This window comes from Phyllobates terribilis, unplaced genomic scaffold (assembly GCF_046119375.1).
Source record: "Phyllobates terribilis strain yellow unplaced genomic scaffold, ASM4611937v1 Scaffold_5__5_contigs__length_657084704, whole genome shotgun sequence".
In the NCBI taxonomy this organism is placed as follows: Eukaryota; Metazoa; Chordata; class Amphibia; order Anura; family Dendrobatidae; genus Phyllobates; species Phyllobates terribilis.
Genome location: NW_027362765.1, coordinates 167,811,935 through 167,884,023, shown reverse-complemented (window position 1 = coordinate 167,884,023; position 72,089 = coordinate 167,811,935). Strand labels below are relative to the sequence as shown.

General features: G+C 45.7%; 1 protein-coding gene across 1 annotated transcript; it reads left to right on the top strand.

Annotated features, from left to right (window-relative positions):
• Positions 1-12,951: 12,951 nt before the first annotated feature.
• On the top strand, positions 12,952-49,268 carry CASC3 (CASC3 exon junction complex subunit). Its single transcript, XM_073683380.1, has 13 exons — positions 12,952-13,285; positions 24,367-24,394; positions 25,007-25,044; positions 34,630-34,779; positions 35,478-35,629; positions 35,734-35,913; positions 36,060-36,718; positions 42,001-42,062; positions 42,949-43,057; positions 43,141-43,239; positions 44,560-44,774; positions 44,890-45,012; positions 46,892-49,268. Exons 1-13 carry the CDS (start codon positions 13,079-13,081, stop codon positions 46,931-46,933), a joined length of 2,064 nt encoding a protein of 687 aa, XP_073539481.1. The 5' UTR covers positions 12,952-13,078; the 3' UTR covers positions 46,934-49,268.
• The last annotated feature ends 22,821 nt before the right edge of the window (positions 49,269-72,089 follow it).

Genomic DNA, 72,089 nt, shown 5'->3' with positions numbered 1-72,089 from the left:
AACAGTGCATACTGGGAATTAATTTAACTGTCTGGGATAGTGCAATCCAGAGAACTGACACAGCACAAGAGAAGTCTTGGAGGTGGTAGTGGTAGGTTCAGATTATTGAGGATCTTAGTCTTTGGTCATTAGAGGAACGGAGAGCACGGGTAGAGGATGATAGTGATGAGGGAGGAGATGTAGGGTGGTGCAGAACTGTGGAGAGCTTTGTGAGTAAGAGAGATAAGGTAATATTGTATTCGGTAGTGGATGGACAGCCAGTGCAATGACTAGCACAGGGTGGAGGCATCAGTGTAGTGATTGGAGAGGAATATGATCCTGTCTGCTGCATTCATGATGAATTTGAGGGAAGAGTTTAGAAAGAGGGAGACCGATTAGTAGACAGTTGCTCTTATCCATTCTCACCTGGACTACTGCAGTGGTAAGAGTTTTTGCAGAGTCAAAAGGTAAAAAAAAGGTCAAATTCTAAAGATGTTTTTGAGGTGTAGGTGGCATGATCGGATATAAGGAGTGAAGTATAGATCTGAGTCAAATACAACCCCAATATAATGGGTGTGCTGCTTGGGAGCTATGGTAAAACCAAACACAGAAATCGTAATTTCAAATTTAGATAGGTTAGTGGAAGGAGGAAATACAAGGAGTTTGGTTTTTACCAGATTCAGTTTTAGACACAAGGAGGACACAATGTTAGAGACAGCGGACAGACAATCACTGGTATTTTGTAGTAATGCAGGGGTAATGTCAGTAGAAGTCTAAATGGTTGTCATCAACCTAAAGATGGTACTGAAAACCAAATCAGCTGATGGTTTGTCCAATAGGGGCGGTGTACATAGAAAAGAGGAGGTGCCCTAGGACTGAACCCTGAGGAACCCCAACAGTAAGGGGAAGAGGAGCCAGTGAAAGATAGAATGAAGGAATGATCTGAGAGGTAGGAGAAAAACCAAGAGATGACAGTATTCTTGAGACCAATAGAGTGGGCTTAGTGAGGAGCAGCTGGTGATCCACAGTGTCGAATGCTGAAGTGAGATGCAGGAGAATCGGGAGAGAGTAGTGACCATTAGATTTAGCTGTTAGTAGATCGTTTGAGACTTTAGTTAAGACAGTTTCTGTAGAGTGTAAGGAGTGGAAACTGGATTGTAAAGGGTCAAGAAGAGAGTTATCTGAAAGAGAGAATTAGACGGTTAGACCAAGGGTTCCAGTTTAGCGATAAAGGAGATATCAGAGACAGGTCTGTAGGTAGCAGTGCAATTTTGGTCAAGGGATTTTTTTAAAAGAATAGGTGCATGATGGCGTGTTTGAAAGAGGAGAGAAGGATACCAAAAGAAAGTGAAAGGTTTAATATTTTAGGTGAGTGGTGGCAGCCGGGAAGAAGCCTGAAGGTGACAGTGAATAGGGCCACTGGTGCAGAATGTACAGCAAGAAAAAGTGAGGAGCCTGGTAACCTCTGTGACCAGTTCAAAGACAGAAAGTGAACTTGATGAAGTGTGGGAGGGAAGAGGATCCATGATATTAGGGCATTGGGAGAAAATTTCCTGTCGGATATGGGCAATTTTTCCTTAATTGTCCCGATTGTCAGCGCTGAGGTTGGTGATCAGGGCCTGCGCTTTTGGACGGAGGAGGGAGTGAAAAGTGTCCAAGAGTAGTTTAGGATTGTTGGATAATGAGGAGATAAGGGTGGTGAAGTAGGTTTTTTGGAGAGGTAAAGGGCAGAGTTATATGCTTTAAGCATACATTTAAAATGAATGAAAACTTAAGCCAAAAGGGATTTTCTCCACTCAGCACACCTTTAGCAACGTTGCAGAAAACGTGTTTGCAGCGTGTGCCAGGGTTGCCGACATCTGTGCCTAGTTGTTCTTTGTGTAGTTAGTGTACCTTCATTAAGGGACACTTTCCAGTATTTTATTATAATGTTTCAGAACAGAGTCAGGATATGCGAGAGAGGCGATTGGAGCCAATGATGGCTGCAAATTCTTCAAAAGTTGCTGGGTATTAATGACACGTATATTTCTATGAGTGTGGTAAGTGGGGGTGTCAGGAGTGGGGTGACAGTTCTTGACAGAGAATGAAAGAAGGTTGTGGTCAGAGAGCGAAAGAAGGTTGTGGTCAGAGAGCGGAAGATGGGAGTTAGTAAAGTCATACACCGAGCAGAGCTGGGAGAAGACCAGGTCCAGTGTATTCCCATCTTCATGTGTAGGAGAGTTGGCAAACTGAAAGGATGAGAGAAGTTGAGAGATAAAAGATGAGTGGCAGATGGGGAGAGGGGATTATCAATAAGGATGCTTAAGTCCCCCATGATGAGAGTGGGAAGGGTACTGAGGGAATAGCCTGAAAAGCACATTGTGATGAAAGAAGCAGACCAACAACTCGACCTTGTTTGTTCTCATGTCTGGGTGTATGTGAAAAATGTAGGCCACCATACGAGAGAGCAGCAGTTGAGAAGTTGTCCGACTGCTGGATCCAGGTTTCAGTAAAAGCCAGAAGGTTAAGAGAATTTGAAAGGAAAAGGTCATGGAAGTAGGAGAGTTTGTTACACTCTGTCCATGAACTTCAAGGGCACAATTCAAGGATACAGGAGAAGGCATGCAAAGAATATAAATGAGATTAGCAGAGTTTATGTGTGTAGCAGAGGAGTTAAATTTACTAAATTACAAGTGGAGCCCAGTTTAGGGGAGTTATCTCCTGTGACTAGGAGAAGGAAAATAGAGAGAGTGAGCAGTTGGTTCAGTGATTTGAGAGAGTGCCTTTGCATTGTATGGTGGGAGTGAATGAATCTGTGTGGTTCAACAATGTGAAAAGAGCATGTGAGCTGTATGTGAACACATTTGTTTGAATGTCTTGCATGACTTACCCGTCACATGCCCTGTCCAACTGCCATGCTTAACTGCCTGGCACTTTGATAAAATCTGCACAGGTGCCTTCCCCTTGGCTAGGTCTATAGTTATAGCGAGTTTCTGTTTAGAATAAGGGCCAATTTAGCTCGTTTAACAACTAATCAACTTGTTAAGACACGAGGAGGCAATAAGATGCAAAAAGGAACAAGTATGCAGGCCAACATGGGCCATAGTCGTTGAGGTGAGATGACCTTACAGCATTTGGGAGCGGACACAGTAAAATGAAATGATCATGTACAATGAATTAATGCTCGCAAAGATGGAAGTGAAGTCAGGCTTAATAAGGATTAAAAGCAGATGAAATTAACATCTACAAAGATTGGTGTATGCAGAAACTAAAATGGTGTTCAATCCCTTTAAGGGTTGCACAGAAGCAGTAAAAATGGCAATAGACAAAATATGTTATCTCTGTTACTTCCTCAGCACAATGCAGATATATTTTTGGCTAGATGCCCATCTCTCCTGCGGATAATTATTGACTAGTAACATATCAGCTCTTACATATTCTTTGTAGTAGATACTACCCAGCCAAAAATTACTGCTCTGGTTGTGTGCTTCATGCAGTTTGTACATGTCTCCATTTTATATGTGTTAAGAAAAAAAAGGCTAAAATAAGAACAACCCCCACCACTATGAAACCATTAGGATGAGCTCAGCTTCAGGAAGGGATAATTAAAAGGAAATGCTGCAGGTTTATCCTGTTCGCTCTGGGATGCGCTGAACCTTCACAGCAGATAGTCCATCACATAAAATGACTGTTACGCTGCCGTTTTCTAAAATAGCACAATGTCTGGGTATGTGTGACTCCTCAGGGAGGGGCTCCATGACCTGCATTTAAGGACACAGTAGCACAAAGCATGCTGGGAGTTGGAGTCCATGTTCTCGATCCAATAAATCTAGATCACTGCAGATGCACACTGCAAGAATAAGTATCTGGGCATAATACTATACTATAAACCTCACACATAGCATACATCTAGGTCTACAGTTTTCTCCCTGCTAAGATAAATACCCGAACATGGGAAATAGTAGTAGGGAAGTAAGGGGCCATAGGCCTCATAAAAGTTAGTATCAACATATGAAAAAACTCCAAACCACAGCATGATTACTACAAAAAAAGATATGGAGTCACATATCCTTATTTACCCCTTTTCACATGTAAAGCACCATGGAAGAAATGGCGCTATAATAATAAATAATACTTATAATTCTTGGATAAAAAACATGTCACTTTATTAAACTGCAAAAATTCCATATAACAATGCAATTAAAAATTGGCAAAGGGGGGTAAAGGCTCAAACAGAAATGGCCACAAATATAGCGGGGCAAGTACAATTGCTCAAAAATTGCAGTCAGATGAAAGTAAAAAATGGTAGCATGACAGTACAGAAACATATGCTAGAGCAGCATTATAATAATATAGACCAGGACTAAGTAAGAGTACTAATACTGACTGTGCAATACAGTGACTATACAATACACTGACTGCACAAGGCATATTCATATGCACAATTGCTTACCCTAGCTCAATCTGTCCCAATGTGACTCACAAAACCCAACATGTGTTTCGCAAGGATTTCCTTGGGAAGGGGGGGACGACATATGTATGTATGTGTACATCTATCTAATATAGGGCAACCCACAGGTGAGTATCGTCAGATCCCTGAATACGGTGAATGCGCGACAGTGCCCATCACTTCCAGCCATCCTGGTGACGCGGCGGGTGAAAGGAAATGTTTCCTGTGGCGTCAGCACCCCGCTCGTGTCCCAGATGGATGCCATCATCGATGCAGAAGGTGAAGGGGCGGTAGCCGGCATGTGCACCAGCGGTAACCATATTAGAAGAGGGCAGAGATATCAGGAATATAAATGTGCTCATTTATTCCTGGGGCTGTGGGAGAGGGAAACGGTCCTGAACACACCTGGCAATGATGCTAATATTTCATGGTGTCGTTACATCGACGATGTACTATTTATTTGACAGGGCTCCACGTTGTAGCTAGACGAATTTCTGGGATATCTTAATGTCAATGATTTGAATACTAAGCTTACTTGGAAATATAGGCAGTTACAGATTAATTTCCTCCATTTTATGATTTCAAAATCATCTGATGGGACTATTAGTACCGACATTTTTCGTAAGGAGGCATCTACAAATGCCCTACTACATTTTACTTCATCACACCGTCCAAAACTCAAAAGCTTGACTCTAATAGGCCAATTTTTAAGAGCTTTCCGCATTTGCTCCAATGACCAAAAGTTCTATAACCAAGCTGAAGATCTTACCCATAGATTCCGCAACAGAGGTTACAATAGTGATGTGATGTGAGAAAAGGTTTCCTTTTCTCACATCACATACAGGCAGACAAACCCTCTTAATGAACTCCAAAAAATACAAAAACACGAAATCTGATTCAACACATAGGTTTATTACCACCTTTAATGCAAACTGGTTAGCAATCAAAAATATCCTTTCAACACATTGGCCTATCCTCCTTACCGATAAGGATCTTCAGAAACAGCTTACTAAGCACCCACTCGTCACCTGGCGGAGATCACGCGCCCTTGGTAATATGCTATCTAACAGCCATTACATCCCTTCCAGGGGTCGCTACCTCTTTGGGAGCAAAAGTTCCCCCTTGGGTCTGTTTCTCCTGCGGTGGATGTTCCGCCTGCAAATATATTCTCGAAACGGCTGAATTTTCTAACTCTAAGAGATAAAACGTTTAGGATTGTTCACCACATTACCTTTGATACGGAGGCAGTAATTTAATACGCTAGCTGCCCATGCGGCTTTATTCATATAGGTATGACCACAAGACCCTTTAAATTACGTGTCCAAGAACACATCAGAGACATCAAGAATGCGGCTACCTGCCAAGATCCCCATCAATTGAAAACTATTCCTAAACATTTTTTTTAAGTCCATAATTGCAACCATAAGGGCTTTTTAGCATGTGCCATTGACCACGTTTTCATGGGTATTAGAGGTGGTGCTATTAAACAAAAACTCCTTTGAAAGGAAACATGTTGGATAATTACGCAGAATACGGTAGCACCCAAAGGTCTCAACGAAACAGTCAGTTTCAAGTCTTTTCTTTAAATATATTACGCTATGTTTTATACTGGTGGGTATATATGTATTTTTTAACTTTCTGTATTGCTGATAGTTATTATGTCTATTGTTTGATATTCTCTCAGGTGTGACATATCTCACATTGATGCCATTTACTTTAATTCAATCTGGACTCTGCAGCATTGTATAGTTATTATGTCTATTGTTTGATATTCTCTCAGGTGTGACATATCTCACATTGATGCCATTTACTTTAATTCAATCTGGACTCTGCAGCATTGTATAGTTATTATGTCTATTGTTTGATATTCTCTCAGGTGTGACATATCTCACATTGATGCCATTTACTTTAATTCAATCTGGACTCTGCAGCATTGTATTCATTGTATATAATATTGGAGTTTTCGTCTTCATATCTATTTCATACTTATGCACTTACCTTTTTTTATTAAATTATATATTTTTATGCATTTCATACACTGTTCTCATTATATGATGTTACACTGATCTTATTATTCACGGTCATATTATTAGTGTAATTCCGAAATAATCTTTACATTTTTATCTTTATGTATGATGTTCACACTCACTTCCATTCATCCTAGCTGCAGACCCCTTACTGCTCTATTCTTGTGGTGGTGTGGCTGTTGCAGCGTTATCGTGATGACGACGTCGTCCTCCCTCCTGTCATACACGGTGCGCGCTGACCTGCATCATCACGGGAGCAGGGCATCATGACGAGATGTGCGCTGATTTGTTCAGATCCCTCACTGCCTGTATTCAGCACAGACGTGCCCCAACACATGCGCTGTCCTGCCCTGGTGGTGGCACGCGTCGTGTTGGGTGGCCGTGGTGATGGGAGTGAAGACGTTGTCCTCTTTCCCATCATACGCCGGCCTGCGTCATCACAGGAGTGAAGCATCATGATGGGCAACACACCGATTTGCTGCATGACACACCATAATTATTTAAATAGTACCCACCTATTAACTTTAACCACTCCTCTTGATGAAGCCCAGTGTAGTGAAACGCGCATCAAGGTACCTGCCCACCTGTGCTCCTTCTAATCTTGGCCATACACCATGTCTCAAGATACTGTTTCTAACTGACAGTTGTCCTGATATTTACACTGAGACTATCCCTACACAGTGACTGCTGCATGGGACATTCTGTTATCTCATGCACATGCTAGACATGTGCTCTGGTGTATGCATTATTATACTGTTATAGCAGTTCTAACCCTATACCATTCTATTATACCATGGATTAGTTTGCATGTACTCATCTATGTATCCTATTTAAATATTGTACACATTTTGATGTTGTTCTTATAGGCCTTGTTGTATATATTTGTAGATATTACTCATTATCACTCTTCTACATATTGCAGAGTATTTTGTACATATATTAAAATATTTTTTTAGGTCTATATGTGATGTTTATCACTTATTAGGAGCACAGTGTTGGGGGATTTTTTTCTTATATCTTGTAGGGATCACATCGTTTCCCTATATTTTTAGTCGTACTTCTCTCCGTTTTCCATTGTTTGTATTATATTGTTGTTATTATATTTATGTAATAAATTTATTATATTTAATTGCCCCATAGTTTCTTTTTTTTCTTATTTGCCCCCCATATGAGATTAGTGCATTAATCCTTACTATTATTCTCTGGGAAGGCTTTGAAGAGGCCCTGTTTGGTTCTCTATCAGGGATATAAAGTGGTTGCCATTGACCTTATGGGCATTGATATATGTTGCAATATAATTAGGCCAAAAAATACAGTGAAATGTGAAAAATATATGAAGAAAAGAAAGTGAAAGAAAAAAACATAAAAAAGAAAAGGAATGACAAAAGAAAAGAGAAACAATACCAATAAAAATAATAAATGCATATGAGCCTACATAATAAAAGAAAGACAATTAGGTAAGTATAAATTATTGGTATAGCGCCATTAATTCCATGGCGCTTTACATGTGAAAAAGGGGTATACATAGCAAACAACAAGTACTATAGTTTGAACAAAAACAAGTCACCTACTGGTACAGGAGGGCTCACAATCTAGAAGGGGGGGTGAGGATTTTACTTAGAAAAACAGAGTAATTACACATGCAGCAATTTTTGTGAAAAAGTATAAATCCATTTATTTTACATATATGCTGACAAACAATTAAAAACAACAGTTATTTAACAGACAGTGAACCGTAGTAAATGATGAACCGATCAATTGGGGTGGTTTGCAGGTTTACAAGTGTATATCCTGAGTGGCATTAACATCAATCAAATCACATTGCAATAAACAGTTTAACACCAGTCTTTTTTAGTAATCAGAAGGGCTTTATCTTCCCCTCTCCACGGGAAGTAGCAAACAGCAGGCAGAGAAAACACAAGTCACAGTTTAACAGCACGCCATTATATACATATCTCAGTCTATGCCTCAAGTGCAATCATGAATGCAGGCTGCAAACTATCAGTGCTCATGTACCCAGTACACAGTTACCCTGTGCTGAAATCTCAAACCCAAGTTAGTGTCACCTCACTGAATCAAGCAAGAATATCTAATTTTGCGGTGTTGAATCATGTATTACATGCTATTACCAGTCAGGAAAGCTGTTAGGACCCACTTACCACGTGACCCCTGGCCCCAATGCGCATTTCGCACTAGCTTCCTCAAGGGGGGGGTGAGGATACAGTAGGTGAGGGTAGAGCTGGTCATGCAGCAATGGTTACTGCAGGTTGTAGGCTTGTCGGAAAAGGTGGGTCTTCAGGTTTCTTTTGAAGGTTTCCACGGTAGGGGAGAGTCTGATGTGTTGGGGTAAAGAGTTCCAGAGTAGGGGGGATGCACGGGAGAAATCTTGTATGCGATTGTGGGAAGAGGAGATAAGAGGGGAGTAGAGAAGGAGATCTTGTGAGGATCGGAGGTTGCGTGCAGATAAGTACTGGGAGACAAGGTCACAGATGTATGGAGGAGACAGGTTGTGGACGGCTTTGTATGCCATGGTTAGGGTCTTGAACTTGAGTCTCTGGGCAATGGGGAGCCAGTGCAGGGATTGGCAGAGGGGAGAGGCCGGGGAATAGCGGGGGGACATGTAGATTAGTCGGGCAGCAGAGTTTAGGATAGATTGCAGGGGTGCGAGAGTGGTAGAAGGGGGGCCGCAGAGCAGGGGGTTGCAGTAGTCGAGGAGGGAGATGATGAGGGTGTGCAATAGGGTTTTTGCAGATTCGTGGTTAAGGAATGTGCGGATCTGGGAAATATTTTTGAGTCGGAGTCGGCATGAAGTGGAAAGGGCTTGGATATGAGGTTTGAAGGAGAGATCAGAGTCAAGGGTTACTCCAAGGCAGCGAGCTTGCGGGACTGAGGAGAGTGAACAGCCATTGACATTGATAGATAGGTCGGGTGGGGGGGGGGTGAATGAGATGGTGGAAAGATGATGAATTTAGTTTTATCCATATGAAGTTTTAGTAATCTAGCAGAGAATATGAAATAACGGACAGACATTGTGGGATTCTGGTTAGTGAGGAGGTGATATCGGGTCCAGAGAGGAAGATCTGTGTCATCAGCATAGAGGTGATATTGAAAGCCTGTCCCAGGCCGAAGGTGTAGATGGAGAAGAGCAGAGGTCCTAGAACTGAACCTATGGGGACACCGACAGATAGGGGGCGAGATGAGGAGGTGGTGTGTGAGTGGGAGACGCTGAATGACGCCAGTTGTTAGTGACAGGTTGAAGAGGTGGGTTAGGGTTGGGATGAAGACTGCAGTGAGGTTTGCGATGAGGTGGGACAGGATTGGGTCAAGTTCACAGGTGGTGAGATGTGACTTGGAGAGTAAAGAGGAAAGTTGATTTGTAATGGCGAAGAAGCTTGTTTTGGAGGAGAGTTGAGTAATTCTGAGAAGGGGCTGTGGGGACTTTGCCTTATGCTGTCAATCTTCTTCTTGAAGAGTGAGGCAAAGTCTTCAGCTAAGATGAGTGGGGAGGGCGGGGCAGCTGGGGGACGGGGGAGAGAATTGAAAGTACTGACTGAATAGCTGTTTAGGGTGGTGAGATGGAGGATATGAGAGATGAGAAGTAGGTTTGTTTTGCTGCAGTGAGTGTGGACTTGAAAGTAATTTGGGACGGGACTGTTTGAATTCGATGAAGTGGACCCCAAATATGTCCATGTTATTTGATGATTAGTGATGTTCATTATTTTTTACAAAACACATAAAAAATTACTATTTTTTTCATTATCAAATGTTTTTCTTTATTATTGTTTAGCAAAAAAAAGAACCGGGGAGAACAGCTGAGCAGTGACGGGCGTGGGACTGAGCAGTGACGGGGCGTGGGACTGAGCAGTGACGGGGCGTGGGACTGAGCAGTGACGGGGCGTGGGACTGAGCAGTGACGGGGCGTGGGACTGAGCAGTGACGGGGCGTGGGACTGAGCAGTGACGGGGCGTGGGACTGAGCAGTGAAGGGGCGTGGGACTGAGCAGTGAAGGGGCGTGGGACTGAGCAGTGACGGGCGTGGGACTGAACAGTGACGGGGCGTGGGACTGAGCAGTGACGGGGCGTGGGACTGAGCAGTGACGGGGCGTGGGACTGAGCAGTGACGGGGCGTGGGACTGAGCAGTGACGGGGCGTGGGACTGAGCAGTGACGGGGCGTGGGACTGAGCAGTGACGGGGCGTGGGACTGAGCAGTGACGGGGCGTGGGACTGAGCAGTGACGGGGCGTGGGACTGAGCAGTGACGGGGCGTGGGACTGAGCAGTGACGGGCGTGGGACTGAGCAGTGACGGGCGTGGGACTGAGCAGTGACGGGGCGTGGGACTGAGCAGTGACGGGGCGTGGGACTGAGCAGTGACGGGGCGTGGGACTGAGCAGTGACGGGGCGTGGGACTGAGCAGTGACGGGGCGTGGGACTGAGCAGTGACGGGGCGTGGGACTGAGCAGTGACGGGGCGTGGGACTGAGCAGTGACGGGGCGTGGGACTGAGCAGTGACGGGGCGTGGGACTGAGCAGTGACGGGCGTGGGACTGAGCAGTGACGGGGCGTGGGACTGAGCAGTGACGGGGCGTGGGACTGAGCAGTGACGGGGCGTGGGACTGAGCAGTGACGGGGCGTGGGACTGAGCAGTGACGGGGCGTGGGACTGAGCAGTGACGGGGCGTGGGACTGAGCAGTGACGGGGCGTGGGACTGAGCAGTGACGGGGCGTGGGACTGAGCAGTGACGGGGCGTGGGACTGAGCAGTGACGGGGCGTGGGACTGAGCAGTGACGGGGCTTGGGACTGAGCAGTGACGGGGCGTGGGACTGAGCAGTGACGGGGCGTGGGACTGAGCAGTGACGGGGCGTGGGACTGAGCAGTGACGGGGCGTGGGACTGAGCAGTGACGGGGCGTGGGACTGAGCAGTGACGGGGCGTGGGACTGAGCAGTGACGGGGCGTGGGACTGAGCAGTGACGGGCGTGGGACTGAGCAGTGACGGGCGTGGGACTGAGCAGTGACGGTCATGGGACTGAGCAGTGACGGGGCGTGGGACTGAGCAGTGACGGGGCGTGGGACTGAGCAGTGACGGGGCGTGGGACTGAGCAGTGACGGGGCGTGGGACTGAGCAGTGACGGGGCGTGGGACTGAGCAGTGACGGGCGTGGGACTGAGCAGTGACGGGCGTGGGACTGAGCAGTGACGGGCGTGGGACTGAGCAGTGACGGGGCGTGGGACTGAGCAGTGACGGGGCGTGGGACTGAGCAGTGACGGGGCGTGGGACTGAGCAGTGACGGGGCGTGGGACTGAGCAGTGACGGGGCGTGGGACTGAGCAGTGACGGGGCGTGGGACTGAGCAGTGACGGGGCGTGGGACTGAGCAGTGACGGGGCGTGGGACTGAGCAGTGACGGGGCGTGGGACTGAGCAGTGCTGGGGCGTGGGACTGAGCAGTGACGGGGCGTGGGACTGAGCAGTGACGGGGCGTGGGACTGAGCAGTGACGGGGCGTGGGACTGAGCAGTGACGGGGCGTGGGACTGAGCAGTGACGGGGCGTGGGACTGAGCAGTGACGGGCGTGGGACTGAGCAGTGACGGGGCGTGGGACTGAGCAGTGACGGGGCGTGGGACTGAGCAGTGACGGGCGTGGGACTGAGCAGTGACGGGGCGTGGGACTGAGCAGTGACGGGGCGTGGGACTGAGCAGTGACGGGGCGTGGGACTGAGCAGTGACGGGGCGTGGGACTGAGCAGTGACGGGGCGTGGGACTGAGCAGTGATGGGGCGTGGGACTGAGCAGTGACGGTCGTGGGACTGAGCCCTGCAGGGACCATCCCTTCCGCGTATAATTCAGAATTTTCAGTCACTGCTTCTCCCTGAAAAGTGCAATACACAGTGATCAGAATGTCGTATCTGCCCCAGATTGGTATCAATACAAGCGTCAGCTCGCCACACACCGCTGGGCCACCGGAAAAAGAAAAACGCCAGGACACCAGGGAAACATTGTGGCACACTCCAGAATTGTTTTTTACCAATTACATAAAAACCATAGACGTTTGGTATCGCCGTCATCACACCGACCTGGAGAATCGGCTTCACTCATCTTTACCATAGGGTGAATAAAAACAAAACACAAAAAACAATGGCGGCATTTCATTCTTTCACCATTTCATCCCACTTTTGCAGCACATTGTGAGATAAATAAGCTCCGTCCTCTCTCCGCCCTGCAGGTTCAGGCGTTACATGGCGTCTAGTCACGTTCCTACATTCCGCCTGCAGCGCTATAGACTATGCGGGGATGCTGGGAGTTGTAGTTTATAAAACAAGCCGCAAAATGGCGTCCCTCACGTGCTTAAGCCCAGCAACCTTAGCCGTTACCATAGCAACACTAACAAAACCCATAATAAGATGGAAGCGCCTCGCCACCCGCACCTCAGCTAATCCGCCACTGCTGACGTCACCACTACATTCCTGCAAAGCATCATGGGGGGCGCGCTGCTGAGATATCGCGAGATTTCCCGCCATCGTTTAGCACATTGGACGCCGGGAAGTGTAGTATTTTTTCTTCTCCTTGCGGATGGAACGTTCCGTGGAGCGCGGTGCACACCGGGAAATGTAGTTTTCCTTCTGCAACCCCGCGGATTCTCTCTTTACCGACATGGCGGACAGGAGGCGTCGGAGGAGACGTGCGTCCCAGGACAGCGAAGAGGAGGAAGAAGAGGAGTCCGGGAGTGACAGTGTGGTCTCCGCAGAGCGGCCAGGGCAGCCCTGCAGGACCGAGGGCCGGGAAGTGGGCAGCAGGAGAGGGGAGGTGACGGCGACGGCGCCTGCTGCTGCGGCTAGAGATGGGAAGGAGTCTGAGTGTGTGAGTATGGCCGGGCAGGAGCAGGCGGGCTGAGCTTTGCCTCTGTGTATATACAGGGTGGCCAGAAAACAATAACATTTATTTAGATTTATATATAACATTATATTTACTAACACAAGCATAACATTCACAATTACATTTTATTCTGAACAATAATACAAAAGCCCTTAAATTTTATCACCGCAGGTGCTCAAACTGTTTTCCATTACAATTTGCACAGCTTTGAAGTCGCCTCTTACACTTCCACAAACTTTTTTGCACAAGTCTCTTTGGGTATTAATTTCTTGAAATGCATCTCTTATGTAATTTTTCAAATCACTAACACTTTTTCGTTTTCGACTATAAGGCTATGTGCCCACGATGCAGAAATGCTCCGGATTTTTCCTGAGCGTTTCTGCATCTCCCTGGCAGAAAAAACGCATGTGGATTGTACATGTGGATTGTACATGCGTTTTTCCTGCCAGGGACTTGCGGATGTGAAGCGTTCTTCACTCACATTTCCGCATGCGGGTTGACAAGCGCTCTCCAAGCAATTTTAGCATCACTTGGAAAGTGCTTGACAACTTGGTCACACTATATAAATCCATGCGGGTTGCATGGATTTATATAGTGTGACCCCAAAGAATGTAAAAAAATAAATCTATACTTACCTTCTGATGGCCCCCGCAGTCTTGCTTCGCTCGGTCCTGGCTGCCGGCAGATCGCGGTACACTGAAGGACCTGCCGACATCAGCATCGCTTGACCCGTCACATGACTATGACGTCAGTGCTGGTCCTCCAGTCCATCATGAGCTGCCGGCAAGCACTGACATGCGCAGCTGGGGCCGTCAGAAGGTAAATATAATATTTTTAGTTTTTATTTTATTCTTTTTTTTTTTTTTTTTTTTTACAGTTTCTATGGTACCTGGGTCCAGAGGAGAGTCTCCTCTCCTCTAGACCTGGGTACCATCCGCACATTGAACGCATGTATTCCGCATGTGCTTATCTAGTGAAGTGGAATGCATGCGTTCTAATGCAAGTCAGTGGTGGCGAAAACGCAGCCCTTGCGCAAAATAATTGGTAGTGCTGCGTTTTTTTCCGCAATGATAATCCGCAGCGGAAATTTTCCGCAGCATATGCACAGCACATGCGGATTATCATTGGGGAACATGGCAGGCCTTCTACCATGCTTTTTTTAAGCGTTTCTGCAGCGTTTTTGCCACTGCGGAAATGCTTAAAAAATGCATCGTGGGCACACCGCCTAAACTTTGTCCTTGAGTACTCCCCTAAAGAAAAAATCCATTGGGGTCAAGTCTGGTGAATGTGCCGTCCAATCAAGTGGTCCTCTTCGGCCAATCCATTTATTAGGAAATGTTTCATCAAGATACTCGCGGACTACTCTTGAATAATGTGGAGGGGCCCCATCTTGTTGGAAATAAAGGTCATTTGAATTAGGCTGTTGCTGTAACTGCGGAACAACTTGATTCATTAGAATTTCGAGATACTTATCTCCTGTGACTGTTCCATCAAAAAATATTGGTCCTAAAACACCAAAACTTGAAATACCACCCCAAACATTGACACCGAGCTCATTTAGTTGTTGCTCTAATGTTAAATGCATGTTCTCATTATACCAGTAAATACAATTATGTCTGTTAATATGGCCGGATAATTTGAAAGAAGCTTCATCACTCCACATAATCATTTTACATCAGGGGTCTCAAACTCGGCTGGGTATATGGGCCGCACAAGGGAAAAAAATTTGAATTTGGGGGGCCGCATTCTTTGTTCAATGTGACATTTTTAGTGATACCATTTTTTTTTGTATACACCTTTTGAACATTTTTGCCGTGTTTATTTTTTTTATGGCTTGGGTCGTTATGGATGTGGCGATAATAAACGTGCACTTTTTTGTGTTTACTTTAGTTTACATATAAAACAGCATTTTTAGTGCCCAATGTTTTTTAATGCTTTACTTTTATTTTTTTGATTTTTTTACAATTTTGTTTCCCCCAGTTGGCCACATACAGTAATATTGTTTTACAATTAGCATCATATAGTAATAATGCCAAACATCTTGTGGCTATGTGCCCCGTCCCGGTCCCCATCTTGTGGCTATGTGCCCCATCCAGGTCCCCTCTTGTGGCTATGTGCCCCATGTGCTGTTCTTCACACACATAAAATAGAAAAAAAAAGATGATTCTCACCTGTCCTCCGTTCCCTCGGCGTCCTTCCTGCAGATGTGGCCCGCAGGCACCACCGAATCAAACCCCTTGACGATCCCGACCTGGTCCAGGAGGAGGCGCCGACAGCAGCGCTGCATTGCACACACAAACGGTCTCCCAGCACAGCATTTCCAATGCCAGCCGCCGGCCAATCAGAGGCCAGCAGCTGACATCTGCGCATGGCAATGACGTCATACTTGCTGCGCCGACACGCAGATATCAGCTGCTGGCCTCTGATTGGCCGGCGGCTGGCATTGGAAATGCAGTGCTGGAAGACGGTCTCTGCGCGGCAATTCAGCGCTGCTGTCGGCGGCTCCTCCTGGACCTGGTCAGGATCATCAAGGGGTCTGTGCCTGCGGGCCGCATAAAGAAGCCTCAGGGGCCGCATGTGGCCCCCGGGCCACGTGTTTGAGACCCCTGCTTTACACCATGTTTGATAAATCTCCCCCTTCATAACCTTATTACACTTTCTGTCCACCTACTTTTGGACCACCCTATGTATGTATATCTATCTGTGTGTGTTCTGCAGCTGCACTCAGTACTCCCCTACATCACTACTGTCTGCAGATAATATTGCAGCTTCTGCACGGTTCCTCCAGATTTCTATAGAAATGTTATACCTGCCGTGGTAAAGCTGGCCACCATTAGTGCCATCCCCTCTGGCTGCCCAGGTGAGGCCTACACAGCCCGGGCATGGCTCTGAGCTCCAACAGCACAAGCACACTGGTATCTAAAAACAAGTGGCCCCCAGACCATATTCTGGTGTTCAGCACTTTTCTTTTGTCCCACATTCCTGAAACGCGTAAGCGCCAGGGCTGTGGAGTCGGTATGAAAATGGACCGACTCCTAAAATATATAATAAACTGGGTACAGTAGTTCAATGCAGTTTGTGGGGAATATTTTTCCATAAGAATTTGGGAAAGTTCTAAAATGTCCTTTAAATGTCTGTCCTATTCCTGAGCTAAGGGTCTAGACTTTTAGCTAAGATGAATCTGTGCTACAGTAAATGTATCACTTAAACATGAGCCATGTATGAGGGAGTCGGAGTCGGAGGTTTGGCTTACCAACTCCACAGCCCTGGTAAGCGCCCCCCACATGATTGCCGACTTGGGGGAAGAGTTCAATGTTTCCTTGTTAGAAATCAAAAGAAAGAAAAGCTTTTGATACCATGTTAGCCAGTTGAAAAAAGATTGTTCTCAGTGGGAGAATCAAAATAATCTTTTAAAGAAGTGCTCCCATTAAAGTTATATCCTCTTAAAGGGGTTGTCCACCACTTATTACCCCCTCCCAATGTATCCCCCCGGGGCCCATAAGTGTTTTTGTAATTACCTTCTGTTGCAGTTAGCGCCGCTCACAGGCAGTATCGCTGGTTGCTCACAGGCATCACGTGATCCCCGGCTGTAGCCGGCTCTTGACATCCGCTGACGTCACAAGTCCAGGCTGCAGCCGGGGGTCTCTCTCTTCTGCGTTCCACCGATGGATGCTGGGTTGTGGGCGGAGTTACCCCGCACATCACACCCAGCATCCACCGCGCGCTCTCCCTCTCCTCATTCATCGGGAAAGCGCGCGGTGGATGCTGGGTGTGATGCACGGGGAAATCCCGCCCACAACCCAGCAGCCACCGCGGGGACCGCGTCACTGATGTCACGCCTCACTTGACGTGACATCAGTGGCGGGGTCACGTGATACCTGTGAGCGGCCACCGATAGTTCTGCTCACAGGCAGAACCTGCAACAGAAGGTAATTACAAAGACACTTATGGGTCCCGGGGGGATACATTGGGGTCATAATAAAAAGTTGTGGCCAACTTCTTTAACCACTTCGCACCAGAGCCTGTTTTTGCCTTCGTGACCGGGCCAATTTTTTCAATTCTGACCACTGTCACTTTATGAGGTAATTACTCTGGAACACTTCAATGGATTCCCCTGATTCTGAGATTGTTTTTTCGTGACATATTGTACTTCATGATAGTGGTAAAATTTCTTTGATATCACTTTACATCAGCACAATTTTGGAACCAAAATTTTTTTTTTTTTTAGGGAGCTATAAGGGTTAAAAGTTGACCAGCGACTTCTCATTTTTCCAACAAAATTTACAAAACATTTTTTTAGGGACCATATCTTATTTGAAGTCACTTTGAGGGGTCTTTATGACAGAAAATACCCAAAAGTGACACCATTCTAAAAACTGCACCCCTCAAGGTGCTCAAAACCACATTCAAGAACTTTATTAACCCTTCAGGTGCTTCACAGGAATTTTTGGAATGTGGAAGAAAAAAATTAACATTTAACTTTTTTCACAAAAATGTTACGTTAGACCCAATTTTTTTTTATTTTCGCAGGGGTAACAGGAAAAAATGGACCCCAAAATTTTTTGTGCAATTTCTCTTGAGCGCGGTGATACCCCATATGTGAGGGAAAACCACTGTTTGGGCGCACAGCAGGGCTCGGAAGGGAAGGAGCGCCATTTGACTTTTTGAATGTAAAATTTGTTTGAATAATTAGCGGACGCCATGTTGCATTTGGGGAGCCCCTGATGTGCCTAAACAGTGGAAACCCCCCACAAGTGACACCATTTTGGAAACTAGACCCCTTAGGGAACTTATCTAGATGTGTGGTGAGCACCTTGCACCCCCAGCTGCTTCACAGAAGTTTATAATATTGAGCCATAAAAATAAAATTTTCACAGTTTTCCCACAAAAAATGTTTTTCATTCCCTAATTTTGCATTATCATAAGGGTAACAGGATAAATTGCACCATGAAATTTGTTGTGCAATTTCTCCTGAGTACGCCGATACCCCATATGTGGGGGAAAAGCACTGCTTTGGTGTACGGCAGGGTTCGGAAGAGAAAGGAGCGCTATGTTGGCTGGGATAGGCAGCAGACACCATGTCACATTTGAAGAGTCGCTGACATGCCGAAACAGCAGAAACCCCCACAAGTGACCCCATTTTGTAAACTACACCTCTCAAGGAATTCATCTAGGGAAGTAGTGAGTATTTTTTTATTTTTAAATTTATACCATTGGGCAGTGAAAAAAAGCATAATTATATTTTTACCACAAAAAATGTTTTACCCTCAGATTTTACATTTTCACACAGGGCAATGGGTAAAAATGGTGCCGAAATGTGTCACACAATTTCTTCTAAAAGTGGCAATACCCCATATGTGGCTGTATCGTACCGCTCAGCCATACGGCGAGATCTGGGGGGACGGAGCGCTATTTGACAATTGAAGAACAAATTATTGTAGAATAGGCATTTGGATTTGGGAGCACAAAATTTTCTGAATTTCTTTTGGGGGGCAAGGGCCATTTTGCTTTTCCAGAGCCTTTCTGCTACCAGTAACTTGGAAGTCCCTTATATTTTTAACAGATGACGGACCTGAGTGGGGACTAGCTTTTTTTGAGGACTGAGTTGAAGCTTTTATTGGGAACATTTTACGTAACATTTATCCGGCGCTCTAGGCTGAGCACTTACATCGGAGTTTCCATCTAAATTTCCAAGTGTTGTAATTCAGATGAAACCCCTGCAGGATCCATTCACTGTAATGAGGCAGCAGAGTTGCTCTGGACTCCATCTGGCCTCTGTTTAGTGGTGTCCTTTTTTTCAGAAGTGCACAAAACTGTGGCCAACCGCACTTTTATGCACGCCTAAAACAAATGACACTGTGAGATCACAGGCCAAACTTCATCCACAGTGGCCTATATCTGCCTCATTACAGGGAATCTTCCGTCATGGGTTCCGGCTGAATCACATATTTCAGAGATTTACACGGAAACTCTGGCGTAAGTGCTCAGCGCAGAGCGCAGGATAAATGTGTGCCGAGCCATATTGCGATCTTTGGGAGACATAATAAACAAATCAGTAGCAGGTGAAGAATTGGTTTTATTTATTTTTTTACGCCGTTCCTAGTGTGATATAACTGATTAGATTACTTTATTGTTCGGGTCGGTGCGATTACAGAGATACCAGATTTATATCGGGTTTTCATGACTGACAGCTGTCACACACTAAAAGACGCTTTTTTTTTTGCAAAGTCTAGTTTTTGCATCGCCATATTTTGAGAGCTATAATTTTTCCATATTTCGGCCGACAGTCATGTGCCTTCTTGTTTTTTGCGGGACGAGTTGACATTTTTATTGGTACCATTTTTGGGTACGGGACATTTTTTGATCGCTTTCTATTCCGTTTTTTGGGAGGTAAAATTAACAAAAACCAACAATTCAGGAATTGTTTTTTGAAATTTTTTTTAATGCCGTTCTGCGTGTGGTAAAAGTAATCAGGCAGCGTTATTCTTCGGGTCAATACGTTTACAGCGATACTACACTTACTGTATATTTTTTTATGTTTTGGCGCTTTTACACAAAACAATTTTATAGAAAAAATATTTTTTTGCATTGCTTTATTCTGAGCGCTATAACTTCTTTATTTTTCGGCTGATGGAGCTGTATGGCGGCTTTTTTTTTGCGGAACAATTTGACGTTTTCAGCGGTACCATTTTTATTTCCATTTTGCTTTTTGATCGCATTTTTTTCCACTTTTTGTTTTGGCGATATGAGGAAAAAGCATAGTTTTTTGCTCCGTTTTTTATTTATTTTTATTACGGTGTGCACAGAAGGAGTTAATTAGTGTGACAGTTTTATAGCTCGGGTTGTTTCGGACGCGGCAATGCCAAATATGTGTACTTTTTTTTATTTTTGCATAAATATACGGATTTATCGGTTTAATATTTTATTTATTTATTTTAATTTATTTTGTATTTTTTTTTTACATTTTTACTTAGTCCCTGTATGGGACATTAATTTTTATTTTTCTGATCCCTGATCTCATGTAGTGTAATAGACATATATTACATTACATGAGATCTTCACTGACTTTCACAGTCAGAGTCTCCTGCCAGGCTTCAGCTGCAGGCTGAGCCAGGCAGGACACCATATAGCAGATCTGGAGGCGGTCATGTGACCTCCAGCTGCCATAGCAACGTCTGGTCCTGGAAGGTATAAGGGGGCCGTCGGAGAGGTAAGTGGACGACCCCCTCTCCTCCTGCTGTCTTCTATATGCCACGATCACTATAGATCGCGGCATATAGAAGACAGCAAAGGGTTAACATCACTGGGACCAGATCCAATCAGGTCCCGATGATTTTCCCTGTCAGAGCTATCGCTCTGCACCGCTCCTGCAGCACTTGCAGGACCCTGGGGGCCCTGAGCGCTGCGGGACCACCCACCGTTTTTAAACGTCCGCGCTGCACAGAGCCCAGGCAGCGCGGACGTTTATCTACAGTGGGCGGTCGGGAAGCGGTTAATGTATTGCAGTCATCATATTATATAGCATTGTGTACTTAAAATTGCTCATTTTTGCCTTTCTACCCAGTAAACTCTTCTCTTTTCCATTAGGTCTATGACAGGTATGTCAAACTTAAACACACAGAGGGCCAAAATGAAAAACTTGGACTTGGTGGCCCGAGACTTAGTACACAGAATAATAACCCCCCCCCCCCCATAGCCCTCCATACAGAAGAAGGGTCCTTACATAGTCCTCCAAACAGAATAATAGATCCCACACAGTCCTCAACGCAGTATGATGGGCCCCACACTGTCCTCCACGCAGTATAATGGGCCCCACAGAGGGTTGGTGGTTCTGGTGTCGGGTGCCAAATATAACCATCCTGTGGGCCAGTTTTGGCCCACGGGCCAGAATTTGACACGTGTGATCTATGACATCATGTAATTAAAAACTGACTAGCTGAATCCTTCTAAGCTCTAGGTAGAAACAGGAGGTCAATTTTTCCAGTGTGAGTCACTTCAAAAGTCCCTGGCAGGGGGAAGGAGTGGAGCAGCTGGGTCAGACTTTGAAGGGCGAATGATTCATTCAGGGACAATAGACTTCCTGATTCTACATAAAGCAGAAAAAAAATGAAAGAATTAACTGGGTAGAAAGGTAGAATACGCAATTGTAAGTACACAGTGCTATATAATGTGATGATTGCAATATAAGAGGATAAAAACTTTGATGGGAGGAGTGCTTCTTTAATGGCTAACAAAAAGATTGTTCTCAGTGGGAGAAACAAAATAATTAATTTATGTAGAAATCAGACACCCTTCTTGGGATTGGAAAGGTCCTCCAGACATATTTGCCAGCCACAGTGGTCATTTATTATTAGGGACAGCCCTGTACTAAAGGCCCCGTCACACTTAGCGACGCTGCAGCGATCCCGACAACGATACGACCTGTCAGGGATCGTTGCTGCGTCACTATGTGGTCGCTGGTGAGCTGTCAAACAGGCAGGCTCACCAGCGATCAGGGGAGCAGCGACATCGTGGAAAGAATCTTTCCACGATGTCCTGCTCCTGGTTACCAGCCTGCTGAAGCAGGAGCAGGCTGGTAACCATGGTAAACATCGGGTTACTAGGAGCACACGCGCACCTAGTAACCCGCTGTTTATCATGGTTACCAGCCTGCTACGGTGAGCGGGAGGTTACCGCTCACTTTAGCAGGCTCGTAACCATGATAAACAGCGGGTTACTAGGTGCGCGTGTGCCCCTAGTAACCCGATGTTTATCATGGTTACCAGCCTGATCGCTGGTCACACACAGCGATGTGTGCTGACCAGCGGGAGGGCAACGACCAAAAAAAGGTCCAGGACATTCTGCAGCGATTAGCGACCTCACAGCAGGGGCCTGATCGCTGCAAAGTGTCACACATAGCGACATCGCTGGTGAGGTCGCTGTTGCGTCACCAAAACCGTGACTCAGCAGCGATCTCGCTATGTGAGACGGGGGCTTTAGGCGAGGTCTGTGTGGGGACGAAGATCAGAAGTAGTGATTGAATGGGGTCGGCTGTCTCTTTTCTCTCATTAAATGATTCATTTGTGTTGCAAATCCTAAATCGCACACAGTTTGCAGTCAAATTGCAAAGTGTAAGTTGTGTGATAACTGGCTACACTCAGTTTTGTTTCTTTTTATCCTGTGACTGTGTAGGCTACTGTGAACAGATGTGATATCCAGGGACACGGATATTGTAAATAAAAATAAATGAATTGTACACGCTACCGCATTTTGAAGATAATGTTCCAAAATTGTATTTAGAAGTTTTGATACTGTCATGGTGGTGGAAGCAATAAAACCTGCCATCGTGCTCTATTGCTGGGGACAGATGTCGTCTTCCCAGTTGGAGGGATATGTTCATAGTAAAAAGCTAATTGACTTTCTAATATGCAATGTTCCTTCATCAGTCTTACGATCTTAGGCCGGTTTCACACGTACAGATTGTGATGTCCTGACTAGCCACAGATCTCATGGGCATATGAGCTGTTGAATTTGGGTCAGGAGAACTGCGGCTGCTCTAGACCCCACGGTCCATACATACTATGACTGTGAGATGTGTAAAAACCAGATCTAAACTGAAAAGCGTAAAGGCCCCATATGGAATAAATTTTTTTTTTGGCCAGACCATCTTTCTCCCTATTAATAATGGATGAATGCTCAGCTAAGAGTCCATCTATATGGGATGGGGGGAGGGGATCGGGAGAGAGCTGTTGGCTCCTTAAGTGGAAAAATGATTGAAGATACCAACAAATGAGTGCACTCAGCACAACAGTGATACCCTGATCGCAGAGCTCGGGGCATCAGGTCAGGGTGCTATCAGGGTATTGGGTGCTATTCAGCCACTGTCCACACCAGACGGCCGAGGCTGTCTAATGTAAATTCTTCTTGTTTTGCCAAGAGCAGACTGGGATTTGGTACATGACTTAGTGCTGTCAGAGCTTTGCCCGTAGTGTGTACTTGTCTTCTGCACTCCCACAATGCACTGCTCCCTGTACCAGGAGTCCATGTTGTATCATATTTTAATTACCTCTGTAATGCACAGTCTTACAAAGTTACTTACTAGTGATGAGCGAACGTGCTCTTATAACGTTATCCGAGTATCTTCGGCATGCTCGGCTGATATGTTTGAGTCCCTGTGGCTGCATATTTTGCTGCTGTTAGACAGTCGCAACACATGAGGGGATTGCCTAATAAACAGGCAATCTCCAGCTCCTGATCCATATGCAAATAAAGGTTCAAGTGTCCTGTGGGACCGTCTCCTGTCCTGGCCAGCGCTTGCTGAGCCTGACCCTTGATTATCGGATGGGTATTGTGCATTTGTTCTATTCATCAGACTGAGACCGGTGTACAATTCCTGCCAGGACGAGAGCGCAATTAGCGGGTTCCTAACATGGTCGTTAGCCTGCGATGCAGGATTAACCCTTTAATGATTCCAGTGATGTATGACTTGGTTTACTGGCTGCAGCAGTTGTGATGAAATCTGAGGTTTTAGATGTAGCAGAGCTCAGAAAGCTAACTGTACCCCCACCAAGCTCTGTGTACATTGAGCTGCTTGTCAGAGGAGGGGGGTGTAGTTGGACCACTTGGCTGGAGGCATCTAGTCAAGCAATGATAATCTCCAGGTGATAAAACCTTCATTGTATGGAAATGGCGCACACAGCCTGATACCTGACACATCCTGAAATCTGTGTCTCGGCCTCTACCTCATGCTGTCCTCAGATTACTTGGCAAAAACCTCCTGTCAGATTCCGTTTAAGCCTATCTGTGTGCATAGGTTAAAATAAATAATAAAAAAAAAGGATCTGTTACTCTCCCTCTACTGGTCCTGGGCTGTATTTGTACTACTACTGCAGGTAATCGCTGAGCTCAAAAAACCCCTTTAAGAAAAATCTCTTCAGGTTACAAACTGTAGCAGGAGCTGTTTATAGGGGTAAATCCTGCTAACAGGTTCTAGGTTACTATGACTTGGCAAGGGTGGATAATAATTATTTGCAAAATATATGTAAATTGTCGAAACATTTCTATTAATTTTTTCTTTGACCTTGCAGGAAAGTGAAGACGGGATAGAAGGAGATGGTGAGTATACAGTGTCCTGTATGGTGTAATACGGCATGTTCTATAATGTCTCTAATATAAACCTAATGCAGTGAAATATAAGCGAGCACTTCACTGGGTACAACCAGTCCATAGAAAGAAGCCCCCTGCACATTTGGTGGGGTCCACCGTTTTACATCTCTAACATTCGATAATTACTGTATGGCATCTTCAAATCCCTTGTGCCACAATATACCCATTTCTGCAATCCAAAAATGTAGAAAAGTGGGGGTCATCCTTGGTGACCTACACCATTGCTGATGAGATGCCTTAAATGTCTGTTATTGACCAGAGTACAGGACAAGCTATAGGGACATTTGCTTTAGCTGTGACTGCCTTTGCTTCTTTTTGCTTCACTTTTCGCTGTGCCTCATGATGGTATCAGGCAGTGATTGCATGGCTGAACAAGAGTTCATTTATCTTCTGTGATTGCCTCTTTGTGTAGCAGAGCTTGGCATTTCTGCCAGCAAGTCCTGCAGCTGCATTTCTATAGCGACTCAGCCCAGCGTAATCATTGATGATTGGGACGAGCATAGCCCTTAGTGATTGTAAATGTCCCTGCATTGCTTTTAAATATATTTTTGTGTCTTGCAGCTGTGCTAACAGACTACGAGAGTGCTGAGGAATCCGAAGTAAGTATCACCGAAGTATTGTATGTGAAATTGGAAGTTTGCATGTTGTGGGAAGAGGTCATATTCCTGTTTACGTCAGGTACTGCAGGATAGGGCAAGAAACACATTTTTGGCTCCGTTGCACCGAATTTCATGTTTTATCTCTAGGCCTTTGCAATTCGGCTCACAAGTGGAGTGGTGGGCATATCGGTGTACTTGTGGTTCTGGACTCCGCTACTTTTTTCCCGAGTGGCGCCGCACCCACTTTTTGATTGACAGTAGAGACAGACGTTCTACTGCACGTCATCACCTCTTTCTCCACTGTCTGTCAAGAAACTGGGGGCAATGCCAGACGAGAGAAATCTTGAGGCTCTGAGAACCGCAAGTACACTGATATGCCCACCATTGCACTTGCGATTCCTGTCTTCTCCTTGCTTCTCCTGGCTGTCGCTGGCCCCGCTTTTTCACTGACAGAGGTTCTGCTGCATGATGTTACCTTTGTCTCCACTGTCAGTCAAGAAGCGGGGGCAGCTCTCGCTGCGAGGAGCGACAAGCAGTTGAGAACCGCAAGTGCACTGATATGCCCACCATTTTACTTGTGAGCATAATTTGCATAGGGTTAGAACATTAATTCATAAGTTTGTAAAAATAATTTTTTTTTTTGGATTGTGCCATCCTTTTTAGAAACTCGTACGTTTTTATTTTTCCTTCGATTGAGCTGTGTGATGGCTTGTTTTATTGATTTACAGAATATACGTTTTCATGTTTTTATTGCATGACAAAAAAGACACCTCTGAAGAATTTTATGGGGGATATTGAGGATAGTTGAATTTTTATTTTTTCAATTTTGACTGTTTAAACTCCTTGAGGGATTTGCATCTGTGATTGTTCTGTCACTTCTACTATATACTGCAGAACCAGAGTATTTTAGTATATTGTGTAAATCTTTGGCTCCTATGGAGTCTTCTGTGGCTGTGCTTCATAGGAGTACCATGATGGCAACTACCTAGCTGCCATGACAGCCCATCGGTGCCTCTCAATTGTTGGGCTTGGGCACCAACACATTAACTTAAAACGCTGATGTACATGTAAAAAATTATGGGAAAAACTGTATTACTCTGTCGCCTCATTGGGGGACACAGGACCATGGGTGTTATGCTGCTGTCCACTAGGAGGTGACACTATGCATAATCTGAAAAAGATTAACCGTGGCTCCTCCTCTGCAGTATACACCCCTGGACGGCATCAGCCTTCTCCAGTTTTTGCTTAGTGTCGCATAGGAGGCACACCTAAAACTTTTACTCAGTTTTTCACCGACGGGATTACAGATGAAGAAAAGTGGGTCTACTGCGAGATTCCCGGCATGGCTCCTTCCTCGGCCCCTTATTATGGGGTGCACGGTTGAAGTTGAGATGGCTATTCCCCATGTCGCTCCTTCCCCAGCCCCTCGGGTGCTGGTTCGAAGTCGAGACCCCCCTTCTTCCCCAATTCCTTTTGGTTTCTGGGTTGAGGTCGAGGCGAGGATATAGCCCCCTGACTGTGACAACAGCACCTCCCTAATCCCCCCCCTGGGGGTATTAGGTTGAAACGCCCCAGGTAGGGCCTGTACAGGCAGCAGCTCCCAGCAGCCAGCACACTACGGCTGAATCCAGGGACCCCAGCCCCGCTGCGGGCTCCTGTCGGGAACAGGGGGAGCGCAGGCAGAACACAACAGAGGCACAGGCCTCCCTGTGCCCTGTTTCTGCGGCAGCACCAGCTCTACGGTGCCTCAGGGGTACTCTTCACAGGGCCCCCCCTTCCGCTTATACCCCACCGCTATCCTGCCTTTAAATCCGGGGGTGTCCGGTTCCGATCCGGCCCCCTCCGGGACTTCCGCGCCGGCCTGCAGTCCCTTTGGGCATCAGGCATCTAATTTAGGCCGCGGCTGCGGCCTAGCCGAAGCCACCACCTCCTCTCCCAGGCGCCGCCCCTCGGATGACAAATATGACACTACAGTGTCATAGAGGGGGCGGATCGAGACTGAAAGGGCGTGATTTCACACAGTTCTGCTGCCCCTTTTAATCTCTCTGCCCCCCTTCTTTCTTAACTTTTACTCCAGCGGCCATTATCTGCTGCAGGATAAGGGAAGACCAGCCAGTCTCCGGGGGGGCACAGGACCGCTGGACCTAGGGGCACACCGGTGGGATAAGATCACAGCTGGAGTTCTTCCTCGGCTGTGAGTCCAGGCTCCTCTGCATAGCCACCCCAGTGCACTATGCCGGGCTCAAGGTCCAAGAGAACCAGGCAGGACTGCTATTATGCACTCTGTACAGCCTGCAGCAATACTCTCCCAAGTGGCAGCACGTACCCGCACTGCCAGGACTGCATCCAGACTACTGTGTCAGAGCCCCAAGAAGCCCCTGCCAATACCTCGGTGTCTAATGCCACGCCGGAATGGGTCACTCAGATGTCGCAATCTATGACGCAGTCTATAGATAACCTAACCTCCACATTGCTTCAGGCCCTGCAGCGTCATGCCTCGGCTATGAACGCTACCCAGCAAAGGGAAGGCTCGACTCGGGGACATGACGACCCTGGCACATCTACTTCTAGGTCAGGACGCAAGCAGACCCACAGGTCACGTTCATCTGCGTCATCCCATAGCACACAGTCATCCCCGTCTAGGGAGAGACACCGTAGTTCCAGATCATCTAGACCGTCCCCTACCAGGGACAGACAATGCAGTTCTCCACAGCGATCCCCGACCAGAGAAGGTCTCCACCCTGTTTCACCCAGCAGGAGGCGCCTTAGCGATACTCAGGATTCGGAAGGCATCTGTGATTCCGACTCAGACAAGGAAACTGAAGGGTCTCTGATCCCAATCCCCCCTCGCAATACAGCGCTAGTTGAGGACGTAATATCGTCCATCCATCGGGTGCTGGAGGCACCACAACACAAGATTTCCTTTGAATGACTTCTGAAGCCGACTAAGGTCTTCTTTGACCACCCAGAGTTTATCGATCCTTAAAAAGCAGTTCTCACAGCCTGAGAAGAAGTTTACCAATCGCAAATATCTGGAGGCGCGGTACCCCTTCCCACAGGAGACCACCAAGGAATGGACAGATCCACCCGAAGTGGATCCCCCAGTCTCTAGGCTAGCAGCACAGTCACTCTTTTCACTGCCAGATAGCTCAACCCTCAGGGACACAGCAGACCGGCAGGTAGAACTCATGGCTCGTTCAATTTTCGAGGCCGCAGGGGCCTCCCTGGCTCCCGCGTTCGCTTCAGTTTGGGCTGCCAAGGCCATTCTGGCTTGGGCCCAAAATTTACAAGCTGGCCTCCAAGTATCTGCTCCTGAGCTGTCGGACCAAGCGGTTCAAATAGCAGTTGTAGCAGATTACATGCTTCATGCAGCTCTGGATTCTGCAAGGGGTGCAGCGGGGATAGCATCAAACGCCATCACGATTCGGCGTATCCTCTGGCTGCGGGAATGGAAAGCAGACGCAGCCTCAAAGTCGTCCCTCACGCACCTCCCTTACCTCAGTGGTCGACTTTTTGGTGAACAGTTGGACACGATATCCAACGCCACCGGGGGTAAGAGTACCTCTCTCCCCCAACTGAAACCCAAACGCATTTACAAGAAGCGTAACCAAACTCTATTCCGATCCTTTCTGAGCTCTTCGGGCTGGTCCGTCTCGCTGCCAGCACAAAATAGCAACAGCTCCCTACGCAGGGACAACTCGTGGTCGACGCAAAAGTCGGACAAGACCTGGCAGTCAAAAGCAGGCCAGTCAAAGTTCAAAGGATGAAAATCTCAGACTTCCTCCTCATAATAACTCACGGACTCCGGAAGACACCCGACCTGTAGGCGGCCGGCTTTTGCTCTTTCATCAAGTCTGGCTGCCTATTACAGAATACTGGTGGGTCAGGGAACTAGTGTCTTTGGGATACAAGATAGAGTTCACTTCCAACTCACCAAACAGACTTTCTTTCTGTTCCCCCAAAACCGCCAGCCAAGGTTTGTGCCTTCCGCCAAGCGGTCTTCTCGCTTCTTCAAGCAGGAGTCATAGTACCGGTCCCCACGGCCGAGGGTTCTACTCCAATTTATTCGTAGTCCCCAAGAAAGGAGGCGGCGTACGGCCCATACTGGACCTAAAACAGCTCAACAGATATGTACGGGTACGTCACTTCTGCATGGAGTCCCTTCGGTCCATCATTGCGTCCATGGAAAAGGGAGAATTTCTCGCCTCCATAGACATACAAGACGCATACCTGCATATACCAATTGCACCCGCCCATCAGAGATTTCTCAGGTTCGCAATCGACCAGGACCACTACCAGTTCGTGGCTCTCCCGTTCGGATTCGCCACGGCTCCCAGATTGTTTACCAAAGTCATGGCAGCCACCATGGACGTCCTGCACTCCAGAGGCATAGTAGTCGTTCCATACCTGGACGATCTCCTTATCAAGGCTCCCACCTTCAAGGACTGCGAACTCAGCGTCTCAATCACAATCCACATTCTGAGTCACCTGGGCTGGTTAGTCAACCTACAAAAGTCATCACCAACCCCGAGTCAGTCTCTGACCTTCCTGGGAATGCTATTCAACACCTTCAGGGGTCTAGTGCTCCTTCCCAAGGACAAGGCACTGCCTCTCCGTCTAGGAGTTCGCACTCTCCTCAGCAAACCCCCTCGATCTCTCCGGTTTGCCATGAGAGTCCTCGGCAGGATGGTGGCGACGGCAATAGAAGCGGTCCCATTTGCCCAGCTTCACCTCAGGCCTCTCCAACTAGCCATCCTCAAGTCATGGGACGGGAACCCTTTTTCTCTCGACAGGGAGTTCCAGCTGTCGTCGTCAACCAGGAGGTCCCTGCACTGGTGGCTCAAGCCAACTTCACTAACAAAGGGGAAATCCTTTCTCACGGGTCAATGGAAGGTTCTGACCACCGACGCGAGCCTGACTGGTTGGGGTGCGGTGCACCTACACCACAGAGCACAGGGCAAGTGGTCCCCAGCGGAAGCGACCATGCCCATCAACATCTTGGAAATTCGTGCCATCCTCCTGGCATTGAGAGCCTTCCATCACTTACTAGCAGCCTCTCACATCAGAGTACAGTCGGACAATGCCACGGCTGTGGCATATGTGAATCGCCAAGGGGGGACCCGCGGTGCCCAGGCGATGCGAGAAGTAACACACATTCTCCACTGGGCGGAAGACACAGGTTCGGTTCTCTCTGCGGTCCACATTCTGGGTGTGGACAACTGGGAAGCAGACTTCCTCAGCCGGCAAGGAATGGACTCGGGAGAGTGGTCTCTCCCTCCCGAAGTTTTTCGACAGATCTGCCATCGCTGGGGGACTCCGGATGTGGGACTAATGGCATCCCACTTCCATGCCAAGGTCTCCAACTTCATGGCCAGAACTCACGACCCGTGGGTGCTAGGAGCGGATTCCCTGGTTCAGGACTGGACCCAGTTCCAGCTCCTGTACATTTTTTCCACCTCTACCCCTGATATTCAGAGTGGTGAGGGAGTTCCAACCATCCTAAACGCAGCGGACTGGCCCAGACGTACATGGTACGCCGACATCGTACAGCTCACAGCAGACGTCCCCTGGCGTCTCCCCGACCGCCTGGATCTTCTGTCACAAGGCCCGTTCTACCACCAGAACACAGGGGCCCTCAATTTGATGGCGTGGCCATTGAGACCTGGGTTCTAACCCAGTCAGGGTTCTCGCCGGACGTCATTGGAACCATGATCAGGGCACGGAAGCCTACCTCTGCTAAGATTTATTGCCGTACCTGGAAAGCCTTCTTTACCTGGTGCGAATCTTGTGGCCAGACCCCATTCCCTTATTCCCTCCCCAGGGTACTTGGGTTTCTCCAATCGGGTCTGGAGGCCAGACTGTCCCTGGCCTCCCTTAAGAGCCAGGTGTCAGCTCTCTCAGTGCTTTTTCAGAGGTGCATTGCTAACAAGCCGCAAGTATGGACATTTCTTCAGGGGGTTTCCCGATTTGTTCCACCCTACAGACGACCACTAGAAACGTGGGACCTCAACCTGGTGCTGACAGCATTGCAGGAAACACCCTTTGAACCCCTTAGGGAAGTCCCACTCCGCCTTCTATCCCAGAAAGTGGTTTTCCTAGTGGCAATCACCTCGCTACGCAGGGTGTCTGAACTGACAGCACTCTCCTGCAGACTGCCCTTCCTGGCTTTTTACCAGGACAAGGTAGTTCTCCGTACGGTCCCATCCTTCCTTCCGAATGTTGTGTCGAACTTCCACCTCAATGAGAAAATTTCACTGCCATCCCTCAGTCTGGTCCCGGTTCATAGAGTGGAGAAGGCTCTGCATACGCTTGACCTTGTCAGGGCATTGCGTATCTATGTGTCTAGGACTGCGCCCTTCCGGAAGTCTGATTCTCTTTTCCTTCTTCTGAAAGGCGGCCGCAAGGGTCTGCCAGCTTCTAAAGCTACCCTTGCCAGGTGGATCAAATCCACCATACAAGAGGCCTACCGCCTCAAAAATTCTCCTCTTCCAGCAGGTATTACGGCACACTCTACACGTGTGGTAGGGGCCTCCTGGGCCATTAGGCACCAGGCTTCGGCACAACAAGTGTGTAAGGCAGCCACCTGGACTAGCCTACACACGTTTACCAAACACTACAGGGTTCATACCCAGTCCTCAGCAGACGCGAGCCTGGGTAGATGTGTTCTGCAGGCAGCGGTACCCCAATTGTAGGGGCCCGTCTTCACAATATTCGTCCATTGCTTCCCACCCAGGGACTGCTTTGGGACGTCCCATGGTCCTGTGTCCCCCAATGAGGCGACAGAGTAAAGGAGATTTTTGTGTACTCACCGTAAAATCTTTCTCTTAGCCTCTAATTGGGGGACACAGCTCCCACCCTGTCGCCTGTTCCGGGCCGTTATTATGTTGGGTTCTCATATTGTTTTGCTTTTTTTGAGCTCGTACATAGTTGCCTTCTTATAGGCATGGTTATGTTATCCATGTTACGTTCCTCCTAATGCTTTTGCACAAAACTGGAGAAGGCTGATGCCGTCCAGGGGTGTATACTGCTGAGGAGAAGCCACGGTTAATCTTTTTCAGATTATGCATAGTGTCGCCTCCTAGTGGACAGCAGCATAACACCCATGGTCCTGTGTCCCCCAATTAGAGGCTAAGAGAGAGATTTTACGGTGAGTACACAAAAATCTCCTTTTTGTGTGTGTTGACCAACACTCCCCCACCCCCTCTTCACAAAAACCCTTTGTCATGAAAGAATTAACACATCTGATGGGACCGCAGGTAACATTGCTAAGGGCTCTTTCACACGTCAGTGTCTCTGGTATGTGTGGTGACCATTTCCACACATACTGGAGACAGTGACACACACAGTATCTGTGCACAGCTCAGTGTGCTCCACACGGAGACATGTCTGTTTTTGGATGACAGCACCGGTCACACGGACCCATTCAAGTCAATGGGTCCATGTAAACATGTGCCGCACACGGATGCAATCAATGTGACACGTACCGGCGCCTGGGAGTCGGTGTACAGTTAGTGCCGTTCCCAAGCGCCGGGTGCTGAGCACTCCCCTCATCATTGTTCCCTACCAGCGCTGCGATCAGCACCAGCAGGGACAGTGATGAGGGTAGTAGTGTCTGCTCCCTCAGTGTCCACCTGTGTAAAAATAAGAAAATAAAAAATCCTTATACTCCCCTGTCCTAAGGGTCCCCCGCTGTAATCCATGCGACCGATCAGCAGAGGAGCCGGAGAGAATGAGCCGCTGCAGCGAGCGGGCCCTGGAGCTGCGCTCAACCAGCAGTGTCCTGTCGCTCATTGAGCGCAGCTCCAGGGCCACTTGCTGCAGCGCTTTCTTCTCAGTGAATGACAGGACACTGCTGGGTGAGCTCAGCTCCGGTGCTCGCTGCAGCGGCTCATTCTCTCTGACTCCTCTGCTGATTGGTCGCATGTGTAGCACCCTGAGGATTCGGCTGCTACAGGGGTATTGCACCTCAACCCAGAGGTGTGATATTCCACTCCCGGGTAAGGATGGAGTGTGGAACTGAGCTCAGTTAGCTGCATGCACTACACACATCCCATTTCCGAGGAACAGACCGATGGTACTCCCACTAGAGAAATGTGCAGGTACGACAGTGTCTGTTCCTGGCTGGAGTGGGAGGGGGGTGGAACATCCCAGTGGTGTAGGGGCAGATAGGGGGAGCAGCCTGGGTAAAGCTAGGAGCTCATTGGGTGCTGGTCACCTGAGCTCACACATAGAGGGAGTATATAAGGTGGGCACCATCTTAGATCAGGGTCAGTCTGTGAGAAGTCAGTCAGTCTGTCTTTGTGCAGAGTCAGAGGAAGAGAGCAGAGGAGAAGAGCAGCTCCAAGGCCAAGAGAGAGAGAGAGGAGAAAGAAAGACCCAGAGGGGGAGAAAGAAGGAACTCCAAGAGCCCAAATTAGACCAGAGGGTGAAGAGTTGGCAACAGGGTACCGGATCCCAAGCTGGCAGAGGCTACAGCACACCTTAGCCAGGAACCGGAGGTCGTGGGCAGGATCTGCCACGACCACCCACTAAATCCACCCGGAAGGCAGACCAGGAATAGGGTCAGGGAACCCAGAGACAAGGGTTTACCACCAAGAGGCCCGAGGGAGCCGGACATAGGTGGATCCCTGGTGGGGAAGGCCAGAGAAGAGGACAGGACAGAAAGGGAGCTCAGGACCACGCTCCAGAATCACCTGGGGGTTGGCCGAGTCCAGGACCTGGTGGACGCAGCACGGCTCGGGTGGTCACTTAAGGCCGGAGTGACCAGAACAACTGCAGTAAGTAAACAAACCCTGAACTGCACAGCCCGACTCTGAGTCTCATTTCCATCCCCGCTGCACCACCACAACCCCCATCCTCTGCAACTGACCCCCTGAGGCTATACCCCTCCCGTTGGGGGTTATACTACCTGAGCTGCACATACATCACCAGCCTCAGCGGACCCTGCTGCAGCGGCGGCCGTATTGACCGCAAATCAACGGGTGGCGTAGTCGACACAAAAGAACATCTAGTAACATCATAAGGACTGCCACACTGAGCTTGACACCCTGGGCACGGACCGGGTCACAGCCACTCGGAGACTACAACCCCCATCTGATCTGGCTCCGGGTATCCCCCAAACAACACTGGCCCAGGGGGCGCGTCACATGGATTACAGCGGGGGACCCTTAGGACAGGTGAGTATAAGGATTTTTTATTTTATTCTTATTTTTACACAGGTGGACACTGCGGGAGCAGACACTACTACCCTCATCACTGTCCCAGCTGGTGCTGATCGCAGCGCCAGTAGGGAACAATGATGAGGGGAGTGTTCAGCACCCGGCGCTTGGGAACAGCACTAACTAGCACTGATTCCCAGGCGCCGGTCCGTGTGATCCTCATGCGGCACACAGTTGCCACACGTGTGACACACTCGGACACACGGAACACATATCTCCGGTATCTGAGATATACGGATGCGTGAAACCGGCCTAAGAGATCGTCTGAGCGTTATTGCAGGAGGAACATCAGAGTAATTGAGTTTCTGTTTGAGAAATGGATGCGATGGGGAAGCTTGACGTGTATGAAAATTGTATCTCTATCCAGGAGGAAGAGGAGGCTCGTTTTAGTGAGGATGATGCCCTTAAAACAACATTGAAATTGGAAAATAATGCCACTGATACCCCTGCTCCAAAAGAGGAAAAGCCCAAGTCAAAGGGAGCAGTGACTGGGGAGCGTCAGAGTGGAGATGGACAGGTAAAAAAAAAAATAATTTTTTAATTGTCACTTTTCTCCTTTTCCAAACATATACTGATCAGCCAAAATATTAAATCCACCTGCCTTATATTGTGTAAGTCCCCTTGTGCCACTAAAACAGCTATGGTTTAGACGAGCTCTGAAGGTGTCCTGCGCAATCTGGCACCAAGATGTTAGCATCAAAACCTTTGAGTCCAGTAAGTTGGGATTTTGGGCCTTCATGGATTGGACTTTTATTTCCTGCACATCCCATAGATCCTCATTTGGTTTGAGATCTGGAAAATATGGGGGCTAAGTCACTACCTTGAACTTTATATGCTCCTTGCCCATTTCTTGAACAGTTTTTGCAGTGTAACGGGGTCATTATCCTTCTGACAGAAGGCACAGCCATTAGGTAATACTGCTGCCATGAAGGCTAGCACTTGGTCTTCAGCAAGTAGGTGGTGGTATGTGTGAAAGTATCATCCACATGAATGCCAGGTCCCAAATTTACCCTAAGAACTTTGAGCAGGGCATTGTCTTTTTCAAGTAATGCATCTTAATGACCCACGTTTACTCGGTTGTCCACCTGATATAAATGAATGTTCTTCTGAATATATCCTACACCTTGACAGGAGCCACAGTCCTGAGATGATCCATGGTATTCACTTCACCTGCTGTTATGTATTATTATTTATCATTACATCGCCTATTCCTAGGAGAGCACAGAGCCAGACGAGAACAAGACAACCAAGAAGTCTCACAAACGGCTAGATGACGATGAAGACAGGAAGAATCCAGCCTATATTCCTCGCAAGGGACTCTTCTTCGAGCATGACCTGCGTGGACACACAAATGATGAGGAAGTCAGGTGAGAGCATCTGGAAATAAGAAATTTGACTGCTTTTTTTATATTTAATGTGCTTCCTCTAGCTGGAAAATCAATGTCATCACTGAATAGAATTTCTCTTTCAGGCCTAAGGGACGCCACCCTCGCAAACTTTGGAAGGATGAGGGTCGATGGGAGCACGATCGGTTTCGGGAAGATGAGCAAGCTCCAAAATCTAGAAATGAACTAATAGCTATGTACGGTTATGACATCCGGTCATGTAAAAATTCAGAGGAGATTCGCCCACGTCGACCTAGAAAGCCAAGGTTTGTTAACTACTATATATTTTTTTCCCCCCTGTTACTGCTTTTGTGGGGAGAGGAGGGAGTGCCAGCTTGTTTCCCTTTTTGTGCTCCAAGTTAGTAGCTGTATATTAAAGAATTGCTTTATAAGTGTTCAATCATCTTTGCAGGTACAGCAGTCCTCAAAGGGAAGACCCAGAGGAAAAGCCTAACAGAACTTTACCAAACCGTTACCAAGAGTCTAATTCTGCCCCTCCACAAAGAGCCTACAACAATCGCAGTGTTCCCATTCACAGCAGAACTCCTCCTAATAGGACATATCCTCGGCAAGGATACAAAGATCACCGCTCTGCCAGCTATCCTCCAGAAGATGGTGCTGCCCCACATGCTACTTCAGAGAGGAGGCAGGAGTATGGTGGTTATAGAGGGAGAAGCGCGGAGCAGGCTGCACTACAACCCAACGAAACGCCCACCGAAGCGCAAAACAAAGCTGAACCTACTCCCGAGAAACAAACAGAAGAAACATCACCTCCACCGCCAGACCGACCTGTGGAGAAGAAGTCCTATTCTAGAGTAAGGAGGAGTCGGATTAAAGGGGGTGAAGCCGGAAAGAGCATAGATGACACTACATTCCCTGAATTGCCTCCTCCTCCTCAAATGCCTATTGAAGTTGTTCCTGAGCCTTCTCCTCAAATACCTGTAGTGAAGCCTAGTGGCTGGGAGCCTCCAGTAGAAGGCAGTGTGACAGGACTGGAACAGGAGATGTCACAGATCAACATTTCGGATCAAAACTGGAGTCCTGGACAGTCGGCATACATTTCTGCCCGTGGTAAGGAGTCCTGCATTGTGTTCAAACCATTTGTATACAAGTTAGCTTGATATATAAGAAAGTACATTCCCCCCAACCCACTCTCATGGTATTGACTGACAGGTCCTGTGTACAGTGGCTACGGAAAGTATTCAGACCCCTTTAAATTTTTCATTGTTTCATTGCAGCCATTTGGTAAATTCTAAAGTTAATTTTTTTTTCTCATTAAAGTACATTCTGCACCCAATCTTGACTGGTAAAAAAAAATAATTTTTTTGCAAATGTATTAAAAAAGAAAAACTGAAATATCACATCACATGGTCATAAGTATTCAGACTCTTTGCTCAGTATTGAGTAGAAGCACCCTTTTCAGCTAGTACAGCCATGAGTCGTCTTGGGAATGATGCAGCAAGTTTTTCACACCTGGATTTGGGGATCCTCTGCCATTCTTCCTCGCAGATCCTCTCCGGTTCCGTCAGGTTGGCTGGTGAACGTTGGTGGACAACCATTTTCAGGTCTCTGCAGAGATGCTCAATTGGGTTTAGGTCAGGGCTCTGGCTGGGCCAGTCAAGAATGGTCACAGAGTTGTTCTGAAGCCACTCCTTTATTTTAGCTGTGTGCTTAGGGTCATTGTCTTGTTGGAAGGTGAACCTTCAGCCAAGTCTGAGGTCCAAAGCACTCTGGAAGAAGTTTTCATCCAGGATATCTCTGTACTTCGCCGCATTCATGTTTCGTTCAATTGCAACCAGTCATCCTGTCCCTGCAGCTAAAAAACACCCCCATAGCATGATGCTGCCACCACCATGTTTCACTTTTGGGATTGTATTGGGCAGGTGATGAGCAGTGCCTGGTTTTCTCCACACATACCCCTTAGAATTATCACCAGAAAGTTCTATCTTCGTCTCATCAGACCAGAGAATCTTGTTTCTCATAGTCTGGGAGTCCTTCATGTGTTTTTGAGCAAACTCTATGCGGGCTTTCATATGTCTTGCACTGAGGAGAGGCTTCCGTCGGGCCACTCTGCCATAAAGGCCCGACTGGTGGAGGGCTGCAGTGATAGTTGACTTTGTGGAACTTTCTCCCATCTCCCTACTGCATCTCTGGAGCTCAGCCACAGTGATCTTGGGGTTCTTCTTTACCTAGCTCACCAAGGCTCTTCTCCCACGATTGCTCAGTTTGGCTGGACGGCCAGGTCTAGGAAGACTTCTCATGGTCCCAAACTTCTTCCATTTAAGGATTATGGAGGCCACTGTGCTCTTAGGAACCTTGAGTAATGCAGAAATTCTTTTGTAACATTGGCCAGATCTGTGCCTTGCCACAATTCTGTCTCTGAGCTCCTTGGGCAGTTCCTTTGAGCTCATGATTCTCATTTGGTCTGACAACCACTGTGAGCTGTGAGGTCTTATATAGACAGGTGTGTGCCTTTCCAAATCAAGTCCTATCAGTTTAATTAAACACAGTTGGACTCCAATGAAGGAGTAGAACATCTCAAGGAGGATCACAAGGAAATGGACCGGATGTCACTTAAATATGAGAGTCTGGGCAAAGGGTCTGAATACTTATGACCATGTGATATTTCAGTTTTTTTTAATACATTTTCAAAATTTCTACATTTGTTTTTTTTTTCAGTCAAGATGGGGTGCAGAGTGTACTTTAATGAGAATAAAATGAACTTTTTAGAATTTACCAAATGGCTGCAATGAACCAAAGAGTGAAAAATTTAAAGGGGTCTGAATACTTCCCGTACCCACTGTATGTCGCACTAAAATCCTTCACCTGCGCTGTTCATTCCAGGAGGTGGAGGCCTGCAAAGACATGCTGGACACGCTTAGTGATGAGAGCTACAGCACTTGCTGGCCTTGAGTTTAATTTTATATAAGGAAATTAACCCCTTACTTACCGGGGACGTATTAGTACGCATATTTGCGTACTGCCCGTTCAGTGAGGGCTGCTGCGCTGAGCCCTCACTGAACGGAGCACATGTCAGCTGATTCTTACAGCTGACATGTGCCCGCAACAGCGGCGGGTGGAATCGCGATCCACCCGTGGCTGTTAACATGTTAAATGCCGCTGTCAATCTCCGACAGCAGCATTTAACGCGCGCTTCCGGGTAGCGCGTCATAAGCCCCGGCGACCCCGTCACGTGATCGCTGGTCGCTGATGGGCGTGCATGACAACCCAGGGTCTGCAGCAGACGCCTGTGGTTGTCATGATCTTGTCGCTATGAGCGCCACCTAGTGGTCGGCGCTCATAGCACAGGACCATTTCTTCTGCATGCAGGGGACCTGCTCATCCCCTGTATGTAGCAGAGGCGATCGGATAGTTGCTGCTTCTAGTCTCCTATGGAGACTATAGAGGCATGCAAAAAGTAAAAAAAAAAGTTTTTAAAAATATATAAAAGTTTAAATCACCCCCCTTTCGCCCCATTCAAAATAAAATATATAAAAAAAAAACACATACACATATTTGGTATCGCCGCGTTCAGAATCGCTCGATCTATCAATATAAAAAAAGAATTAATCCGATCGGTAAACAGCGTAAAGAGAAAAAAATTCTAAACGCCAGAATTACATTTTTTGGTCGCCGCAAAATTGCAATAACGGGCGATCAAAACATCGGATCTACCCCAAATGTTATCAATAAAAATGTCAGCCCGGCACGCAAAAAATAAGCCATCAACCAGCCCCAGATCATGAAAAATGGAGACGCTACGGGTCTTAGAAAATGGCGCTATTTTTTTATTTTTTTTTACCAAATTTTGGAATTTTTTTTCACCACTTAAATATAAAAGCACCTATACATGTTTGGTGTCTATGAACTCGAAATGACCTGGAGAATAAGAATGGCTGGTCAGTTTTAGCATTCAGTGAACGTGGTAAAAAAAATAAATAAAAAACCACTGTGGTATTGCACTTTTTTTGCAATTTTACCGCACTTGGAATTTTTTTCCCGTACAAGATATGGTAAAACTAGTAATGGCGTTGAAAAGTACAACTCGTCCCGCAAAAAATAAGCCCTCACATGGCCATATTGACCAAAAAATAAAAACGCTATGGCTCTGGGAACAAGGGGAGCAAAAAGGAAAATGCAAAAACGAAAAATGCTCCGGGGCTTAAGGGGTTAAAAGGATTTTCCCAAGAACAAAAGTTTACTTTAATCAGTAAATTTTGCAATAATAATAATTTCCACAATTGGATGTGTTTAAATAAAATGTTCCTGTGGTGAGATAATCTTATAAATGTGCCCCTGCTGTGTACTGTGTAATGGTTGTGTCTGACCGTACAGGAACATGGTCTGATCATACTACAGCTCCTGGGTAGGGGAGGACACAATGCAGAGTATACAGACATTACAGCAGGGGATCGCAAATGATTCTTTCTGTGAGGTAAAACATTTCAATGCCTGTTTTTAAACAATGTTTTACCTGAAAGAAAAAATCATTTGTGATCTTGTGTTGTAATGTCTGTATACTTTTTTTTTTTTTTTCTCACCTCCCCTGCCCAGGAGATGTGGTTCCAGACCATGTTCTGTACACGATCAGACACAGCCATTACCCAGGGACTTGTTTATAAGATTATCTCAGCACAGGAACATTTTATTTAAACACATCCAATTGTGGAAATTATGATAATTTTAATCAATAGATTTTGGAATAAACTTTTGTTCATGGGAAAACCCCCTTTAAGTTGTTATGCTCTACTAATCTAACACCATGAAAGGTCCCCTAGCTGCTCTGATGATCCTGATCAGTCCTGTAATCATGGTGTCCTGTCCATCATTCATGTGGCCACTTTAGTCAATTACTGGCTTCTATGGTCATGTACCCCACATGCAGACATCCCCACTTAGACCAGTGATTGGCTGCAGCATTCTCTAATCGATTGACGGGTTGTCATTATCAGAAACGTCAATAGTCCTGGAGAGGGTGCCCTGCAGCGACTTTGTTTTCAAGAAGTATGTAATGCTTATTTCTGTATTTTATAGCTCTCCCCACTCTGTTCCAACCAAAAGGGGTCCTTTGGGAATTTCTTTAGTGTGCCCAGCTCAGAAGTTAGTGGTTTCGTTATAAGAAATCCACTTGCTCCATTTAATGCCTGTCTAGTTTCTATTGTACCTAAGGTTCAAAGCGCCTCATCGGGATTTTTCTATGTGTGGTGCTGTGTATGTTCATGCACATCGATTTTCTTTCCAGATTTGTGAGTGGACAATCTGCAGCTGATGGCATTAGGGTCATTAACTAATCTCACCCACAGAAGCCCCACTGCCCCAGACTCTGCATAGGTGTACACTGGGGTGAAGGTGGGGCCCTGAGCCATTGATGCACTTCTTTTTTCATGCATGGTGATTAGGACTTTGAACAAATCCCATCCACACAATACAGAAAATATCTGCAGCGCAAATTGGCATGCCCCCGATGTAAAATTCACAGCAACGGTCAATTTATGTTGCAGATCTTCACCATGGATTTCACCATTTGCCATGCAAAGGATGAAGTCTGTATGTAATGCATTTCCTGACTTTGACTTGCTGCAGGTCTGCAAACATTAAGCCCAATTTATCAAAGTGTTTATGCCAGAATTCTGGTGTCTAATTAAAAAAAAAAAAAAAATTCAAGTCCCAAATTTTTAGCACAATGCAAAACTGACTTTTGGCGTTCTTGCACTATTTTCACCCAGCTCTGCCAACGTGGGCAAAGTTGGGGTGGGTCCAGGGATGGCAAGTCCTGCTCATCTTAGATTTGTGATTTCAGATCATATGCGCTGGATTCATTAAGAATAGTGTTGAGCGAGTATGTTCTGTCCGAGTATGCTCGGGCCGAGCTCCGAGTATTTATAGCTGCTCGGTGATATGGTTGAATCGCTCTCGTGTGCATGATTTGCGACTGTTTGACAGTTTTATACATGTGAGGAATGTGTAAGAAATAGACATTCCTCACATGTAATAAAACTGTCAAACAGTTGCAAATCATGCACACGAGAGCGATTCAACCATATCACTGAGCAGCTATAAATACTCGGAGCTCGGGCCGAGCATACTCAGCGAAAGGGTTAATAGAACATACTCGCTCATCACTAATTAAGAAGCATGTGCTTCTTAATGAATTAGGAGCTTCATCAAGACTGTCACTAACGACACCAATCTTGATGAATAAGGGCCATAATGTTTTGGAGGAAGTGGGGCAATAACTGACAAGTTACATAATGTAATACATTGTAATGAAGTCCTCCTCCAACAATTGCCAAAAAACATTATTATTATTTTTTTTAAATAAACTACACATTTGTCATTTTTACCTTTTTCAGGAATTCCAAATCACATTCACATGACAGGTGGACCGCCTCAGTACAATCGAATGGAAGGAATGGTAAGTAACCTTGGATCGCATCCCCTTAGTAACCCGGCTTGTTTGGGTCTTAATGCCCAGCAAGTTTCACATTTTCAGCAGTGCATTCCAAATGCCAAAAACACCCGCATATGGATTGGTGGTAGAGAGCCAGGTACCTGTATCTATGCTAGTGGAATGTTTTTGTTTTGTATTTTGTATTTATTTATTTTTTTGTTATTTTATAAATTCTGAATTGGGGAGAAGCAAACCCATCTTCATTCACAGCACTTAATCTCCAATCTTGGCAGTTGCAGCAGGAGCTTGACTGCATATGACAGCCACCCTCCTGACACAACCTCATTCATACAATGGGGCTGTAAGATAGGTTATCAATATGAGATTGGTGAGGAACCGGCACCCCACAAATTGGCTGTGACCGGCTGCCAGATGTAAAAGATTTATAGAGGGGAATCCCCATAATTTTTTCCAATTCGGTGGCGGCTGCTGGAAACTACAGATCAGCTCCTATCCTTTGACATTATAGTGATGGGCTTAGACTTTGGTTAATGCTATGAACTGCTAGTCAATCTTGACAACTGCATTGTAGTTCCTCAAGAGCTTGCATATCTTGGATGCCATCTTGGGCCTCCTAGTTCTCTACCAATATCAAGGCAAATTGTTGCTTTCACTAACATAATGGGGAGAGCGCTAGTAAGAACCACAACACAGAAACCTTGGTATAAAAGTGCAAGCAAAATATATTCGTTGTGTTTATTGACTCGACAGATTCTTCCTTGCACTTTAGAAGCACCCCACACCTGAAGGCAGGGGTAGCAAGATAGCCCAGCATTAGTACTTCTAAATATACACAGTGCAGTGACATGTGGCTGGGTAATTTTTATTTTATCCCCATATTTTCTTCTAGGGTGTTCAAAGTGGACGTGTGAAGCGATATTCCTCCCAGCGTCAAAGACCTGTGCCAGACCCTGCTCCTATGCACATCAGCCTTATGGAAGGACATTACTATGATCCACGTGAGTGTCGATAAAGGTTTTCAGAGTTTCTCTTTTTTTCCTTATTATACAGCTTAGACATTTGGTTTTTTTTTTCTTTGCAGTCCAGTTCCAGGGACCAATATACACTCATGGAGAAAATCCTTCTTCTATTCCCCCCCAAGGGATGATTGTACAGCAAGAAATGCACCTTCCTCACCCAGGTACTTCCAGTGTCTTTAATATTTGGTCTGCAGTGATTGATTCTGTGGTGCATAGTTGTAAGATTATCACACCGATCTTTGACATGCTAGTCAGAACTACACGTTAGTGGGAACCTCAGTTTAAAAAACAAAAACATATGTCGATGTTCAAGATGAAGACTCTTTCACTAATGGTAGACCGTGGGATGGCAGCAAAAACCTATTGAGTTTTCATTGAAGCCTAAAACATAGAAAAGGCTAAAAATAGTCAACTGAGTGCACCATGTTTTGTCTTTGCGGATTCCCCAGTGATATATAGGGCACTCTGTTCGTATATACAGTACTGTGCTAAAGTTTTAGGGAGGTGTGAAAACAAAATTTTGCAAAGTAAGAATGCTGTCAAAAATAAGTGTTTTTAAGTTTTATCAATTTACAAGTATGCAGGAAAACTTAACTTAAATGCAAAAAATGCCAGCAGGTCTCTTGTCGAGTCAAATATTTGACTAACAGTAGGCAGCTTGTTCGCTGAAGGGCTGGAGAGAGGTACAATAATGAGTGTCTGCAGCGACAGTAAAGTAAGGTGAAGGCTGCATTTCAGCAAATTGAGTAAGGGGTTTAATTATGATTAATGGTGTCTTCAATGCTGTGCAATACAGGCAGATACTTATCCATCTTGCTATACAATCAGGGAGGTGTCTGGTTCCATTTTATTCTGCAGCAAGATATTAGGAACTATATTTGTGTCCGAACATGTGACTGGTATTACAGCTTATCCTCCTCTACTTCTGCTTTGTGTTCCCAAGAAATAACATTCATTTTCAGCCTGTATGAATTGGATCTCCAGGATTCCCTACTGAGGACTCTTTTAGATTTGGTCATGTGCAGCAGTAATCTTTTTTTCCCTGGGTGTTCAGTTGCTTGAAGTTTTATAATTTTAACTTTGTTGTAAGCAGGGCTGTGGAGTCGGTAAGCCAAACCTCCGACTCCTCAATTTCCATGACTACGACTCCACGACTCCCTCATACATGGCTCATGTTTAAGTGATAAATTTACTGTAGCACAGATTGATCTCAGCTAAAAAGTCTAGACCCTTAGATCAGGAATAGGACAGACGTTTATAGGACATTTCGTAAGCATTTGGGAAAGTTATGAAAAAATATTCCCCACAAACTGCATTGAACTACTGTACCAAATTTATTATATATTTTAGGAGTTGGAGTCGGTCCATTTTATACCGATTCCTAACTCCACCAAAATGGGCTCCGACTCCACAGCCCTGGTTGTAAGTGAATTCACCCTCACTCAGTGTTGCGGGATAATTTGGTCTGTTATGTATTTCAGGTTTGCACCCGCACCAGCCTGCTGCTCCGATGTCTACCCCAAACCTTTACCCTGGCCCAGTTCCTATCCCACCTGGACAGCCACCTCCTCAACAGTTGTTGCCTCCTCCGTACTTTACTGCCCCTCCTAGTGTTATTAATTTTGGAAATCCAACCTACCCCTATCCTCCAGGAGCCCTTCCTCCACCACCAGCTCATTTATATCCTAATACACAGGTAAGCTTACTTGTTGTATAATATATTTATCTGAATACATCAAACACATTAATAAATGAGTTGTTTTTATGCATAATTACTACAGTGTCATTTGTTTAAAATTTGTATCCTCTAGGCCCAGTCCCAGGTATATGGAGGGGTAACGTATTATAACCCTGTACAGCAACAAGTTCAGCCGAAACCTTCACCGCCGCGACGCACGTCACAACCAGTCACTATAAAACCACCACCACCAGAGGTAAAGTGTCTGAGATTAGGCAAAATTATCCCATGAGTCTGTTCTATTAGTCTGTGGTTATGGTTCACTAACTGTTTTCTGACCGCCCATAGACTTTTAAAGATCCGAGTGGTCCCGCTCCTACTCTGCAGTCAGTACATAGGAGCGCAGCTATGCACGATCATGAGCTGCGGTAGCAGTGATATGGCTCTCTCTGACCCTATAGCTCCCATAGAGAAGGCAAAGATGGTTTGTTTTCCATCTGTATCTTCTGTCACTGTATATACACAGTGGTAAACAAGCGCTGTGTATACAGTAATAAGCACTGACAGCGCTTCTTCAAACAAAGCCATCATGTGATCGCTGTATATATGACCCAACAGCTTCTGCTCCCTCTCTAAGCGATGCAGGCCGCTCTGCTATGCAGCCACATTTCCCTTGTAACTGGGGCTAATATGCCAGCCTCAGTTACAAATGAAATAAGGTAAAAATATTTTAATTATTGAAATTATTATTTTATTTATATAGGACCATTGATTCTATGGTGCTTTACATGAGAAGTTGTTACATACAAAATACAGATATCACTTACAGTAAGCGTACTAACAATAATAGACTGGTACAGAAGGAAAAGGACCCTTGCCTTGCGGGCTTTTATACAGGATAGTGGGGAAGGAGACAGTAGGTTGGGGGGTTGCAGCAGCTCCAGTGTTGGTAAGGCAGCAGATCCAGTGGTGTTGAGGAGGTAGCGGGGTCATGGCAGGCTGTAAGCTTTCTTGAAGAGAGAGGTTTTCAGGTTCGATCTGAAGGATCCAAATGTGGCAGATAATCGGACGTGTTGCAGCACAGAATTCCAGAGGATGGGGGATATTCAGGAGAAGTCTTGGAGGCGATTGGGTGAGGAAGGAATAAGTGTGGAGGAGAGGAGGTGGTCTTGGGAGGACCGGAGATTATGTAAGGGAATGTATCGGGAGAATAGTTCAGAGATGTATGGATGGCTTTGTATGTCAGTGTTAGTAGTTTGAATTGGATATGCTGGGGAAATGGAAGCCAGTGAAGAGAATGGCAAAGGGGGGAAACAGAGGAGTAACGAGGAGAGAGATGAATTAGTCAGGCGGCAGAGTTAAGAACAGACTGGAGATGTGAGATAGTGTTCGCAGGAAGGCCACATAGGAGGATGTTGCAGTAGTCCAGGCGGGAGATGATTAGGGCATGCAGAAGCATTTTAGTACAGGTGAAATGCCTCCTCTACAGGTCTTTCTTGACCACTAAGCCTGCTACTGCTAAGGAGATATATGGCCATCTGGTTTCAGTTGTGTTTGAGCATTTTTAAACCTTGCAGGTTTTTCCACTGCACACTTTTGCTAGTTGTGGATTTGCAAAAATCTGACAGAATATCCACACTATGGGTTTGAAAATTGACAACGTGCCCAAAAATCATTGCAGATCATAAACTCTACATGCATGTATTAAACTGCAGCAGATAATCCATCATATAAATCTGTCACTCTTGAACATTGCGCTATCGTGTATCCACTGGATCGCTGGGGGCCAGATGTTGGGATTTGAACCCAAGGCTACAGTACTAACCACTATGCTGCCCATCTTGACCACAAGATGGCAACCAGGAGGAGTTAAATGAAGTAACTGCTTGCATATTCACTTCTCCAATAATGGTGTGACCCAGACGAAGATGATAGAGTACAGCTTTGCATTTGGTTATCTTTTTTTCAGTGCCGTAGACATAGAGTATATTGGCTGGCTGCATGCATGACTAGCTGCTACATTCATTTCCAGCACACTTTTGTGGCCATGAGGAAATTGGATCCACAAAGCAATTGTTCTTGTGATCAGAGGGTTCCGGGTGAAATTACATGCTTCTTGAAATCCTTTCTTTCAGGAAAACAGACACTTGAAGATAAAAGAAAAGAGCAGCTCCTGAGCGAATGCTGTAAAAGTTTTCTTCACTAAGAAGAGTGTCCTTGATTATAGAACAGTATTTTACCAGTACCTTTTTTTTTTTTTAATTCTCTCCAGATGTGTGGGATTACTCCAAATTTTATTATATCTTCAAGTTGTTCTTTTACAGAATCTTGAACCATTCACCAATATAAATATGTAATTTTTGGTATGTTGATAGACCATTAATGTATGTTGTTACATGTTGGATATATGTAAGGAAAGTTTTTGTTTGCTACGTGCCTAAGTTTCCTCTGTCGTTTTGTACAGCTTTTTATTTGAAAAAAAAAAAAAACGTTCTAGTAAAAGTGCTGCTATTAAAAAGTATTCAATGGTGATATTAAAACGATCATAAAGAAAGCGTTTCCAAGACTTTTTCCTGGAGAGAACAAGTCATGAAAAAGAGTCAAGTTCCCGATCCCTGTCTGTAGATTACATTTACTTTGGTATTCCTTTACCATTAAAATTAGTCATACCACAATGCATACATGTATTATAACTTTTTTCTTTTCGTCCATGGTCTCAGCGTGCACAGATTCTCTGTTGCGCTCTTTCAATTGTCCATAGTGACTTTCCTCCAAGTAATCAAATTACTGACTGTTATATAGTTAAAGGGGTTTTCTGGGACTGATTTTATTTTTTACTATGGGCCTAAGAACTAACAGGCAGGTAGTTGATACCCAGCGCCGGCTCAGAGCTTCACAGACCACTCCTGCCGACGATTTTGCTGCTCACATCGACAGAGAAGCTCTTTCTCTTCCGAGCTGCTCTGTCGATGGGGCGTGACTGCCGGTGTTATTCTTGTCGACAGCCAACTTCCAGCCGTTAGGCAGCGGTGAACCAGCTGTCACTCAGCATAACATCAGCAGTCATGCACCATCAACAGAGCGGAAGAGAAACAGCTGCACTGTTGATGTGATGTCACAGGAAGCGGCAGAAAAGGCAGATAGTTAGCAACTACCTGCTTGTTAGTTCTTAGGCCCATAGTTAAAAAATAAAAATAATAAATTGGCCCCGGATAACCCCTTTAAGTATGCCAGTACAGACCAATGCCCATATGTCACCAACAGCTATGTAGCAAGGCAATGCCTATGCGATTTTCATATTGGGCGGGTCAACAACTCTGCTCTTATATAGGACCACATACATAAAAAGAAAGTCAGCTTTGCCCATAACAACCAGTCATGCCACTTCTTGCATTTGTAATCATGTTCTGAGATAATGAATGATCTGCCATGTGATCACTATGGCCAGCATTTACTTTGCACCTACAGTTGTATATTGAAAAAAACTGTGCTATTAAGAAAATCTGTATGAATTATACTTTTTTTTTTTTTTTTTTTTTTTATATAAAGCACTTCGCTACATAAGGTTAGCTGTACACATTGCAGAAAAAAATCTTGCCAACATGCAGATTGGTGCAGTTTTTTAGTTGAATGCCGCCAAGAACATTTTTTTTTAGCTGCAGCAAAATGATCTGTATGTCACTGCAGCTTTTTCTTTGATGTGGGCTCAAAGTGTGAACCAAGCCTTAGGGTTCCTAGTGATCAGAGACAAAAATAATGGTGGTTCTGTTATCCAACTGCAGCTTCTATGTTAATGAGAATATAGTAGGGTATAATTGTTGGTCACATAGCATACTGTGTCATTAGCATCCTCAGTGGATGATGTGGTAAAGGGATTTGCTCGTAAAGCACTGAGCACTATAGAAACTTTATAGGAACATGGTGGATACAAGTAATACCTTAATTTCTAGTGCAGGCCTGAATGGACGGAGCGTGACCCAGGAATCTTCTGCCATTCTTTGAATCCCTGCTGTTCTGTGCCCCCTTATGCTGGGCTTTGCAGTGTGTACATTGGGGGTTCTCCTTCTAATGACTTCTTGTTTCACAAAAGACGTTTCACTACATTAAAAAAAACAAATATATTTATCCCCAAATCTTCAAGGGCTTATTACCACAGATGTTCAATGTTCAGGACAATTGTTTTGTTTTCAACCTAATAGAAACATTCTAGGAGGAGGGATAACTCTCATGCTGGAATCCGTCCTTATGTTTATAGGAGACGCGTACACATAGTTGACTAGGGATAACCCTGTAGTATATCTAATGGCTGCACATGAGTAGATGAGATCCATCTGTATGGTAAGCAACCTGTAGACGAGAGAGATGTTGCAGGTAGATTGGGCGACACTGTCAAGGAATCCATATGATGCTGGAAATCTCTCCTTTCGAGCTCATGCACACGACTGTTTAAATCTGAGTGCTATCTGTGTGGTTTTCACGGATGACAATCGTACCCTATTTTTAGGGACTGACTGCAGAAGATGGAGAGGGGTGTGGTGGTTTTTTTTTTTTATTATTATAAATATTCTCTACATCTTTGAGAAAAAACAGATCCCACTCTGATCAGAGTCTGGCATAATCAGACCGTGTTTTTTTTTTTTTTTTTTATCAGATGAAGAGGAAGCGATAAAGTGAACCTACCATTACGGAAAAGACCATTATCATAAGTTTTCCTTTTTAAGCTAGTAATGATATACATGGATTAAAGTACATATTTATAGGGGGTTTTCCAGCTCACAGAAGGTATCTCTGCATTTTTGTTTAAAACTGGAAGAAAAAAATAATCTTTAATTTGAGAAAAGTTCTCTGTTCTAAAGACATTCAGAGTTCCAGCAGCTCCATTCTGGGCTTAAGGCCCCATCACACTAAGCAACACTACAGCGATCCCGACAACGATACGACCTGTCAGGGATCGTTGCTGCGTTGCTATGTGGTCGCTGGCGAGTTGTCAAACAGTCAGATCTTCCCAACGACGCAGTAACGACCCGTAACGATCTGTATAACGATGCACGCCTATGTGTTTCTGTGTCTGGGTCTTTAACAAGGTCGTTGGTAAGGTGTCAAACACACCGATGCATGATACCCAGCGGGGCCTCAACGATCAAAGAAATGTCCAGACCATTCCGACACGACCAGCGATCTCACAGCAGGGGCCTGGTCGCTGTTAAGTGTCAAACGTAGCGAGATCGCTACTGAGGTCGCTGTTGCGTCACAAAACTTGTGACTCAGCAGCGATCTCGCTAGCGATCTCGCTTAGTGTGACGGGGGCTTTAGAGCGTTCCTCTGTTTTGTCGGCGTGCTATCAGTGCTTTTGTGTGAAGGGGTCTGACTGCTCATTTAATTGCCCTTTTCTGCTTATATATTTGCTGTGAAAGAGAACGGAGCTGGCTTAGCTGTGGGGAAGAGCAGCCAGCCCCCTCTATACACAGCAATTGAAAATGTGCTTTATATCCCCAATTGTGATGTTAGGAAAACTAAATGACTACATGTTGGTGTTGGTTCTTCCTATTCTAAAGTGGCTTTGTAAACCATGTGTTAACTGCTTCCTTGCTGGAGTTTTCATCAAGTGATACACTTCTGAGCAACAGACTAGGTGTATCTCTAATTGCTGGCTGTGGACGGATTGTCCTATTATAATTGTTCCCTTTCTTGCTTAGTCTTGTTCTTGACCTAACCACACTGTGATGGCTTTATAATTTTGTATCGTTTTGTGTGCAGGTGTTTCGTCAACTTTAAAAATAAAAAACTGTATTTTTTTGTGTGAGAATTCTAAGTTAATAAAACTTTTTTGGGGGTTATCTCCAACTTTCATATAAGACTATCTGCCTTTTTTTTTTTTTACACTGCTTACAAATCCACCAAAGAGCATTTTCTAAGACTTTGATATTGATGGCATATTCTTTGGACTCCCCAACACCCCCGCTCCTTCCCGCTGATCGAGCGAGCGCTTTGTCCCCTTTGTCGAACATGTATAGCTCCACTTATATTGTAGTGGGAGTGCCTGCTACTGCAGCTTTCTGCTGCTAAGTACTATTCAAGTGAATGGGGCTAAGGCTGGCCATACAGTATTGAAGGCTATTCCTTTGTTTCCGCCATACATAACAAAATAATGTGTATGGCCATCTTAAAGGGGTGTTCTCAAACTTATCTAGAGAATAGGAGATAATGTTACAATCACAGGGGGTCCAACTGCTGTGGCCCCCACCATTCCAGATAACAGGCTCTGAAGAGCCCCAGCTGAGTGGAGTGGAAGTCTATCATGCACACTACCGCTCCATTCATTCTGTAAGGGAGCGCCGTATATTCACTATATATCAGTAGTGAGCACTGCTTGTGCGTGCTCGCAGTGCAAGTGTGGGGGTTTAAAGGGCCGGCAAGACACAGCTGCCGAACTGAGCACTACAGTCCCTGGGAATCTTCCCAGGGTTGCAGAAAAGGTAATTGTGGGCTGCGTGTGGCCAATGGAATGGAGGTTTCTCACCGCTGCTCTAAAGCATAGAGCCAGCAAGCCGTGTGCACTCCTTACCTAGATAACCAGCCACTCTGAGACTGCAAGGAGCCCGATAACATAGGCTGCGAACTGTACACTGTATAAAATGTACAATTCCTCCATTCTTGAGAAGGGAGAGGGTTTTTAATAGGTAAATTGTGAAGTCTGATGTTTTTAAAAGCACTTTGCCATTTTACCTATTTAAGAACTTCAGACAACCCCTTTTAATATTCCCACTTTCGGATAGCTGACAGGTGTATGGAAAGTACAGCATGAATGGTTGGCTGCTACCACAGTATCCCAGACTGCTTTATGTAACGCTCCATCAGCGTAGCCTGGCTTCCAGGAAGTCTGCCACCTACACACTCACCCACTCTCCCAAATGCTAGTTTTCTCAATGCATTGCCATGGTAACTGGTTTTTCTGTGCCTGAACCTAGCAGAAGGAACGTGTAACTTAATAAGTACAATATGAGAGTATGCTGTTCCAAACATGAAATAGACTGCTCAAAAAATGTAAGAAACCACTTGTCCATCACAGTATATACAGCTGTATTACACGGCTGGCATCTACCTGTAACAGTAGCTCCTGGAGCGAACTCTGATCGCTGCTGCTTAACCGCTTTGATGCTGCAGGGGCATTGGAATGGAGGGACTGCTGGTGCACCCACATCGGCTCCCATTGGTCACTGTGACGACACAGTGTCAACCTGGCCACTGGTGCGGGGGTGAATTATTCTTAATTATGCCAGACATATTGTTCCTTTGTTCCATAGGTCAAGGGACATGAGCCATTGTTTCATATGAGTCTTGTCTGTTGACTCTTGTATGTTAATTTGTGGAATGCCTGCTGATTAGTACACCGGCTGGGGGCTGATGCAATACGTAGTCTGCACAACTTGAATGATAAATATGCACTCTAAGGCGACGGCCCCACTATCAGTATTTGGTCAGTATTTTTTTTTCTTAGGAGTGGGAGCCAAAACCAGGTGAGGAACAATCAGAGAAAAGGTATAATAGAAACAAGTCACCAATTCTGTATTTATCACCCACTCCTGGTTTTTGCTCCCACTCCTGAGAGAAAATACTGACCAAATACTGATAGTGGGGCCGTGGCCTAATAGAAAAAAATGGAACAATGGGGGATTACCTCCCCCCACCTTCTCCAATACTGTAAAAAAATGCCCTGAATGAGAGCTGTGAAATATAAAAAGGGGTCTGTCTCTATAGAGACTGTACAGGACATCAGCCTAAGTAACTATGGTTCCAGCTGATGAAATACAGCTGCTCCACTGCCCATCACTGAACCCACAAAGACATTTGGAGAACCTAGGTTGGAACAATCAGGTGCCCCACCACATACCTCACTGTGTTTGGTCAGCTTCCTAAGCTTGCCGCTACCACCTCTCTGTGGGTGCATGCCAAAAGCGGAGCGCTACTGGTTGGGGTAGTTGACCCTGGATACCCTGAAGTCACAAAAGTTCTAATCTCCAGCGGAAGGGTGAGACTGTCATTTGCACCATCTTGTGTACCTGCTGGGACTGTACTATATGTTGCCGGCTGGAGCTGGATACACGTGCTACGGTCGTGGTATCAGTCGTCTGAAGGAGCATAGGCTGTGACTGTAGACTATACCGGCTGGAGATACAAAAGCTGTGGGCCAACAAAAAGTCGGGAGACAGTAGGTATCGCCTGGTATGGGGGCAGCGGAATTACTGGTCCCAGTTTGGGATCTTGTGGACTAGGGCATCTCATTGTGGCCATCTATCCGGAGTTGTTATAAGACCGTGGACGGCAGGAAAAAAAAATTATAACGGTAGGTGATTAATACAACCTGCAACCTCAGATCTTTACAGTCAACCTCAACACTATTGCTGGATGGCAATGGGTTAACCTGGCAGCCGTCGGTCTGTTGAAGGACCCCCATATCTAAATCTTGCTATCTCGCAGAAGCTCAGTCACAACGTCATTTACACTACAGTATATACTGTAATATAGCGGTATATAGAACAAGCAATCAAAGTAAAAAATAAAAAAAAGGTTTTTGAAAACACAAAAATTCAAATAACTTTTTTTTTTTTTACAATATTTAAAAACTATGAAATTAAAACTGGTATCGCCGCGTCCATCAAAGTACGATCTATCAAAATGTAAAGGTGATTAACTTGTACAGTAAATGCAGTAAAGCGAATGTTGAGTTGTGGGTTCTGAGTTGTACAGCATATCTGCACAGAGTTCACTCACTCTGGTCCTGATTACACAGACATCAGCTCATGGAGGCAGAGATGCAGATGTGGTGCCCCTGCGGGTTCAGTCGCCACAGAGGTACTGCATCTCACCCAGAGGTGTGGTATCTCACTCTCAGGTAAGGAAGGAGTACTGCCCAGGACCCTAACACCTGCATCCAACACTACACTACTCCAGACCAGCAGGAGGGGCAAGATGCGTCGCTTCCCTGCTGAGCCCTGTCCCTGGCTGGAGTGGGGGGAACCAAAGTAGGGGGAACCATGTAGTGGGTGTGGGTGGAGGAAGAAGATCAGGGGAGCATTGAAAGAAGTGATATAAAAAGAGGGTGGAACATTCTAGAGAGAGTGGAGTCGGCTTCAGTGAGAGAAAGAGTTGGGAGCAGGAGCTCTGCTCAGGGAAGCGCGGGCCTGAGTGAGGAGGTCCAGGAGAAGGAGAGGAGGAAGGAACGGGAACAGAGAGAAGGCTCAAGGAGTGAAGAAAGGATCCCAGGGGTACGGGCAGTGCTGGAGGCCACCCGTACGCCCGAGTCTACCAGGCGGTGGAGAGATTGGGTCACAGAAGGGACCGGCCCCTAACTTCTGTGAATTACAAATATTCAACTAGGGAACCAGAGGCTGCAGTATTTCAGGTACTGCAGCCACAAGCCACATCTGTCTCACCAAGAAGGTGGCCATAGAGGGCCCAGGGGACAGAGAAGACGTCGCCCGACAAGGCCCGCGGTCACTGGATTGGGACACTAGGTGTGAGGTGCAGGGAGACGGCCAGAAGGAACACACAGAAGGGGGTCCCGTTATGTACTCCGGAGGTACCTGAGGGTTGGCTGAGCCCCTGCCTGGTGAACGCAGCGCGACGTGGGAAGTTATGATCTGCAGTTGTAACCAGGAGCAAAGTGAAGGAACACACAGAAGGGGGTCCCGTTATGTACTCCGGAGGTACCTGAGGGTTGGCTGAGCCCCTGCCTGGTGAACGCAGCGCGACGTGGGAAGTTATGATCTGAAGTTGTAACCAGGAGCAAAGTAAGAACTGTGAGTAAATCCGTAAGACTGCACCCCACTGTCTGTCAATTATTGCTGCTGCACCATCAACCTCTGCACTACACTGCACCACGAGTGCTATTTCCATAACAGCAACATCTACACTGCCCTGAAGCTAAGCTCTGCCTGTGGAGTGCTGAACCAACTCTGCTGCGTCACCATCAGCTCCACAGGATCTGCACCGCAGCGGCGGCTCCACATAGCCGCATACCACAGGTGGCGTCACGAACTGTATATAAAAACTATAAATCCCCTGTAAATATCCCCTTTTATTGACTGCCCTGGGTCACGGACCGGGTCACCGCCACTGTGACATCTCCCCTAGCAACGACCGGCCCAGCTACCGAGTACCCCACTGTCCAGGGGGCGCGTCACAGACACAAGTGTTAGGCCTGCCGAATTATTCATACCAATAGCTTGGTGCAAGAGCCAGTAGAAAAATATAACTATTTAGCATTACATTTTGAACCTGAACATCATTTTTATCTTAACTGCACACTATAGTTTACACCCTGCTTCATCAGCCACAATTGTCATTTAATCCCTTAGATGCTGCTGTCAAAAGTGACTACGGCATCTAGATGGTTACTAGAGTGTGGGGGTTTCCTCTTTAACCCCATCACCACCTTGAGATTATGGTTGTGTGGTCTTGATAGTTGTCATGGCGATTCACAGCCAAATAATGGCCTTACAGCACACATGTCAAACTCTGTCCCGTGGGCCAAATCTGTCCTGCGACAACAGCACCCACTCCCCCCTCATTATACTATGTGGGACCCATTATTCTGTATGGAGGACTATGTGGGGCCATCATACTGTATGGAGGACTATGTAGGGCCCATTATACCGTAGAGGAATATATGGGGCCCATTATACTGTAGAGGACTATGTGGGGCCCATTATACTGTTTAGCTGACTTTGTGGGGTGCCTTATACTATATGGAGGACTATGTGGAGATCACAGTTCAGGTATCGTAATGTGTTGAGGTCACCATACTTTGCTGGGGGGAGAGGAGAAAATTGTGGGGGAGGGGGGGGGGGGTCATCATACCGTGCGTGTGGAGTGTACTGTGAAGGAATTCACTCTGTGGGTAACATACCGTGTTTTGGGGGCACTTTTGTTGGCATCATACTTTATTATCTGTATTATGTATTAATTCAAGGTTTTTCATCCTTTGTGATTACATATTTAAATTAGTCCATTGAGCCATATGCTTTTTACTGCTCTTACATAACATAACATATTATATTATTCCAGTATGCCCCATTTGTGATTATGTGTTTATTTTATTATAAGAACTATTCATTAAAATGTACTTAGCTTGAGGGACGACCCCTTTAAGTTTGTTTCTATATGAAAGGGGGCGGTGGCCCAGGACCCTACGCTCTCAGGGGCCCACCCAGAGCTACGCTAGTATAACTGTATGGGCATGCGCAGCAAGCCGATACAGTTCCACAAGAGGGCGGGGGGGAACCCTCGATGCCAGCATTGGGCCCCCCTGCCTGTCACCACAAGTTCAATGATGAGCGACGCTCCCTCTCCTATCAGTCTCCCTCTGCGTCTGACATCACTGACCGGGCGCGATGACGTCATTCCTTGGCGCCCGCTGTTCTGAGATGTGCAGGTGCTCTGAGCAGCGCGGGGAACGAAGAGGAGAGGTGAGTATTGTATTTATTTATTTTTTTATGGGGGTGCATCATACTATATATACTCTACATATGGGGGTGCATTATACTATATAGAAACTGTCTATGGGGTGCATTATACTATATAGACTCTCCCTATGGGGTGCATTATACTATAGGGGCATATGGGGGAGCATTATACTATATAGACTCTGCCTATGGGGTGCATTATACTATAGAGGCCTATGGGGGTGCTCTATACTATATAGACTCTGCCTATGGGGTGCATTATACTATAGAGGCCTATGGGGGTGCATTATACTATATAGAGTCTGCCTATGGAAGTGCATTAGACTATATAACCTCTGCCTGTGGGGTGCATTATACTATATAGAGTGCCTATAGGGGTACATTATACTATAGAGGCCTATGGGGACGCATTATACTATATAGAGTCTGCCTATGGGAACGCATTATACTATATAGAGTCTGCCTATGGGGGTGCATTATACCATATAGAGTCTGCCTATGAGGATGCATTATACTATATAGAGTCTGCCTATGGGGGTGTATTCTACTATATAGAGTCTGCCTATGGGAGTGCATTATACTATATAGAGTCTGTCTATGGGGAGTGCATTATACTGAATGGAGGCCTATGGGGGTGCATTATACTATATAGAGTCTGCATATGGGGAGTGTATTATACAATATAGAGGCCTATGGGGAGTGCATTATACTATATTGAGGACTATCTGATGCATTATGCTATTTAGGGGGCCATCATACAGTGTGGGGATTACAGTGAGGGCCATCATACAGTGTGGGAGATAATGTGGGGTCTTTGTATAGTGCAGGGGCCATCATACAGTGTGGGAGATAATGTGGGGTCTTTGTACAGTGTGGGGGCCATCATACAGTGCTGGAGCCATCAGTTTGGAGGCTACTAAGGAGTCAGTATACTGTGTGGGGGATATAATACAGTGAGGGGCGTTATACTATGTATAAAAGAGCATCATACTGTGTAGAGGGGAGCTGTACATTGGGGGAGACTCAGGACATTATTAAATGTTAAGTGGGCACTTATCGTTATAGGGGAACTCAGGTTATTGTGACTATCAAAGGAGCACACAGAGGGCATCATTACTTTCTAGAGGGCAAAATGTGGGCACTGTTTTCTAGGGCACTTGCACATGGCATTATTATATTCTAGAGCAGGGGTCTCAAACTCGGCTGGGTATATGGGCCGCACATGGAAAAAATTTGAATTTGGGGGGCCGCATTCTTTGTTCAATGTGACATTTTTAGTGATACCATTTTTTTTTGTGTACACCTTTTGAACATTTTTTCCGTGTTTATTTTTTTATGGCTTGGGTCGTTATGGATGTGGCGATAATAAACGTGCACTTTTTTGTGTTTACTTTAGTTTACATATAAAACAGCATTTTTAGTGCCCAATATTTTTTCATGCTTTATTTTATTTTTTATTTTTTTTACAATTTTATTTCCCCCAATTGGCCACATACAGTAATATTGTCTTACAATTAGCATCATATAGTAATAATGGAAAACATCTTGTAGTAATGGTCCCCATCTTGTACTAATGTGCCCCATCCAGGTCCCCATCCTGTGGCTATGTGCCCCATCCAGGTCCCCATCCTGTGGCTATGTGCCCCATCCAGGTCCCCATCCTGTGGCTATGTGCCCCATCCAGGTCCCCATCCTGTGGCAACGTTCCCCATCCTGGCGCCCATCTTGTACTAATGTGCCTCATCCAGGTCGCCATCTTGGGGCTATGTTCCCCATCCAGGTCCCCATCCTGTGGCAATGTTCCCCATCCAGGTCCCCATCTTGTGGCTCTGGTCCCCATCTTGTGGCTCTGTGCCCCATCCAGGTCCCCTCTTGTGGCTATGTGCCCCATCCAGGTCCCCTCTTGTGGCTATGTGCCCCATCCAGGTCCCCTCTTGTGGCTATGTGCCCCCTGTGCTGTTCTTCACACACATAAAATAGAAAAAAAAAAAGATGATTCTCACCTGTCCTCCGTTCCCTCGGCGGCCTTCCTGCAGATGTGGCCCGCAGGCACCACAGAGTCCGACCCCTTGACGATCCCGACCTGGTCCAGGAGGAGCCGCCGACAGCAGCGCTGCATTGCCGCACAGAGACTGTCTCCCAGCACAGCATTTTCAATGTCAGCCGCCGGCCAATCAGAGGCCAGCAGCTGACATCTGCATATGGCAATGACGTCATACTCGCTGCGCCGACAAGCAGATATCAGCTGCTGGCCTCTGATTGGCCGGCGGCTGGCATTGGAAATGCAGTGCTGGGAAACAGTCTCTGTGCGGCAATTCAGCGCTGCTGTCGGCGGCTCCTCCTGGACCAGGTCGGGATCGTCAAGGGGTCTGTGCCTGCGGGCCGCATAAAGCAGCCTCAGGGGCCGCATGCGGCCCGCGGGCCGCGTGTTTGAGACCCCTGTTATAGAGGTTTGTTTTACCATCTAGAGGGCACACCATACCACACAGCAGGTGCAGTAATAGGGACACTTACAGCTCGGTATTGGGGTATCAGCAGGATGAGGAGTTTGTGCAGGTTGGGAATATATGTGGACGGTGCCTGAAATGTAAGGAGTCAAATGTGTCTTTGTTGTAATCTCTGCAAACGAGTTCTGGATGGAGAAGTTGTCATGTCGGTCTTGGCCAGATGGAAAAGACTGGAAAAGTGAACGATTTCATCAGAAAGAACGTCCACTGTAAGTCCCTATCAATAACTGTACTGTGATCTCCTATATATTCTACAGGACTGATGTCTACCATTATATGGTCACCATATGGCAGTAATATCAGTGTTGGTTTTTGTATAGAGATTATTCTCAGTAACAGTGCAGTCATCTGCTGAAGTTCTCCTACATGCACTATCTGGGTGCGCCACCATAGTTGTAATCAGGGTAATCTGGGGGCCCACTCAGAAGTTTCGCCCTCCCTGAACCAAAACTCTAGCTATGCCTCTGGTTCATCGTTATATTTGATAAGGAAAAATTTCCTCAATTGTAGACATTTTTTAATATATATCAAGGTTGGCCCGCGACTTTGTCCAAGCTTTTAATTTTGGCCCTCTCTGTATTTGGGTTTGACACTCCTACCCAGGTGTGGATTAAGAGTAGCAAGGGCCCCGGGCAGTTTAGAAGGCGCGCCCCCCCCCCCACACCTGATTTATCACGTGACATGTCACATGATCCCCTGTGATAGATCATGTGATAGTTCACGGGAAATTAATTTGGCACAATATTAATTGTGCTGCCCCATCTGAGAGCAGCACAATATAGGGGCAGATACCCTGATTCCAGCGATGTGTCACTTTTTCAGCTGCTTGTTGTCATTTTGAGAAAATCACCGTTTTATCTGCTGCAGATCTAGCAGCTCTCTGAATGCTGCGCTCTGTATAGCCCCGCCCACACCCCTGATTGGCAGCTTTCTGCCCATGCTCAGTGTACACAGAAATCTACTGATCAGTGATGGGGGTGGGGTCCTACAGAACTTACTAGTCAATTACCTTCTGACAAATCAATGATTTTATCAAAACAACACTAAGCAGCCCAGTAAGTGACACATTACTGGAATCAGTGCCTCTAACCCTACATTTTGCTGCTCTCAGATTAGGTGGCAAAAACCTGATGACAGATTCCCTTTAAAGGAGCTGTAAAGACTAAAAAGTTTGTATTAAAAAAAATACAAGCCATTTGTGAAATTAACTTTTTTTCATTGTTAATTCACATTAGACTGTATCTTCAACACTTTTGTCAGCAGGTCTTATTACAGACTCTGAATAGGGCAGCTCTCTCCCTCTTCCTCAGCAGAAAGTCACAGCATGGTTAAAAAACGGGATCTTTTATGATTTTCTCATAATAAATAAAAAAGGACATGCAAGTCCTCCAAACTATTTTCCGTTTCTGTATAGGGGAGGTCCTAAATCTTTCTTGTTCACATGTCAAAAAGGCAAAGCATTTACTATGAACTCGCCTAAAAAAATATACACTTGGAGAGTAATATCATCATCTGCATGTAAATATTCCTTGACTCTAAGGGCTCGCTCACACTGTCGTATAACATGGCCGAATGCTATGTGATGTTTTATCGGATAGGACTCGGCCCTATGTTATACTATGGGACAGTGCAGATCTGCGATTATTGGCATGAGAAAATAATCTCATTCGATATTCGGACCATGTGCACCCATACAAGTCTACGGGTGCACGTAAAACATTGGACTGCACTCGGATGTCATCCAAGTGCAGTCCAATGAACACTCACAGAGACTATGGAGAAGATGGAGAAATTAAGTTCTCCATCTTCTCCATATCTGTGCTGCGAGAGAATCGGATCACACTCAGTTGAAGCTCTGACAGAGTTTGAGCCGAGTGTCATTAGCATAATTGGCCCTATTCTCTTGCATGAGAGAATATATGGCTTAGTGAGTGGACCCTAAAACTGAATAGTAGTGACGGACAGGCACCTCACAAGCGGGATCCATGTAGCTCTCAGATGTCATGTAGGTAGGGCTTCATTCCATGGGGTAGGGCTTAATTTCAAGGTATATAAAAAAAATGGACTTCAAATAAAAATTAAATGAACACAAAAAGCACTAATTGAATTATTTTTTTCGTATTTATGTTTGCAACCCCTTTAAAAACCCTTTGAGGACCAAGGCACATATATGTCCCATAGTTTTAAACTGGAAAAAAATGTGATTGAATAAAATTTAAGGTCCTCCAAGGTTTAAGGAGGTCATAAATTCATATGAATACTTGCTCATACAATTGCACATGCCATAAGATGAAGAAGAACAGAATAAAAAATATGACATTAAGTGGAGCACTTACAGGTATTCAAGGTGAAAGAGACCAGCAAAGGCATCGTCTCGAATGACAGTAAATGAGTTAGAATTCAGCAAGCTGAAAATGAAGACAGCAGGTTAGAAGCGAACCAGACTTTATGGTGCTCAGAATTAGTCAAGCAGAATTTATTGACTGCTGTTGCAAAGCACTGAGACTCCCGCAGTGTATAGATGGTGCCGTGCGGCCTCCCGCTGTGTATAGATGGCACCGTGCGGCCTCCCGCTGTGTATAGATGGCGCCGTGTGGCCTCCCGCTGTGTATAGATGGCACCGTATAGATGGCACCGTATAGATGGCTACGTGCGGCCTCCTGCTGAGTATACGTGTATAGATGGCTACGTGCGGCCTCCTGCTGAGTATAGATGCCGCACGGCGCTCCCCCAGAGACAGCAGGAGGCCGCACAGCGCCATCTATACTCAGCGGGAGACCGCACATAGCCATCTATACACAGCAGGAGGCCACACGGCGAGATCTACACTCAGCGGGGGGCCGCACGTAGCCATCTATACACAGCGGGGGGCGCACGTAGCCATCTATACACAGCGGGGGGCCGCACGGCGCCATTTATACACAGCGGGGGGGGCGCACGTAGCCATCTATACACAGCGGGGGGCCGCACGTAGCCATCTATACACAGCGGGAGGCCGCACGGCGCCCCCCCCAGAGACATCAGGAGGCCACACTGTGCCAACTATACTCAGCAAGAGGCCGCATGCAGTCATACACACACACAAACATATACAGACACGCATAAACACATTTGAAACACAAAAATACATACAAACAGACATCACACAATGACATCTGCCCACACACACACACACACACAAACAGACAGACATCACACACACACACCTGCCCACACACACACACCTGCCCACACACACACCTACCCACACACACATCTGTGTGTGTGTATAATGTGTGTGTGTGTGTGTATAGTGTGTGTGTATGTATAGTGTGTGTGTGTATAATTTGTGTGTGTGTATTTTTTTTTTAAGTTAAAAACAAGTAAAATGCATGTGGCATCAATATCAAGACTCCAGATATAAGGGCCTATTCACACTGAATTTTGCAATGCATTCATCTCCTCTTTCCAGGCTTCTATCTAAATCCCTGAAAAATGGCATTCAGATGGGCCTTGACATAGCCATTGATTTGAACAAAGGCAAACCGAGGCTAAAGTCTGAATCTTTAGGCTCCATTTGCTCTGCTTTCAGATGTCTCATTTCAGACAGCACAATCCTGAATTTCAGGGATTCAGTTGTAAGCCTTGTGTAAAGACCTGAATGCTGTTCTGGATGTAGTGTGAATAGGTCCTTACATCCTACACCACCTCAGGGGATTGTTGTTATGGAGTATTGCCCCTGGGTGGCCGCAGTTATGACCACCACCAGGGCTCGCGGTCACCCACCCTAGCTTTGGTATTCTGGGGAGCTGGTATAATGAATATCTGAGAAGAGCCCTAGAGAAGCAAGAACATTGGACAACCAAGAGGTGGTGGCCTCAAGTCAGGTGTAGTGTTCAACAGGGCAAGACTTTCTAACCTGACCACACACACACACACACACACACACACACACACACACACACACACACACACACACACACACACACACACACACACACACACACACACACACACACACACACCTGCCCACATACACGCCCACATACACGCCCACACACACACACACACACACACACACACATATACACACACACACACACCTGCCCACACAGACACCTGCCCACAAACACACACACCTGCCCACACACACATCTGCCCGCCCACACATACACACACTCACCATCCCCCGGCTCCATTCCTCCTGCCTGCTCTGTCTCTTTTCCGGTGCAGCACTGCAGGCCGGGGCGCACTGCGTGACGTCACAGCTAGGAGACACAGCCGCGCACAGGGCCGTGTCTCCTAGCAGTGACGCGGCCGGGCCAGCACAGGGAAGTTAACTGCTGCAGTGCTGGCCCGGCCGATGAAGAAGTAGCGGCGGCCGCTGCTGGGGGAGCGGTCCGGGCCCCCCCCTCCCGCCACTGCTACCGGTATGTGCCGCGGCGGCCCGCACATATAATGAGGGCAATCCGGCATTAGACACCCCGCCTGGAGCCGCGGGCCCCCTGCCGGCTCGGGGCCCCGGGCGGTTGCCCGGATTGCCCTCATTATAATCCGCCTATGCTCCTACCTTAGGCTATGTGCCCACGATGCAGAAATGCTCCGGATTTTTTCCTTAGCGTTTCTGCATCTCCCTGGCAGAAAGAATGCATGCGGATTGTACATGCGTTTTTCCTGCCAGGGACATGTGAAAGTGAAGCTTTCTTCACATGCATTTCCGCATGCGGGTTGACAAGCAATTTTAGCATCACTTGGAAAGTGCTTGACAACTTGGTCACACTATATAAATCCATGCAACCGGCATGGATTTATATAGTGTGACCGAAAGAATGGTAAAAAATAAATATATACTTACCTTCTGATGGCCCCTGCTGATGTCAGCGGTCGCGTGACCCGTCACATGACTAAATGACGTCATGGCAGGTCCTTTTTAGACCATCGTGAGCTGCCGGCAAGCCAAGAAGCAGGGGCCTTCAGAAGGTAAGCATAATGTATATTTTTTATTTTATTTTTTTTCTTACAGGTACTATGGTACCCGAGTCCGGAGGAGAGTCTCCTCTTCTCCAAACCCGGGTACCATCCGCACATTGAAATGCTTGGATTTCGCATCTGCAGATCCAGTGATGCGGATTCCATTCGGTCCAATGCAAGTCAATGGCGGCGAAAATGCCGCTCTTGCACAAAATAATTGTTAGTGCTGCGGATTTTTCCGCAATGATAATCCGCAGCGGAAATTTCTGCAGCATGTGCACAGCACATGCGGATTATCATTGGGGTACATGGCAGGCCTTCTACCATGCGTTTTTTAAGCGTTTCTGCAGCGGAATTGCCACTGCAGAAACGCTTAAAAAACGCATAGTGGGCACACAGCCTTAGAGTCTTCCAGCTATAATAGTCTGTTCAGAAGTTAGCAACATTTAGGTGCTAAAAATAAAATTTTTCATTCCTGTTTTGCAACGTTAGTGAAAAGCACATTAAGGGTTAATAAACTACCTGACAGCAGTTTTGAATATGTTGAAGGGTGCTGTTTATAAAATCTTATCACTTTGGGGTTTTTCCATTATAGGAGTCCCACAAAGTCACTTCAAAACTGAATAGATCCCTAATAAAAATAAGTTTTGTATATTTCCTTAAAACAAAATAAAAATTGCTGCTACAATTTTAAACCTAACATCCTAATGTAACGTGGCGGTAGCCGTGGGCAAGGTACTCATCTGTTGCGCCTCAGCACGTTATATGAAAGTGGGGGTCCTGGCTGGGTGTGTGAACTTGTGCTGTGAGGGCACTACGCCCGTGCAGTTTGCATATAACCAATGTTGCTGGTTTGCAAGGACCAGGTGTTGGACTGTTCAATGAGGGAGGCCATCATTCAAAAATAAACTTTTTACTTAGTGAGAACTTGGTAGGGAATATACGGTATACAAGAGATAACGGGTACAAAAAAAATCCAACAAAAATTATTGAAAAACAGGCTTATGAACGTTTTCTTTACAATTTAAAGCATTTTCCACACAGTTTTCTTCCTTCTTTCCTCTATATTCACATTTACTCTCTGTACAATACTACAGTACAATACTACAGTCCTGCTTAGCAAGGGTCATGTACTTGTCCGGTGGTTCCGCGCCTTCATTCCCCTTCATTCCCCTTATGGGAGCTATGGTGCTGGTATAGAAGGTACTTATCTCCTCTAATGCTGACACTCTGGAACTCCCACCTAAGGCAATTTACTTGTCTCATGTACCCAGTCCTGTCTAGGCCCGTTACCTTCAAGAGTTCTAAACTCTGGGCCTTGTGGCTAAGGGTCCTCTCTCTCAGTACCCTTCTCCAGAATATCACTCTGTCTCAAAAGGCCCCGTCACACTTAGCGACGCTGCAACCTGTCAGGGATCGTTGCTGCGTCGCTATGTGGTCGCTGGTGAGCTGTCAAACAGGCAGGCTCACCAACGATCAGGGGAGCAGCGACATCGTGGAAAGAATCGTTCCACGATGTCCTGCTCTTGGTTACGAGCCTGCTGAAGCAGGAGCAGGCTGGTATCCATGGTAAACATCGGGTTACTAGGGGCACACGCGCACCTAGTAACCCGCTGTTTATCATGGTTACTACTCTGCTACGGTGAGCGGGAGGTTACCGCTCACTTTAGCAGGCTCGTAACCATGATAAACAGCGGGTTACTAGGTGCGCGTGTGCCCCTAGTAACCTGAGGTTTATCATGGTTACCAGCCTGATTGCTGGTCCCGCTGGTCACACACAGCGATGTGTGCTGACCAGCGGGAGGGCAAGGATCAAAAAATGGTCCAGGACACTTTGCAGCAATCAGCGACCTCACAGCAGGGGCCTGATCGCTGCAAAGTGTCACACATAGCGACATCGCTGGTGAGGTTGCTGTTGCGCCACCAAAACCGTGACACAGCAGCGATCTCGCTAGCGATCTCGCTATGTGAGACGGGGGCTTTAGACCCTTCTGCTTCGGATCTTGATATCTCTTTCCTTTCGGTCTTCTCTTGTTTAGGGACACCTAAAATTCAGCATTGCTCACATTGGACCTTAGGTCTTCCTTACAGGAAACCGTCACTTTCCCTTTAACTTAGCCCCTCCCACTCTGACCTAGTCCAAAACATGAACTCTCACTATCCCTACTGTCAAATTAGACACTTTATCAATATTACTAACATCTTTAACGCATTTCACAATTCAGATTATGCACCACATAACATATTACAACCACAAACTTGTTTTTTTAAGGGGGAACGTGAGCAACATGTACATCTCCTTAAGCTAACAAAATAAAAGGACCTTTGACAAATGATGTTGACATATGAAAGATGTTATTTATTAACTTTTTGTGCGGTATGACTATCTGGATTAAAGGGATAATCATTCAAAGTTTGAAAATTGCAATTGTTTTTAATGAAATTAACATAAAGTATAATGTGTACCAAAAACAGTCTCAAAAAACTTTGATAAGGTGAAACATTGCAGAGTTATTACCACATAAAGTGACACATCAGGTTTGAAAAATTTGGCTTGGTCACTAATGGGTTAAAGCAACAGATCCTCATGGCCAAACCAGGGTAGGAAGCAGCCCAATATACATTTCTATCTTAAAGGGGTTGTCCACTACTTGGACTGGCTCTCTCGGGAATTGTGTGGCATTGTTATGTCAAGTGATCCCTGTGGCCGATCAGTGCTGGCTTCACTTTCCTCTTTTTTGGACAAAATCACACACATCCAGTGGAAGTGAGAGAGCAGCACTTGTCAGAGTAGTATATTCCAACCACAAGTTACTAAATCAGGTGGCCCTTATTTAAGGGTGAAGCCAGCACATGTTGTACATGCATTTCTCCTTGAAATCCTGAGAAATATGGGTTGTTTGAGACATTGTTCTGAAGAACAGCATACTTTGATTTAAAAATTGATTGGAGAGGGTAACATTTATAAAGAAGTACAGACAATGATAGGCTGTTCAGCTAAATGATCTCCAATGCTTTAAAATGGAAAGCTAAACCAGAGAGACGTGGAAGAAAATGAAAGACTACCATTCGAATGCATCAAAGAATAGTCAGAATGGCAAAGGCTCAGCCAACGATCAGCTCAAGGATGATCAAAGACAGTCTCAAGTTACCTGCGAGTACTGTGAATGTTAGAAGATGCTTGTGTGAAGCTAATCTCTTTGCGAGAAGTCCCCGCAAAGTCCCACTGTTAAAAAAAAAAGACACGTACGAAAGCGGATACAATTTGCCAAAGAAGACATCAACTGGCCTAAAAAGAAATGGAGAAACAATTTGTGGACTGATGAAAGTAAAATTGTTCTTTTTGGGTCCAAGGGCTGCAGACAGTTCATCAGACGATCCCCAACATCTGCATTTAATCCACAGTAAACTCTGAAAACAGTGAAGCCTGGTGGTGCAAGCATCATGATATGGGCATGTTTCTCTTACTATGGTGCCGGACCTATTTACCGCATACCAGGGATCATGGACCAGTTTGCTTATATTAAAATACTTGAAGAGGTCATGTTGCCTTACGCTGAAGAGCATATGCCCTTGAAATGGGTGTTTCAACAAGACAATGACCCTAAACACACGAGTAAATGAGCAAAATCTTGGTTCCAGTCCAACAAAATTGAGGTTATTGAGTGGCCAGCCCAATCCCCGAACCTTAATCCGATAGAACACTTGTGGGGTGACATCAAAAATGCCTTTGCTAAGGCAAAGCCAACAAATGCCAAAAAAACTGATGTAGTCAAAGCATCCTGGGCTGGAATAACAGTTGACAGGTGCCATAAGTTGGTTGACTCTATGCAACATAGATGTGACACAGTTCTAAAAAACTGTGGTGCACAACTAAATATTAGGTTAGTGATTACTAAATCCTAAAACAAAAGTACATATTGTGAGTTTGTAACGACAAATGCAGACACTGCTATTTTTTAGAACTGCCCAATGTTCATTTTTTGTTATTTTTTGTAAAGTAGTTAAAAATTCTATACATGTCTCTTCATGTTTTGAATTAGAAAACAGTGTGTAATGTTCCCAATACATGGAAATAAAAACTAGTATAAAGATTTTTTGCTTAACTCATGTTTTTGAACACACGGCTATTATTTTGAACACTATTGTACCTCAAGAAGATATCAATTAAAAATGTCAGTTTGCTGATCAAAAACAAGCACTTGCACAGCTCCATCAACAGAAAAATAAAAAAGTTCTGAGCCTGAAAAAATGTTGGCAAGACAGAACTTTTATTTTTACAAAGTTCTGTAAATATTAAAAACTATCCAAGTTTCTTTTTGCCATGTTTTTACTCGCCTGGAGAATCATATTGCCAGGTAATTTTTACTGCACAATGAACACCGTAAAAATGAAACAAAATAAAACATAATGAAATTGCATTTTTATTTCACCATTTCAACCTACTTGGATTTTTTTTCCCATTTTTCTATAAAATGCATGTTAAAGTGAATAGTCTCATTCAAAGCTACAACTCGTCCAGCTAAAAAACGCCTTCATATGGCTATGTTGAAGGAAAAATAAGAGAGTTGCAAAAATTAAAAATGACCAGAAACTGAATGGATTAAACTGCAGGAATATCAATCTGTCCAGTTACGAAACATAAGTGCTTTAGTGCAAATGAGAGTGACAGCAAGGTCCCTGGAGAGGCAACAGCAAGACAGCCCAAAAAAGGGAATGGTTTTGTAGGTGGTGGCCACGGGCAATTAATCTTCATTGTACTTCATGATTCTTCTCTAGTTTACTTTTTTTTAGAGTCCTTGTCACTACTGGTAGTATGAGGCGGTGCCTGCAGCCTATTGAGGTTGAACAGGTAGTCCAGCTTCTCCAGGGTGGCACATCTATACTTACTGTCGCAAGGTTTGTTGCGTTTCTCAGCACAGTGTTAAAAGTAGATACCAGGACGAAGGCCATTAAACAAGGAGAGCTTGACTGTAGTCAGACACTCATCCAGCAGCAAGACTGGTATCTGCTTCATTGAGTGAGGAGGATCAAGATGAGCACTCCCAAAGCCGTTGGGAGCTCGTCTTAAGTGATAGCTGAGACCCGGCTGTCACTGCCAGGAGTGGTGCCCACACCGCCCTGTGGCATTTAATCCTCTAAATGCTGCGATCAATAGGCTGGGAGAGGGAGGGGGGTTCCTTGTTCCGTCCGATCGGCACCCCCGCGATGACATCGCGGGGGCCCGATGGTTGCCTCCTGATCTGTCGGCAATGGAGCATGGTCTAAGAGGCTTCTGTCAATGAAAGGCTGGAGTCACACGATTGTATATAAAATTGCTCTGATTTTGATCCAGAAAAGTAGGACGAGTGTCAGGCGATTTTTCACACCTAGCATCCGTATGACATGCATATGCAATCTGTATGCAATGCGTTTTTAACATTATCTTTTACATACTGTAATTCTCTATGTAATTTAAAACTAGTTTACAAACTAATAAAGCAATCTTGTATACAGATCTAGATAAAATAGATAGAATATCTAGATATCATGTTGACATATAATTTCACAAGCCCCCTTATGTATAATAAAATTGCACCCTTTAGTGCTTTTCATGTGTCACTAAAGGGTATTTAGCCTTATTTAACCTATTAAATAACTAAATAATTTAAAAAAAATGATGTGGGGTCCACCCTATTTTTGATAACCAGCCAAAGTAAAGCAGACAGCTGCAGGCTTATATTATCAGGTTGGGTAGGTCCCTGGTTATTGGGACCTTTCCAGCCAAAAAAATACAAGCTCTCAGCTTACCCAGAATTGACACATCACATGAGATGTGCCAATTCTGGCGCTTTGCCCGCCTCTTCTCGATTGCCCTGGTGGCGTGCATTATACTTTATGGAGGGCTATGGGCTGTGCATTATACTTTATGGAGGACTATATTGGCTGTGCATTATACAACATGGATGACTATGAACTGTACAGTATATTAAATGGAGGACTATGGGATGCATTATACAGGATGGGCCATTTATGTGGATACACCTAAATTAAATTGGAATGGTTGGGGATATCAACTTCCTGTTTGTGGCACATTAGTATATGGGAGGGGGAAAACTTTTCCAGATAGGTGGTGACCATGGTGGCCATTTTGAAGCCGGCCATTTTGGATCCAACTTTATTTTTTTCAATGGGAAGAGGGTCATGTGACACATCAAACTTATTGAGAATTTCATAAAAAAAACAAACAATGGTGTGCTTGGTTTTAATGTAACTTTATTCTTTCATGAGTTTTTTTACAAGTTTATGACCACTTATAAAATGTGTTCAAAGTGCTGCCCATTGTGTTGGATTGTCAATGCAACCCTCTTCTCCCACTCTTGACACACTGATAGCAACACCGCAGAAGAAATGCTAGCACAGGCTTCCAGTATTCGTTGTTTCAGATGCTGCACATCTCGTATCTTGATGGTATGGTGTGGTATATGGGGTACAAAGATTGTGGGGCCATTCTTCATAAATGGAAACCTCAATACCACTGGATATCTGAAATTGCTACATGATGATGTGTTGCCCTCTTTATGCACTGAAGATAGCACTTTCCCTGAGTTTTTCCAACAAGATGGTGCACCACCACGTTATGGGTGTCGGGTCCGAGCATTCCTACATGAACAGTTTCCTGGAAAGTGGATTGGTCATCGTGGGCCAGTTGAATGGCCACCAAGGTCTCCCGATCTGACCCCCCTAGACTTTTATCTGTGGGGTCATCTGAAGGCAATTGTCTATGCTGTGAAGATACGAGATGTGCAGCATCTGAAACAACGGATACTGGAAGCCTGTGCTAGCAGTTAAGACCCAGCCACCACCCATTTTTAATGTCCTGGCAGAGGGAAGGAAGTTGTCACTCAGGATTTTACGGTACATGGCTCCATCCATTCTCCCATTGATGCGGTGAAGTAGTCCTGTGCCCTTAGCAGAGAAACATCCCCAAAACATAATGTTTCCACCTTCATGCTTGACAGTGGGAACAGTGTTCTTTGGGTGATAGGCAGCATTTCTCTTCCTCCAAACACAGCGAGTTGAGTTAATGCCAAAGAGTTCAATTTTTGTCTCATCTGACCACAGCACCTTCTCCCAATAACTCACAGAATCATCCAGGTGTTCATTGGCAAACTTCAGACGGGCCTGCACATGTGCCTTTTTGAGCAGGAGGACCTTGCGGGCACTGCAGGATTTTAAACCATTAAGGCGTATTGTGTTACCAATGGTTTTCTTGGTGACTATGGTCTCAGCTGCCTTGAGATCATTAACAAGTTCCCCTGTGTAGTTGTAAGCTGATCGCTCACCTTCCTCATGATCAAGGATACCCCACGATATTTTGCATGGTGCCCCAGATCGATGTCGATTGACAGTCATTTTGTATTTCTTCCATTTTCTTACTATTGCACCAACAGTTGTCTCCTTCTCACCCAGCGTCTTACTTATGGTTTTTTAGCCCATTCCAGCTTTGTGCAGGTCTATGATCTTGTCCCTGACATCTTTAGAAAGCTCTTTGGTCTTGCCCATGTTGTAGAGGTTAGAGTCTGACTGATTAATTGAGTCTGTGGACAGGAGTCTTTTATACAGGTGACTATGTAAGTAAGCTGTCTTTAATGCAGGTAACGAGTTGATTAGGAGCGTCTAACTGGTCTATAGGAGCCAGAACTCATAATGGTTTGTAGAGAATCAAATACTTATTTCTCACTGCAAAATGCAAATAAATGTATCTAATTCATACAATGTGATTTTCTTGATTTTTTTTGGGATATTCTCTCTCTCAATGTTAAAATTAACCTACCCTTAAAATTATAGACTGTTCATGTCTTTGTCAGTGGGCAAACTTACAAAAACAGCAAGGGATCAAATAATAATTTTCTTCACTTTATAGCAGAATATGTGACTCGAGTCACTACAGAAATAACAGTCCCAGAAAAAGAGAGAAGAGACTAATATAATGGAAAGAAATATTACGTAAGTACTACTTACTAGATAAATATAGGGAGGTCAAACTATCCAAAGTCAAGTCCAGGAAAATGGCACAGTACAACAAGGAGAAGTCAGAGACGTAATCCACAACACAAGCCGGGGTTAGGAAAACAAGAAAGACAAGGCAGTACACAGGGAGCAGACAAAAGAATAGTCAGCTAACAGGCAAATTGTCAAAATCCGGGTAAGGGAAAATAGGCTGGGTCAGGCACAGAACACAGAGAGATCAGTCCTACACAGGCAACAGCAAGTGTACAATTGACACTGGGTGAAGGAGCTAGCATGCTTAAGTAGAAGACTAATCAAGGGAAGTGAACACAGATGATTGCAGAACCGACCCAGCAAAACCAAAACAGACTGACAGCCTCCACACAATAGTAACATAGCTGACAAAGAAAGTGTGGAGA

Bases quoted from the DNA above. Each gene is read 5' to 3' on its own strand.
- CASC3 (XM_073683380.1), top strand. From the start codon at position 13,079: ATGGCGGACAGGAGGCGTCGGAGGAGACGTGCGTCCCAGGACAGCGAA. The intron at 36,719-42,000 runs GTAAGGAGTCCT...TACCTTTTTCAG, and splicing joins GGCATACATTTCTGCCCGTG to GAATTCCAAATCACATTCAC. The intron at 42,063-42,948 runs GTAAGTAACCTT...ATTTTCTTCTAG, and splicing joins ACAATCGAATGGAAGGAATG to GGTGTTCAAAGTGGACGTGT.